General features: G+C 39.5%; 1 protein-coding gene and 1 long non-coding RNA gene across 3 annotated transcripts; one reads left to right on the plus strand and one right to left on the minus strand.

Moving 5' to 3' along the window:
- Positions 1 to 24779: 24779 nt before the first annotated feature.
- LOC130081256 (uncharacterized) lies at positions 24780 to 27891 on the plus strand. Of its 2 annotated transcripts, XM_056246241.1 has the most exons (6): positions 24780 to 25642; positions 25722 to 25818; positions 25904 to 26014; positions 26648 to 26814; positions 26945 to 27276; positions 27354 to 27891. In XM_056246241.1, the coding sequence occupies exons 1-6, from the start codon at positions 25287 to 25289 to the stop codon at positions 27407 to 27409; spliced, it is 1119 nt and encodes a 372-aa protein (XP_056102216.1). In that variant the 5' UTR covers positions 24780 to 25286; the 3' UTR covers positions 27410 to 27891. The 2 variants fall into 2 exon arrangements, 1 of the variants encoding a protein (XP_056102216.1); XR_008806708.1 differs by having other exon boundaries at positions 26618 to 26814; positions 26945 to 27891.
- Positions 27892 to 28429: 538 nt separating this feature from the next.
- LOC130081140 (uncharacterized) lies at positions 28430 to 39514 on the minus strand. The gene is made up of 8 exons (XR_008806690.1): positions 39394 to 39514; positions 37707 to 37778; positions 35765 to 35853; positions 31187 to 31285; positions 30981 to 31086; positions 30122 to 30248; positions 28687 to 28880; positions 28430 to 28590 (listed from the first exon to the last, which is right to left on the minus strand). It is a non-coding gene; the product is annotated as an uncharacterized LOC130081140 (long non-coding RNA).
- Positions 39515 to 72089: the final 32575 nt, after the last annotated feature.

Consider the following 72089-nt stretch of genomic DNA (forward strand, 5'->3'; position numbering starts at 1 on the left):
AACTTCTTAAAACAAACTGTTTTAAAACATATCAAATACATTATTTGCTAAAAAAAAATGACAACTGCGAAATTAAAAACATAATAAGAGCAAGGGTTCAACAATGACAATTATTGTTGAAAACTGTAAAAATAGTATTATTTATCAACTGTCTCAATACAGTGTAACTGTCCACAAAATCTTTTTATTATTATTATTATTATTGTAACAGACTTTGTTGGATTGTACATGACAGAATGTTACTATAACACCGGTAATGATGTACTGGCGCTCGTTGTATCTGTGTGTGTATGCAATGTATTTTTCCCCTCTGGGCTTGCCGTAGATAGGAATGGTTCAATGCTGCACAAAAGATACCGTAAATAATCATGCAAACATACTTTTATCTTGCTCTTTTTTTCTCTTCCTCTGTCATTTTCTTCGTTCTATTTTCGGCACCAGAGGGAAACTTTTTGTGACATGGCTTATATAAATAGTATCTGCTTAACATTACCGCGAGTCCGCGACTATGCGCAGTTGCGCACGAATGGGCTCTATGCACGGCGGTATTTCCGGTGAAGGTCTAAGGATGCTGGATTACTTCCGCCGATCGTAGAGTCCAATGCTATACCGAGAATTTATATTGGTTTTTATACTCTATTGCTATTAAAGAAACGTTAGTCACAAAAACAGACAAAACAGACACCCCTCATTTTGTTTATGCTTCTTTGTTTATTATATTAAATAATCATAACTATATATAAAATTACATCTAAACGTATTAAAGTTTCGTTTCAAAGACGAGAGGACAGTAAATTTTGAAGACTCTGCCATAATCCCGTTTTCCTCGGTTTTCCTCCGCTTTAAATCTCCCCAACCGGAAACGCAAGAGCATCCTTGCATCAAACGCGGAAGTTATGCGTGGATATAGCCCATTGTCTATGCACGTGCGAGGTGTCTATATTATGCGCATGACTTAAACGCTGGCAGACACAGCAGCAGTTGTAGGGAGGTATATTGATCATGAAACCTGAATTTTCTTGTCTTTAATTATTCATTCATTCATATTAATTCATTCATTTATGTCACTTGTTTAAGTCATCTAAAAAACATATTTTTCGACTCGATTGGGGGGCCCCCTGGTGGCCAAGGGGCCCCAAGCAGCCGCTTAGTTCGCTTATGCCTCGGGCCGGCCCTGCGCACATGGCATCCTTTAGCATCAATATGAGACGCAGAACCCAAGGCGTCATACAGGTGACGCTCGTCTAAATCCAACGCACATGGCATCGTTTAGCGTGAATATGAGACGCAGATCCCAAGGCGTCATAACCGTACCCTACCCCAGACCTAAACCTACCCATAACAGTGCGTGCTATATTGACGCTAAAGGATGCCATGTGCGTAAGATTTCGATGAAATGTCATATGGCGTCACCTATATGACGCCAAAGGATGAGAATGCGTTGAATATACATGAACACTTTTAAAATGCATTTCTGAATGCTGTAGTTAGAGCAGCTGCCAGCAGGGGTTAACTACACCATGCTAACCAGCTTCATACTTTAGTCAGAGATCAGTCTGAGAGTCAGATTCTTTCTCATCAGCCCCCCAGCACTATACACTGTCAGGCTTGTCTGGGTGGAGGCTGGGTGGATGGAAAAGGAGGGGTAAGGAAAAGAGGAACTGCCAGTGAAAATTGTTTCAATTAGTACAAGTGATGGGTGATGCAAGGAACTTCTTCTCTCTACTAGAACAATGGTGTCTACGAGAAACTCCGGCGTTCATTATCCTGAGATCTCTGATCCTCTAAACCCTGACTCGCGCACACAGAGGAATGAGCACGTCTTTACGAAGAAAAGCCGTAAATGCCTTTGCTCTTTAGCAAACACACAGGCCTCTCTTTGCGCTTTCTTTCCCCTTATTTCCTGCTTTCACGCTTCGAGCAGGAGGTATCTGAAACCGACACAAGACTTGCTGGTTTTAGTGGATTTTGACATTTCTGACTCTTTCAGATAGTTTTCCATCAGACGCCGTTTTTTTCTTGCTTTTTGCCTTTTCAGATTTCCATATTTCCCTGATGTCAGGATGAACTCTGTGTGACTATAGCGGATTCCTCTGTTTGTCTGAAGCTCACAGTTACAGCGCCTCTCATTGTGGTGTCTCTACCCACAGCACTTTCGCTTTAATGATAATGGCACCATTTTCCCCAAACGTCAAATATCACATTTTGTTCTGTTTTATGTGTTTGAAACAATTTTGTAATAAAAATGTTCTTTAGATGAAAGTAAAAGGCATTTTGTATCAGGCGACTTTTTCTGTCCTCTCATGTTTCAGGAGTGTGATTAAATATTAAGGGTGTAGTTCACCCAAAAATGAAAAATCTCTCACCATTTACTCACCCTCATGTCGTTTCAAACATATATCACTTTATCTTTCTACTGTGGAACACAAAAGATGAATCCTGGTCGTTCTTTTCAGTATAATGCAGTGAATGAGAAACGAATAAATGTCTAAAATAAAAATATCCTAAAAGTGGGTCTGTCTGTAATCAATGAATCGGTCACAGCGGTTAAGAACCCACTGAATAAGATTGTCTGCAAATAACAGGCTAAATTGTAGTCTGTTTAAGTGATCAGAAGGCTTGAAATATAGTACACAAGTTAGTTATATACTACTTTATTAAAGCTTTTGCATCATTTTTAAAGCTTGAAAGCTTCAGTTCCCTGTTATATATTACATGGAAAAGAGCAAAACATATATCTTATTGGTTAAACAGTAGTGCGGAGCTTGCAAAAAAAATATATATATTTTTGGCCATATACGTTTCAAGCAAATGCACCAAAGTGCATTTTTTTGGTTACACTTTATTTTGATGGTCCACATTAGACACTCTACACACTATAAGTAACTTTGAATATACATGGTTCGGGTTAGTAGAATAAGTTGACATGTACTTGCAAAATTATTTATAGTCAGTATAGAATGTGTGTTGGGAGGTCATCACAATTAAGTGTTAGCCGATATTAAGAGAGTCTACTAATACTCTAATGAGAGTTAGTTGACATGGTGTTGCAAAGTTACTCATAACTAGTAGAATGTCTATAGTGGACCATCAAAATAAAGTGTTACCTGATTTTTAAAAATCAAATAGCCCGTCAGTTTCTGGTGTGACCACCATTTTCCTCACGCAGTGCAACACATCTCCTTCGCATAGAGTTGATCAGGTTGTTGATTGTGGCCTGTGGAATGTTGGTCCACTCCTCTTCATTGGCTGTGCGAAGTTGCTGGATATTGGCAGGACCTGGAACACACTGTCGTATACGCCGATCCAGAGCATCCCAAACATGCTCAATGGGTGACATGTCCGGTGAGTATGTTGGCCATGCAAGAACTGGGATGTTTTCAGCTTCCAGGAATTGTGTACAGATCCTTGCAACATGGGGCCGTTCATTATCATGCTGCCTTGCATTATCATGCTGCAAAATGAGGTGATGGTCGTGGATGAATGGCACAACAATGGGCCTCAGGATCTCGTCACAGTATCTCTGTGCATTCAAAATGCCATCAGTAAAATGCACCTGTGTTCATTGTCCATAACATACGCCAGCCCATACCATAACCCCACCGCCACCATGGGCCACTCGATCCACAATGCTGACATCAGCAAACCGCTCACCCACACGACAGCATACACACTGTCTGCCATCTGCACTGTATAGTGAAAACCGGGATTCATCCGTGAAGAGAACACCTCTCCAAAGTCCCATACGCCATCGAATGTGAGCGTTTGCCCACTCAATTCGGTTACGACGACGAACTGCAGTCAGGTCGAGACCCCGATGAGGACGACGAGCATGCAGATGAGCTTCCCTGAGACGGTTTCTGACCGTTTGTGCAGAAATTCTTTGGTTATTGTTACGAGCCTGGCTCAAAGCAAGCAACAGAGTATAGGGAAAGGCCACACACGGAATAGGAATATAGTAGATGTATTAAATTAATAGAATGTTAACAGAATAAACTTTGTTCAGCCAGTACCGAAGTTGGCTTTAAAAAAAATAAAAATGTAAGCAATCAGAAATGAATAAGCAAAAACAAAATCATAAACGGTGCGGGAGAGATGCAAACGGAGGCTGGTTCTACTCCCGGTCTCTTCTGAAGCATCTTTAAAGGCCCAGACCAGGAACTGATTAGCACAACTCCAAACACCTGTGCCCAGCTCACCTGTAGGAGACAGACACAGCACACAGCCAGGAGGAGGAGCCAGGCAAGGCCGTGACATTATGCAAACCGATTGTTGCAGCAGCTGTCCGAGTGGCTGGTCTCAGACGATCTTGGAGGTGAAGATACTGGATGTGGAGGTAGTGGGCTGGTGTGGTTACATGTGGTCTGCGGTTGTGAGGCCGGTTGGATGTACTGCCAAATTCTCTGAAACGCCTTTGGAGACGGCTTATGGTAGAGAAATGAACATTCAATTCACGGGCAACAGCTCCGGTGGACATTCCTGCAGTCAGCATGCCAATTGCACGCTCCCTCAAAACTTGCGACATCTGCGGCATTGTGCTGTGTGATAAAACTGCACATTTTAGAGTAGCTTTTTATTGTGTGTAATAATCATGCTGTCTAATCAGCATCTTGATATGCCACACCTGTGAGGTGGATGGATTATCTCGGCAAAGGAGAAGTGCTCACTTACACAGATTTAGACAGATTTGTGAACAATCTTTGAGAGAAATAGGCCTTTAGTGAACATAGAAAAAGTCTTAGATCTTTGAGTTCAGCTCATGAAAAATGGGGGCAAAAACAAAATTGTTGCGTTTATAATTTTATTCAGTGTATTGAATATGGACTGTTTCAAAGCAGCTTTACAGTGATAATAGGAAATTAAAGTAACAGAGATTGTTTTGGCTTAACAGCAGCTCTAGAATAAAGTTATTGTCCAGCTAAAGTTAGTTTTGATCGATTCACGTCCGTTGCAAATATAATTATTTATTAACTTAGGGGCTGCTTACACGACACCGTTCTAACAGAAAAACCTTAACGCGCGCCGGCCCGCTCATTCGCACAACAACAGTGCCTGGTTGCTCGAGAACGCAAACCTTAAAATAGGTTCCAAGGGCAAACCTTGAAAAAAAAAAAAGAATTATATATATATATCTTTTTTTTAATCTCTGCACAAGCTTTAAAAACGCAAACCTGTGAAAACGCTGACGGCATGCACATGCGTATTACGTGTTTAGTCTATAGGTATGCGTGTTTGAATAAATATGTGCGCAGGCGTGTAGTCTTTCTTTACAAATTGACCTAAACAAATTACTTGTCCGGCCTTAAAAATTTATAATACAGAATTATTTATCGCTTCCGAGTAGCCATGTGAACCAGAACTATTTTGACAACGTTTTATCTGTACAGAGGTAAAGGGAAGGAGAAGGGGGCCTTCACAGGGGAGAAACTAGTTGACACTTCAGGACTGCGTTGTCATCGTGTCCAGGCGCAGGTCCTTCATCAGATCTGGATACGGCCTGGATACGGCGGACTCCGGTAAACCTCGGGATAAACAGATATTAATATTAGCGTAGACGCCATTCTTCTTATGATGTAACGAGTACATCAGGATTTATGGGGAGTGTTCCGGTTCCGGCTGCCCTAATCTATGCAGCCTAACATTGAATTATAGAAGTTTATAATGTGTTATGTGTATGATAGGTCAAAGAGATGTGTTTTTAGTCTAGATTTGAACTGACAGAGTGTGTCTGCTTCCCGGACAATGTTAGGAAGACTGTTCCAGAGTTTTAGTGCTAAATAGGAAAAGGATCTAACACCAGCCGTCGATTTTGATATTCTAGGTATTATCAACTGGCCGGAATTTTGAGATTGCAATAGACGTGAAGGACTATAATGCGTTAAGAGCTTGCTCAAGTACTGGGGAGCTAAACCATTTAGTGCTGGTGCCCGCCACAAACCCAGAGCCGATGCCCTCTACGGAGTGCCTGGAACCGAAGCAGTCTGGAGTGCGTTTCCCGAAAGCATTGTTATCCAACTATGATCGCAATTTCCATTGAACTCTATTGGTAACGACGGAACTTGCAACCATAGTTGGCTTTGGAAAACTCACCCCTGAGCGGTCTGACCAGGTGTGTAAGACGGTTCATATATCTGTGCCTATGGGAATCTTGGTGGAGCTAGGTGAGGAAATTGGTGGTAATCTTCAATCCTACAGCAGTGGAGAGTTATGTGTCCTATATAGAAATAATAAATGTCCTGGGATGAAGCCGAAATTTGGGATGAAGCCATTTGTAGTGGTGTCTGAAACCAAAGTTGACGTTATTGAGGTTACTCATTCAATCCCACATTGCACCTCAATAATAAGTATACAGCAGATGTATGCTCAACGGCGGTCTGAATTCACTCACTGCTTTCATTCACTCATTCAAGTGAACTGTATTAGTGGACTAACGTAGGGAATAGTGATTGAGGGTTTGGGGGGGATTTCAGATTCGGCCCGTCGACCAGTGGGCTCCACCTTGGCTCCTCACTCCCTCTGGTATCATCACCCCTATGGCTCCACAGGGCTTCCTCCGACTTCCGGGCCTTCGTATCTGACTCGTCCCTCCACCCTTTGGCTTTGCAGGGCTCCTCCTTCCCTCTTGCTTCACCTCAGTCCTTTGTTGCTCCGCCTCAGTTCTTCTGGCACCCTGTCTTCACATCGGTCGCTCATCCCCTCAGGTACGCCTTGGTCTCCAGGACCCTCTGTGTCGTCCAATCTCTGTGGCTCTTCTGCTATGCCTGAGTCTCTACATCCACCAGCTCTATCTCGGTTGGTAATTCCCCTGGTTCCGCCTGACATCCCCACCACCATGACTCTACCGTGGGCCTGTATTCTGGTGCTCCTGCTTGGGGTCACTCACTGGCTCCTCCCACTGTCATATCTGCCCTGGTTTCACCAGGGAGTTGTCAGGGTTATGTTTGGTTTCTTTGTGTTTTAGTCTCGAGTTCGCCTGTCTGCCCATCTATCTGTGTTCTTTAGTTTGTTTTCATTAAGTTGTATCACCTGTTTCTTGTTTCTTTTGATTTGGTTTGAATTTGTATTTAACCAGCTAACTTGCACTCACTCATTATCTGGCCTTGTTGTTGAAATGTTTGATAGACTCACCTTCTGCTAATCCTCAGTTGAAAGGATTTACCTGTGCCTGTGTTAATAATGGATTATCTGGACCTGAAGCCTTGAATGAAGTTTAAGTTACCCGTTTTCTGCTAAGAACATTTTTCTGAGTTCTGTTTTGTGATATACTTACCTTTTTATTAATAAACTCCCATGCCTGGGTTCTTCTACAGTCTGCTTGTTGTTACACAGATTGTATTGATTTGAAATTGTATTGGGTGGTCTTTTATTTATTTATTCTCAATGGCAGTAAAAGTTGTATAGTATCTGGTTAACTTTTATAAATTATTCTGAGTTCACCGTGAGACGAGGTTTGAAAAACTATTTCCTCAAAGGGAAGACACAGAATACAGCAACAGGCACACACTATTTGACAGTGTTATTTTGTATCAAACTGGAATAGATCTGGTTTTGTGTAGAGTATAACAACTGTTAATGTGTGACGGTCCAAAGGAGCATAAGGCTATTATGTGTCTAACTGAACATCATGTTAGTAAATACACATTTTTTATTTAAATGTCTTGTGTTCAGGTTCATTTGCAACAGCTGTACTAGCAGTGAGAGTGAAATGGAGGCATGTTGAATATTTCATCTGAGACATGGAGGAGAGGATTTTTTGACAACAAACAGCACTTACAGTTGTGTAAGTGAGAAATTCTGTGGCAGAATCTTGTTCATTGGACCAGACTAGACACAGAAAAAAATGCTGTCCTTCAGACAGCTGCCATCGATTCAGCACTCCTTCCGTGAGGAATTTGCGGTGTAAAAGTAGCATGTTACCAGCTATTACTCCTGCAGATACAAACATTAAAATTACATCACTGTCAACCCCAATGCAATGTAAGAGACATATATATAGAATATGTTTAAGAGAGCATCTTATCAAAATAATGTTTTATCAAAATGTTTCAAGTTTAAATGTTTCTAGGGCAACATAGCTGTCCATCTTGGGATTCCAGCAAGTCTCCTTCTGCTCATTTTACTGCAGATACACTACAGGCAGAATAGAGATAATTAGTTTCATTGCCTAAATTAGTCTTCAGAGAGAAAATTGCGTCATTACCAAATTAATCTACAGATTAAGACTTTTAGAGAGATACTTTCTGTTTAAGAAATCTGGAAATAGGGGAGTTTTCCAGTAGTGTTTTCACAATGGGTGAGAGTTTATGCATGGAATGAACACATACCTTATTAATTTTTCATTCCTCACAAACAGTAATGGAAGCAAGCAGAAGGTTCAGAGTTTGGAACCTATCTGAATTGATTTGGCTCATAATTCATAATTGAGCAGCTAACGCATGGAAATGTATTTCATCACACTGCATTGTGGTGACAAAGCTTTTCGCAAGCAGCGGGTGACTTTTTTTTGTGTCCTTGCTGAATGTTGGGTGGCATCTCAACTGACTCTGTGACAGAGTTCATTCAAATGATTTTGTTTGTAGTCAGAAGCACCCTGGGAAATGCTGTCCTAAGATGTTTGACCTCAGTGTTGTGAAATGTTCTCTAGTTCTCTGGTCCTTTTGTTCCTTTGTCATTGCGAAATCACTGCTATTATGATTTAATTTGAAGACAAAATTAATGTTATTTCTGAATCGATGATATGGTCATAGACGACTATGGGGCATTGGAGGTCCAGTTTTTTAATTTCCTAAAATAACATACATCGTTTGAGCTGTCAAAATGTGTATGATTATGTGCATTTCAGGAGAATTCATGGTAACACTTTACAATAAGGTTCTACAAAAGGTAATTAAATAATAATATTAAAAAATAAAAATAAAAAATGAACAAAACTTTACAGCATCTTGTTAATGTATACTGTTAATGTAATTACCGACCTTAGTTACTGCATACTATTTTATCATTCAATTCTGATGATAAAATGTATTAGTATGCAGTAACTAAAGTCGTTAATAACTACGTTAATCCAGATTAACAAAAATGTATAAACATGAATTTGCATCAATGCATTTTACCTTGGTCTCCATAATGTTTTGTAAAAGTCACCAAAGAACACACAAACAAGTGCCATGACGCTTAAAAAAGTGCCCATTTTGACTGTGCATGATTTAAGAAACAGCAGGTGGTTCATTATTATTTTTTGTTATTATGATTGTGATAACATATGATGAAATGCACATTTATAATTATATTAATATTTGATTAAACAAATATGTATTTAATTATTTACTGAGTGTTCATTTAAGTGGGAATTTATACATTTACAGCCATAAAAGAATGATCCAAGTCATCATACTGTACCATCGATACATTGTCCAAGTCAATGCATTTATTTTCCAAAATATGCAGCAATTCCCTGACAAGTAATCAGCCTGTAAATATTGCACCTTTCGCCTCATGTGGCATCATGTACACAGAGCATAGGCCACAATAAAGCCTGGGTTTGTGAGGTTATTGCTTGCCCACTAAGTTCGATGTGACCAGATGGGATGTTTTGTTTGATGGGCCTCCCTCGCTTTGTCACACACAATGACAAGTCCCCCCCCCCCCACCCCCCGCCTCCTGATGCCTGCCTTCATTGTTAGGCTGTTAAGGAGATTGGGTTGGCATTTACTGCATCTGTAGCAGTGTCAGTTCCCGTATGAGTGTGTTTGTGTCAGGCGGGAGAGGCCCCTGCTCTGCTCCTCTCGGCTCTGGCCTGCTCACCCATATGGACGGCCTGATCAAAGGCAGCTGAAGCAGGCTGCAGCACAGGCGCACTGACAGGAGAGCGAGAGGGAGCTGCATAATTGACACGGCCCCTCAAAACCCCGAGCCTCACAGCACACCGGGGTCTGCACACACAGCACATAGCAGCAGAACGCCTACTAAACAAGCTCAATATTCACACTTACCAGACTGATTACGTATCATATATACAACAGCAAGTCATTAGGAAGTGTGTAGCATACGATGCTCTAATGGATTGTTATTGCATGACGTAAACGAGAAATCTAAACTCTGACATTAAGCATTTGCTCGTTGCACATGCCTGACAAACAAGCCCTTTAAAATGCATGTTTCTGGGCGCCGTGTCACCCTGCACTCTCTCCTGCTGAATGGTGTCTATTTTGGCTCCAGACCGGTGGTGGTTGCACATCACTGGCTGTCTGTTCTGAGAGGAGAAATGTCAGAAGCCTCCGGTGGCAGCCATTCCAGCTCCTGCCTGCCACCCCGTCACATGCCTCCTGTAAGGCAAGAGGTTTGCCAACTTGCCCCACATTAATCAGGGCCCTCTCGCACCATTAGCCAGTCAATCATTTTCTGGGGCTGAGCCAGGCTGCTAGCCTGTGCAGCATCTTAGCCCAGCCTCTGATTGGCCATTTCCCTATAACATTCAGGGATTCACCAACTGAAAAGTATGGTCGTGCCAAATTGTTGCATATTTATGAAGCTTATTTTATTTTTTATTTTTTTGGCTGTATAAAGTACTGCATGCACTTCTGTGATGTGATTTAATTGTTTAACCCTTGAAAGCACCTTTAACCATGTAAAACCTGACATTCAAAATACTATTATTATTGATTTATTTTTGAATGGAACTGTTTATTGAACCTTTGGACAAAAAAAGTTTACATGTGTATTTTTTGTTGAATATCACATGGCTTATATGGTTCATCAGATGAGATTTTTTTATTGCTTGTAAAATAACTGAAACATGCATTTATTATAGTATACCAGATTGATTACATAAACTGCATATACAGTATCATATGTCAGTTTTCACTCTATATCTCCCAATAATGTCTTAATAAGATTATATATAAATGCTTTGTTTGATGTATCATATTTGATCAATTTTAACGTTTTTCAAAAAAAAAGAAAAGAAAAAAAGAGTGGATAATCAAGTACACAAGATGCTTCAGTCCAGTAAGTGTTCATCTTGAACTATGACTAACAATATAAAATGTATTATTACATTGAATTTATTTTTAAAAATCATTAAAGATTTTACAGCAAAAAGACGTGTAATGACCTGAAAGAGGACATTTTTAGTATTAAAAGACCATTTACTTTCTAAAATAGTATGAACTATGAATCAGACAACATAAGGCATGTAATAGTGTACAACAGGTTTTTCAGCAAAGTTTTTGATCATTTAAATATTTAGAGACCTTTAAAAATGTGCATATCAAATATGATACAGGAGGCTTTATTGGTTTAAGATGTTTTGCATTTTAACCTCTGTGCAATTAAAGGAATCTATACACACCTAGAAATGAATTTTTTTACATTCACATTAAAACCATTAAAATCTTATCTTTCTTTGTCATTTCTTTACATTATATATATATATATATATATATATATATATATAGAACAATCATAATGTAAGGTGAACAGCGCCTGCTGTGAACAAGATATTTCAAGTTTGATATCCATTCACTTGTTCCACGGCGTGCTGTTACATACGGATGTGCATTTATCTGTTGAGTTTTGACCCCTGGGTTTAGTATCAGTGATGTGAAGTGTTTTAAAATGGGGTGAAGCTGTTTTACACAGATCTGGTAGGGGCAAGATAGTCTAACTAGCCTTGTGTGTGTGAGATGAGGGTTGGTAGGGGCCTGGCGTGCTCAGGAGGGGGAGTGGGAGGGGAGGGATCACGCTCCTCACTACAAAGTAAGAGCCCAGGATCCAGGCTTAAGGGACCTTCATCATTAGTTAATGACTTTGGAGATTAGTATTATAACACACAGATTACAGAGGAGACAAGGGTTGTTCTCTGGTAATTACACACTGAAGCACAAACGTCCCCCTTCATGCTGCAACTCTTATGAGGCTTAATTGAAGACAGCATCACTGTAATGGCATCATTTGGGTCTGAATGTCTTGCTCTTTGGTAAAATAGATCATAGACGTGTGAAAATTCTATTTCTTTTTCTATTTCTATTTGTTTTAGTGCTATGATACCTTGATACCTCAATGTATATTGGCAGTATACTGTAAGAATTGTATTATTGTTATTGATATCTGAAGGATCAAAAGTTATGAAAATTACTTTTGTTGGTATAACCTAATTTGTTGGTTTATTTTTGTCAGATTAAGTAACACTTTTGACCAATTAATGTAGATGTTTTTACTTGAAATACATTTAGGGTTAATTTAAAAAAAAAATGTTTTACAGTGGATCATAGCATACAAAATTTTTATTAATCCATACAACTCAAATTGTATATTCACTCTTAAAGGCAGGTTAGGTGATTTGTTCCAGAACTATTTTTGTTATGCTGGTTGAAAGTCTCTTCACATCCTGATAGCAATCACTAAATTAAGTGGTCTAAATGTAAATACTAAATGTATTTATATGTATATGTATCACCTATGGAAGGCGTAGAACCATAAAATGTTCGTCCAATCATTGCATTCAGACCGGATACAATGCCCTACCTTTCATACCTCCGCACACTCTGCTCGCACAGACATCACACGTCAACAGTGTGTTTCATGCTATGTAGAGTTAGACAGACGTCAGTCACGAGTAACCGAAACAGCAGCCACCTTTTACAGTTGCTCCTGAACCAAAACAGTGAGCTTATGGTGCGTTCACGCCATATTTGGAAGAGATAGACACCCGTGACGTTATACTCAGAGTTGTTTGTGACTCGAATTTATGGGTTTCAATGGCAACACTATCAACGCTGAAATGAATCTGCAGCAGTCAGGTGGCACAGGTCAGTGCTCTTTAACCCTCTGGGGTCTGAGGTGTTTTCGGGGTCCTTGAGATGTTTTGGCATGCTCTGACATTTCTGCTTTTTTCAGTTGCTTATAAACATATTAATGGCACAGGTGAAATTACACTCTATATAGCACACACAGGGCTACCATAATATGTGAGCAACATGTATGTACATGTTTGTATTTTTGAGAGAATATTGTTTATGCGTGGTTATTGAAAAATCTAAAAAATAAAGTTTCTAATATAAGGCCACAAATAACATACTAAATATCTGTCCACAAGACTTTTGACAAGTGGATGTTGTTGCCTAGAGTTTTTGCTTCAAATTGATCTGAAAATCATTCTGCCTAATCATTCACGTAAAACAATAGATTGTTTTAAATTGTGAAAAACATTTTTTGTTTGCAAAGGCAATATGCGGATGGGCGTGAACGACCCAACCCCCTCATGAATAATTAGGCAGTTCTCACCTGAGCAGACTGCATACTAATGAGCCTTTCATTCAGGGGTGTCACACAAGAAAGAATGCAAGGACAATATATATATATAAATAAATAAATATTTATACACACACACACACACACACACACATATATATATATATATACAAACAATCAAAATATAAATGAAAGCCAAAAGCACATTTTTAGTCACCTTTTAGCCATCCACATACCATTTTTAGCCATCCACCACGGTAAAAATAAACCAGTCGCATTTCAAAGTCGTTCGCGAAATGACCGCCAGGTGGCGCAAAGGGACATTTAGCAAAACGTAAGTGGGGCTAATGTCTGTAGCCTAAGGATGAAATACTACAAGTTATGGTAATTTCCAAATAAGCCTACAACAAACATTTATAGCCTACTCCGTAATTGTTGGTCGTACAGATAAGATATAATCTTTTAAAACTGTAAAAGGCTAAAGTATAGGCCTACACTCACAGGCTAAAGACAAAACGTTTTCTCGCTCATGTGAGAAACAGACGTTCGGGTATGTCTCAGTGAGAAAATTCATAGCCGAGCGGTAGAACTTACGGTTAATCATCAAGATGACACGTGTTCAAATCCGCACAAGCCTGGTCTGTTGTAAGTTTTATATTTATTTAGATTTGTTTAGCTCTAAAACTCTGTTACACCATACAGTTTTTTTGCTTATATATATAAAATACAATTATCATGCATTTCCATTTTTCACACAAAATAGTACCCAACAGAACGACTTTGTAATTGACAATCGTAATTTCAAAAGCAGTTCTGTAATAAATAAATTATATATAGCCTATATATATATATATATATATATGTAACGGAGGCCAGCTAGTAGTTGCTGTGCGAGTAAACCTCACTCCTCTGATCTCAATAGGCACTCTAGCGACAGATGCTAGAGGCTGCAGTCTTTAGCCTCCTTGTTAGCGTGCCTGACTCTCACGCCGGAGACCCGGGTTCGAGGCCCGCTCGGAGCGGGGCAAGTAGGACCCAGGTGGAGGGATTACATTGGTGCCGTGACCCGGATGGGAGTGAGGTTTAGGGGGGTGAGTGTAACGGAGGCCAGCTAGTAGTTGCTGTGCGAGTAAACCTCACTCCTCTGATCTCAATAGGCACTCTAGCGACAGATGCTAGAGGCTGCAGTCTTTAGCCTCCTTGTTAGCGCGCCTGACTCTCACGCCGGAGACCCGGGTTCGAGGCCCGCTCGGAGCGGGGCGAGTAGGACCCAGGTGGAGGGGTTACATATATACTATATATTTTTTTTTTTCAGGGCTGCCAACTCTCACGCACTGAGCGTGAGACTCACGCAATTGACCCAAATCTCACGCTCTCACGCCACACCCCCGATTTCTCACGCTGAAGTGTCAACCCGGTCGGTCAAATTCCTAAAAGATATAGTTTATCTATAGATCTACCTGTTGAGCCACTCGTGATCGACTAGTTATACCGCAAATTAGTTAAAATATCCCGTAATCTATCGAGCGAGCGTGCATGCGAGACAGATTGAGCTCCAAACCATGCGCGCGCATGGCAGAGAGGTCTGTTCCCTACAACCTAGAGTTTTAAAAAACATGGTTTTAAGTAAAGTGTGATTTGCCAGGGGGGATTGGGATTTCCTTCTGGTCTAAACATCCCTGCTTCTGCTGAATTATTTTAATCCCCACACCCCTCCCTCCAGAGGCTAATCAATGCTATAGGCTACTTCACCAATATCAAATATATAAAATAGAGATATGCAACAGGCACGTTTAAACGACAAAAAATAAAATCAAAACCAGCGTTTCAGTTGTTCATTAGTTCCAGTGGCCCTAATGCATGCACGGCTTTTACAAATTTCACAAAGCGTGTTGATGAGATTATTTTGAATGAAATATTGAAGTTTATAATTAAGTGTTTTGGCACACCACGCCGAGTGGCCCTATGCATTTTTCTAAAGTCGGGTTTTATTCTGGCATGGTGAGTTAGTGTTCGACAAACGCGACGGCGCGTTCATTTAGATTAATTTATTTTTCTCATTATTAGGCCTACAGCTAAAATAACTTAATAGGCGACTCCGTAATTTTTTGGTCATACAGATACGAGTAGAGTAGCTTACATCGTTCAAAACTGTAAACTTGTATTCATATTAGGCTAACGACAAAAACAGTATAGCCTATCTGTGTCTCTGTCTCCGGGAACTGCGCGTCACAAAAATGAACCGAAAGCCACTTCAGCTCAGTCACGATAAGAAATCGGCTATGTCTAAAGCCTTTAAATGTCTAAATATTTAGGCTAATAAATGTTATCTGATTATGTAGGCTAATCCTTATGAAAACGAGAGGTACAGAGGATCTACTCAAACATGTAATGGAAGCGCTTCCCAATGAGAAAATGACAAGACAAGGGTGAAAATCTCGCTCTTATTAAATGTAGGCTAAATCGCCCTGAATTAAAATGTAAAAACAGATCAAATAATGTATTTGTCGAAATGTTGCGATATTGTTTCATTTAAGTTCATAATTATTCTATAAATGTTATTTAATTTAGAAGCATTACCACGAAGCACCGTGTTTCGATATTTATTTGAATAATACAAAATAAAATAAAAACTTAATTCACAAATTGCATGCCTGGTTGTAAGGATCCAAAGATCCCTGTAGACTTTAATATTGAGTTGAACATTTTGTTCATGACAACAAATTAACATGTGATTTTTCAGATTATATTTAGTTTTGCTTGGAAAAAGCTGGCCCAAACCAGTTTTATTTCATCAATTATTGAAATAATGAAATATTTAGTAATACACTTTTATGACAGAAATATCACTAGGCTACATGTAACTTAAATCATTTAATTCCTTCATTATCAACACTGTCTAAAATAGCGATTTAAGTGTGAATTGCGACTTCTCTTTGTGTTAAGTCAGCCTCATACTCCGATAGCCTGTGGGGGGGTTGGAGGGACAGTTGGACAAAGGTGTTAATGTTCCTCTTTCATATGGAGAGTGTCGGATAGCCAGCCTGATGAGCAGGCAAAATTATTGTAAGGATAAATCTGTGTTCAAATGTAGGCCCCATATCTTATTAAATTATAAATATTGTAGTTTATTTATTGTAGCCTATTTAAATTTTTTTTCACACAAAATTTCAATTGAAGTTATTGTAAGGTGAATTCAACAAGGCATGCTGTGTCTTTGAAGCAACAATTAAAGGCTAAATAATTTTTTCGTGATTTGTATGGCTGACACGCAGCGACATATACAGTATTATCAGCTGTATGATGTGTTTTTACCCTGAAATGTTTAATTTCGAGAGAGACGCGGCGCGCGCAGCGAGGGAGACTGAATAAACTTGTTAAAAAGAGATCCAGCGCGAGAGAGGCAAAGAGAAACGCATGTTTTTAATTTAATTATGTTTCTTTGGACAATTTTCGTTTTGTACTGTTTTAATTGTTTAATTTAGCTGTAATTTCTTTGGCAATACAAATTTAAAATGTCGCAAGAATAAGATTAGCCTAGTGTTTCTTATTTTGCATCGCAAAAGAAATAAACTCTAAACCCGATGCAACCCTGTTTTAAATTTAAAAAAAAACTGTCCCGACACTTTATTTAAACCTTGAAATGTTCGAACTTGGTTTCAAACTTAAGTAATTTTAGTGTTCTTTTACATTACACAATAATTTAGCAGACTAAAGACGAGCTTCTTCATTTTCGTTTTCTGATGCAATCGGCTGACAATCTTCCTTCATCAGTTTTTGTCGTTTGTGCAGCGGCTGCGGTTCTACAGGAATGTAGCAAATTTATGTTGTAATGATAATTAAACAAAACTCTTGACTTTAAATAAGTAAACAGTTATAAACAGTTACCTATTTAAGCATCAAGGTGGTAAAATATAAACGCTGTAGGCCAACATCGGTTAACAACATGTATGCTACATTGAGATTCGATCTCGGGTCGAATGAAGCTCCTCGAAACTCGTGTTGTTGCGTTGATCACTGAGCTACCGTCTGTACGCTGTTAAAGTTGTAAAGCCTCATTGATGTAGCCTTGATGTTGAAATGTTTTCATTATTTATTCAATTACATTTCAGTAGCCTAATTTCAGTATTGTGATTATGAATTATTTTAACTACGTTTCACTTGTTGAATTCATCACCAGCTTTCAATCGCTCTCATTCCACGAAATCGGTGCCTTTTCAACTTTAAATTTTTGAAAAATATAATTGTTTTAAACTGATTTTTTCAGTACCCATTAAATTAAGACATCTTAACATGACAGGAAATTGTGTTGGGCCTTCTCAAGCTATGCCATTTATTATTTTATGACTGTTTATTTATTTCATGTGTTGATATTTTCCTCAGTCCTGTTACCGACTAAAGTGTTACTATAAATAATAATTCCAATTACAAATATGCAACAGTTTGCACATATATTAGTAGTATTTTGGTCCCTCTTTTCATTCAGACGATGTCATATTTAAAACAATTCTGTTTTATATCATAATATCCATTCAGATTACTGAAAATGTCCTATTTCAGGGACGACATCACATTACAATTAAGAAATATGTATACTTTGACAAGATATTTATTTTAAAAAGGGTCTTGTCCAAAATGCAATATAGTGCAGGTTACTATGGTGAGATCTGTTTGACTGTCAAATGTCATTTTTCTTTTAAAATATCAAATTAATGACAGTAACAGGACTGAGCTCTCAATATCCGAGAGTGTCTTCAGTCACCTATTGTTTGTCATTGCAGTTAATTGCATGCATTATGGACAAGAGTTATGAACTTATTTACTTCCATACTAGTTATATGGAACATTAGGCCATGATAATCTGCTTCCATTTGGGAGGTAATATAGAATTATATAGAAAAATACAATCATAGAAGAAAACGTATATCTTTATAAAAACAAATCATCCTTGGACATATAAAACATGGTCTGCTCTCCATCTTATCCTCAACACCTTTTCTACCTCATTGCATTCTTATATGCCTTTTTCTTTTCTTGTTCTCGGTCTCTCTTATAGGCCTACTTCTTTTTTTCCCATAGAAGATACCGTTCTATCCTCTCTGGATCTCTATGATCGCGATAGCGCTGTTGCTTCTCGGCTGCAGTTAATGGCATGTTACTAACAACTGTAAAAGTGTATAGCAAATTAAATGTGATGTTAATTCTATGCAAATAAGACATAAAAAAGTAAGGAGCATAAGTATACAAATAAAAAACAGATGCATAAACAAACAATGTTAACTAAGCATGTCGATGCTCATATGTCGCTGCTTTTAGCTCAATAACACACAAAATAACCTTTATAAATGTCTATGTCCTTAGTTGTTGTCCTATTCCTTAAATTGCATTTGAATGTTTTCCCCTGCAAATAACAAATACACCATCTATGACTGAGTTATGCAGCTGGGCTAGAATCTATGCTCCCTTTTGCTCTGGGATAGTAACAGGACTGATGGTAACAGGACTGATGATTTGATGCTAATATGCTAATTTCTAAATAACAGGTCAAGGTCAGAAAGGCACATGGTATGTAATCTGAAAGGTTAATTCTTCTAGATATTGGTAATATTAGGATTAATAAATAATTGTTTATATGTACACTTTAAAAAATGGTAACAGGACTGATGTTGTATGCCGACCCCTCTCTAACAACCATGATAAAACATGAAAAATAGGACAATTAGGAAGAGAGAAACCTATCCTTGCTTACACTGTGGAATCCACTTAATCTAAATGATGTCACTTCCTTGAAACGATGTCACTTCTGGTTTTACCATTATTTTATAGGTTTTTTTTTGGTGATAGTAACAGGACTGATATGAAATTAGGGGACAATGATAAAATGACTTATATTTCTAAGAAAATATATCTATTTATGTCAAAACCATTGCTTAACAATGAGATTACACTTTAGACAATATAAAACTGTGAAAATTGGATAATTTTACCAACATTTTACAAATGAGAAGTCCTGTTGAAAAAGAACAACCATAGCGAGGGACAGGCTAAAATCCTTACCCATAGCATATAATATGTGATTTTAATTATTTAAAATTATATTTTATTGGCTTTTACTTGGTCTTATATTGATGCATTATGATCTGTAGTAATATTAAGTTTTTTAAATTACACATTTATTTGTTGTTAAACCAACTTTAGAACTGATTATTTGTTGGGTCACCGTGATTTTGCCAAGTAAGATGTGATCCTGGATCAACAAATTTTGTTGATCCAGGATCAACATTTAATCAACCAATCACAAGCCTCTGATGTCATCAGTGTGTGCCGACTAAATGCAATCAGTCCATTTTGAATTTTCCCTCCTCTCTTACCTCGGCTGACTGACAAAAGGTAAGTTATTTTGTCTGTCCTCTTTCTTTGACCCTCTCTGTAACTAAAAATCTGACTTTGTAAATGTATTTATTCACTAAAAAATACTGAAATAGAACACTTAAATGGCCTAATGTAATGCAACTCTGAACATACATACACTCACCGGCCACTTTATTAGGTACCCCATGCTAGTAACGGGTTGGACCCCCTTTTGCCTTCAGAACTGCCTCAATTCTTCGTGGCATAGATTCAACAAGGTGCTGGAAGCATTCCTCAGGGAGTTTGGTCCATATTGACATGATGGCATCACACAGTTGCCGCAGATTTGTCGGCTGCACATCCATGATGCGAATCTCCCGTTCCACCACATCCCAAAGATGCTCTATTGGGTTGAGATCTGGTGACTGTGGAGGCCATTTTAGTACAGTGAACTCATTGTCATGTTCAAGAAACCAATTTGAAATGATTAGAGCTTTGTGACATGGTGGAAGTAGCCATCAGAGGATGGGTACATGGTGGCCATAAAGGGATGGACATGGTCAGAAACAATGCTCAGGTAGGCCGTGGCATTTAAACGATGCCCAATTGGCACTAAGGGGCCTAAAGTGTGCCAGGAAAACATCCCCCACACCATTACACCACCACCACCAGCCTGCACAGTGGTAACAAGGCATGATGGTTCCATGTTCTCATTCTGTTTACGCCAAATTCTGACTCTAACATCTGAATGTCTCAACAGAAATCGAGACTCATCAGACCAGGCAACATTTTTCCAGTCTTCAACTGTTCAATTTTGGTGAGCTCTTGCAAATTGTAGCCTCTTTTTCCTATTTGTAGTGGAGATGAGTGGTACCCGGTGGAGTCTTCTGCTGTTGTAGCCCATCCGCCTCAAGGTTGTGCGTGTTGTGGCTTCACAAATGCTTTGCTGCATACCTCGGTTGTAACGAGTGGTTATTTCAGTCACTGTTGCCCTTCTATCAGCTCGAACCAGTCTGGCCATTCTCCTCTGACCTCTGGCATCAACAAGGCATTTCCGCCCACAGAACTGCCGCTCACTGGATGTTTTTTCTTTTTCGGACCATTCTCTGTAAACCCCAGAGATGGTTGTGCGTGAAAATCCCAGTAGATTAGCAGTTTCTGAAATACTCAGACCAGCCCTTCTGGCACCAACAATCATGCCACGTTCAAAGTCACTCAAATCAACTTTCTTCCCCATACTGATGCTCGGTTTGAACTGCAGGAGATTGTCTTGACCATGTCTACATGCCTAAATGCACTGAGTTGCCGCCATGTGATTGGCTGCTTAGAAATTAAGTGTTAACGAGCAGTTGGACAGGTGTACCTAATAAAGTGGCCGGTGAGTGTACAACAGCCATGTGCCGTTTAGCTAATAGCTAAGCTTACTTTACTCCATAACCTCTAAAAGTCTTCTTTCTCTCATACACAAATACACATTTAATATTTAATAAAATTTTATAACAATGTCAATAAATTCCAGGTCTTTAAAACAGACTACTGTGATTTTAGTCAGAATAAAGTGTGCACAAAGTATATGACATAAAAAAAACAGTAGAATAATTGCTTTTTGAATATGATTGTAATCAAAATTTTGATAATTGCTATGCCATCATTTCAATACAGGGTAAATTCGCTAATGTTGATCCAGGACCATCATGATCATTTCAATACGGGGTAGATTCGCTAATGTTGATCCTGGACCATCATGATCATTTCAATACGGGGTAGATTCGCTAATGTTGATCCAGGACCATCATGATCATTTCAATACGAGGTAGATTGTTGATCCAGGACCATCATGATCATTTCAATACAGGGTAGATTCGCTAATGTTGATCCAGGACCATCATGATCATTTCAATACGGGGTAGATTCGCTAATGTTGATCCAGGACCATCATGATCAGTTCAATGCGGGGTAGATTCGGTAATGTTGATCCAGGACCATCATGATCATTTCAATACGGGGTAGATTCGCTAATGTTGATCCTGGACCATCATGATCATTTCAATACGGGGTAGATTCGCTAATGTTGATCCAGGACCATCATGATCATTTCAATACAGGGTAGATTCGCTAATGTTGATCCAGGACCATCATGATCACTTCAATATGGGGTAGATTCGGTAATGTTGATCCAGGACCATCATGATCATTTCAATACGGGGTAGATTCGATAATGTTGATCCAGGACCATCATGGTCAGTTCAATACGGGGTAGATTCGCTAATGTTGATCCTGGACCATCATGATCATTTCAATACGGGGTAGATTCGATAATGTTGATCCAGGACCATCATGATCATTTCAATACGGGGTAGATTCGCTAATGTTGATCCAGGACCATCATGATCAGTTCAATACGGGGTAGATTCACTAATGTTGATCCAGGACCATCATGATCAGTTCAATACGGGGTAGATTCGCTAATGTCAGTGGCGGTTCTAGAGGGGGGGCCAGGGGGGCCAGTGCCCCTGTGACAAAAAGCTTGGCCCCCCTTGTGGCCCCCCTAAATGTGGAGTTTGAAATAATTTTTACAAAACTGTTTTTTGCTATCGTTGTATGCGTATTATTTTTTATTTTTCTATCTTTGTGGATTTGCATTTTCACGTGACAATTCGCATCACATTCGCGGGAATCGCGGCAGAATAACGCCTGTCTCCTGCACGCGAGAGAGGAGAGAAGAAAGTTGGTAAATGTCAGTTCAGTTGTAAGTTCATTCTTTATGTGCGTATGGGGTGTGCGATGTGTATTGTCTATTATGATATTGTAATCATTGTTTTAACTACCATAAAACTTTAAATAATAGCCCGGGCTTTTATTTTCCCAAATCGTCGAACTTTGAGACAGGCGTCTATATGAGACAGGCCTTTATAATTTAGTGTTGAGATGTTGTTCATTGAGATGTTGTTCCTAGAGTCTCTAATCTCTAAAAATCTCCAAATGCTCCACGTGAAACTGCGGTCTTCCAACCTTTTACTATCGTGTCAATTGATTTTGATTAATATGCGCGAGGGAGAGAGAGCAAGACAGCGCTCGTGTTGTTTGAAGACGTGAGTGCGCGCGCGCGGCCGGGGCGCTCTCTCTCTCTCTCTCTCTCTCTCTCTCTCTGCTCGTTATGCACTGTCAAGCGCAGCAAGCGGACGCTCTGACGGGTTTTAGAAGATAAAATACAACCCGAAACTAAAAAACAGACCCGGCTTCTATTTGAGACCGGCCTTTATTTACCCAAACCTGCAGCCACACCAGGCGTGTAAAAGAGACAGGCGTCTATTCGGGACTCGGCTATTATTTGAAGTTGTAAGGTATGTACGAGGCACTGTGAGCTGACATAGCATTTGTCTATCGTCCTTTCACTGCTGTGTGCAGTTCATAGGTAGGCTATGTCCCCAAATTAGTTTTTGTCTTATATTTATATCATATTATGTTCTTATATTAGAATATCACATCAGCAAGAGTGCCGTTTTCCCGTGCACAATTGCAACTGTGATATTTATGTTATACAACAGTTAAATTAACAATAAGTTAACATTGGGAGTTACTTTTTAGACACAATATTGTCAATATTGTTTGTTTTCCCTTTATTTCGCCGACTAGAATTTCATAATGAAACCGTAGTGAGTCTCAATGCAACACAGCGATGATTTATTGACTGAAATCCGCGTTTTGAACGAATCACTTGCTTCTTTCCCGAATGAATCAGCCGTTTGAACAAATCGGTTGAATGAATGAATCCCTCTTACAGGGACTTGCCGCCGCCTACTGGCGGTTTTAGTTTCATATTTAAAGTATCCTTTAATTAAAACGTTAAAATTAGAAATAATTTCATATTTAAATATTGATTTGAAAAAAATCTCATAGCTTTATTTATGCAATTGTAAATGGAGTGTAAATATATTAATGCCACTTCTGTGTCACCTCTGCACTGCAAAGATGGATTTTGATTGAATTAATTAATTTGACTGGTAACAGTGGTACTGTATAATTATTGTATAATTAAGTATTATTGTATAAATAAGTATAATTACTGTATAATTTGAATGTTAGTATTTGACATAAAAGGTGATGCATAACTCTAAATAAGTTTAGAAAAAATGTCCATATATAGGTGAAAATGCCCCTGGAAATCAATTTAAGGTGGCAAATATTGCCCCTTAATTAAAAAATGTATTTCTGTCACTGCTGTGAACTGACCACTGCATAGAATATGAAAAATATGAATATCTTCGTGAGTCAGCTGTCAACAACAGGCCTAAACCAGCCATGGCACCAGCACAAAAACACAATCAGTAAAATATTATCTAATTATTAACAAAATGTTGAAAATATTGAAATATATTTTTGTCAATATTGCACACCCCTAATGTACGGTATTAATTTTGATTTCTTTAGGTCTTAAAAAGCCTTAAATTGGACTTTAAAAAGTGTACAGGAACCCTGTAAACGGTTAGACATATCAAGTCAGTTATTTTCAGTAAATTAATTAATAAGCTTTTTGGTCCCCATTGCTTTTGCTCTATAGTTCTCAAAATGAAGAGAAAGAAGGACATCATGTCTATTACAGTTACTGTGACTAATACTGAATATGTAATGCAAATGTAAAAATTTAATGGAAATGCAAATACATTGTTGAATGATTATAAACACGGTATTTTGCCTGTTAATGCCTGCAGCAGTGCAGAAAATGATATGACAACAATAAGGTCTAAATGTAACTGGCCCCTCTAACAGTACAACTGGCCCCAGCTTGGCCCCCCCAGTTGAAATGGGCTAGAACCGCCACTGGCTAATGTTGATCCTGGACCATCATGGTCACTTCAATGCGAGGTTGATTTACTAATGTTGATCCAGGACCATCATTGATTCAGAACCAATGAATTCACTAACTCCTTTGCATAGTTCATGTGGAGAGCTGATAGATGTTTTAAAATATAATATTTCAACTTATCAGCTCTTTGTTATTGTTTCCTCTTTAAAGTTAGTATATGTGTTTGGTGATGCTGATGTGTTTTAAAATAACCAGAACAAAAACATTATGTGGAAATGAATTAACTAAGTATCATTTTTGTGTGTATACATTTCAGAAATGTTCCATGATGGAGGAGTTTATCAAAAAGTCTGTGGAAAATGAAGAAAGAAGAAAAATAAGACATAAAAACATTAAACTCAAGGTGCATGTTCTTAAACCAGATGATCAAGAAGAGAACTTTATCACAGAAATAATTAACAAAGAGCACACAAAATCATTCAGGACCACAAATTGTTCCAGTTTAAAAGATAAAAGAAGAGGATATTTTATTTTTCATTGCAGAAGATCTGGAAATGTATATGAAAGAAGTCACAGAGCTGTCGGGTGTAAAGCATACATCTCTTTTAAAGTAAGAAATGATTGGAAAGGGCACAAAGTTGTTGTGCAGAGAATATTTGACCAGCACAATGGTCATGATGTTTCTGTAGAAGATGGTCATTTTCAGCAGATTCACCCTCATCTGGTGGATGAGATCAAGAAGTGGATCACATTAGGCGTAAAACCAGATGTCATCCTCCTTCAAGCTCATGAGTGGTCAAAAGCTCATGGAGAAGTTAATTATCATTCCAGAGAATATTTTGTTACACCAGAAGACATACATAATATCCGTACCTGTATGCTTCGAGGGAAACATCTTGATAAAGATGATTATAAGAGTACAGAGAAACTATTAGCTGGTCCTTTAAAAGATAATGTTGTATTTTATCAGCCACTGGGTAAGGATCAGGACCTTATAATCGTTCTCCAAACGGAGTGCATGAGAAAAGACTTACAGGACCATGGGAGTAACATTGTGTTTTTTGATGCCTCGCATTGTGTGAATCAATATTCCTTTCCACTTTTTACATTGCTTGTGAGAGATGACCATGGTCATGGAGTTCCTGTTGCATACATAATAACAAGCAGTGAGACACAAGAAACCCTTAAGCTTGCACTTCGGAGGCTAAGACCTTTGTTCCCTAAGCCACCAAGGTAATTTATTAAGGAATTGATCTATTGGGGGGTCCACTGCTGGTTGAATAAGTTAACCTACTTTTCTTTTTCTTTAAAGGTGCTTCATGGTTGACAAAGACATGAGTGAAATAAATGCTTTGAATGACGTTTTCCCTGAGTCGGATGTTCTTCTTTGCTGGTACCATGTACTCCAAGTAAGAAGTTTTTTCCCCCTTAAATTTATTTATTCATAATTTTAATGATACTTGCATAATCCATTACATATGTCCTGGTTCACAGGCCATTGTTCGGTGGTTGATGAAGTCAGATTCCAGTGTTAGTGGGCCACAGCGTTCAAGTATCCGGAAAGAAATTATTGATTACTTCAAAAAAATGAAAGCTTGTCCTATGGTATTTGAATTTTAAATTTTAATGGTTGTATTATGCAGTTATAATATGTACATAATGTATACCATGACAACCCATTTTTAAAGGGTTGTCATTTTTTCACCCCCAATTTTTTTTTTTGTTATCATGTACTTACCCTCATGTTGTTCCAAACCTGTTTGAGTTTCTTTCTTCTGTTGAACACAAAAAAAAGATATCTTGAAGAATGTTGGTAATTAAACAATTGATGGACCCTATTGACTTCCATAGTAGAAAAAAAGAAAATGCCAAAGTCAATGGGTGCCGTCAACTGTCTGGTTACCAACATTCTTCAAAATATTTTATTTTGTGTTCAACAGAAGAAAGAAACTCATACAGGTTTGGAACAACATGAGGGTGAGTAAATGATGTCATCATTTTCATTTTTCGGTGAATTATCCCTTTAAGTCAGAAATGTTTGAATTGTATTACCATTTGCACCTTAACATTTTTGACCATGAGGCTTTTTTCATTATATATTGTGTACTTTTCCATTCACTTTCCAAATTACAAAATACTATAGATATTATACAATATTTAATCATGGATATTACTAAGCTTTTATGTTGTTACCTTTTTTGCTTGCAGACTCACAATACCTATTTTTGTTAATTGCAGAAGGCTGACTTTGACAGAGTGTCTAAAAAATTCCTAAAGGAATTTTCTCACTACGAAGAGCTTTGCAATTACTTCCAGAGGTACTGGGAACCAATAAGTCATAGATGGGCGGATTATGGACGTTGTTATAACCATGGGAATTCAGAGACCAACAATTTGATAGAAAGGTAAAATAAGACCCTAGTAAATTTATTTTGGTATTAAAGGCTGTAAAGCAGAAATAATTGACTGTCGTTGCAACTTTTCCACATATAATGAACTTGTTTTGGCACTATAAATTGTTTTTCCTTTATTCAGGTTCTTCCATCGACTGAAATACCAATTCTTATCTGGGATAAGAAATCGGCGTTTGGATGACTTGCTTGACGTCCTTCTTTGCAAGACAGAGACTTACTTTCAGGTGATAAAACACTTGCAATCAGCAGGAAGAATGGCAAACTGTGTTGCCATGAAGTTAGAGGAAACATTTAACAAAGCAACTAGAATGATGGAAAAAGGCTGGATTGACCACATTACAAGAGAATCATCAGAAATATATGTGTATAATGTGCCATCCGAACAAGACTCCTCACTTTCCTATAGAACCTGCCCAGCAGAGTGTTTCTGCAGTTGCCCTGTGGGTTTGAAAGGTGAAGTATGCAAACATTTGGTGTTGCTAGATATACTCAAAGATAAGGATGATGCATTCTCTGAACTTACTCTTCAGCTGGAAGCTCATGCAAGAGCTGTACAAGACAAAGGTCACTTCAGTATCTGTTCTGAGGTGAAGATGGAAATCGACGTGGAAAGCTTTTTTGGGAGAGGAACATATACAGATTTGGAAACACATTCTTGTACCTGTTGCACATTCTCATATCATGGCATATGTCCCTGCCTTATTTTAGCACAACAGTTGTTTGGCATGACCATTAATGAAAAAAAGTGCTGTTCTGTGAATCAATCAGACAATGCTGATGTGTATTTTGAGAAACAAGACACAAGTTCACAAGACTTCCGGAGACTAGAAGATGTTCTTGAAATTGTCAAAAGATGGCAGACTGTCCCAGAGAGCATCAAAAGCCAAATAAATGATCTCTATGTTAACGTGCAACAAGAAGACAGAAGTCTTTTGTCAAAAAGGCATTGCACCATTGACACTTCAAGGAAGATACAGCCACTCTTCCCATGCAATGCAAAAAATAGAAAAAAGACTTCCAAGGTTTCCAAGAAAACTTCTGACACAAATTCAGAAGGGTTTAAAAGAAGAAAGACAACCCCCCCAAAAAAGTAAGAATATTAAAGAAAACGTGAATACAGAATTGGGTGCAGAATACCTTGTATGAAATTTGGGTATCAAATGAAGAGCTGATTTTAGTGTGGCCAATTTTTTTGTGTCAATGTTCATTTCTAAACAATACTGTTTTCGGAAGAATTTGCAAAGCTGTTTTCAATGTAATGTATTTTGTGTGCTAAAAAGTAATTCTGTCAATGTAAATTTAATATTTTAGATCTATTATTAATTACAGTTACAGTACCATTGCAATGTGGCTAGATGACATATGGTATGTTTCTGTTCATAAGGAATTAAACGTCATTCATCCAATACAATTTTTTTAATATCCACATATTAAAGATGTAAGAAACTTTACACTGAGCATATTGATATAACAAAATTATTAATACAACACAAATATAAGGGTATTTTACAGAATTAAAAGACCCCTACTGATTCAATTAGTTCTCAGTTATAAACAAAACGTCAAACATAAAAGGTTATTGTCAGATTTAACAACCTTAGTGCTGCATTTGAAATGTATTTGTTCTGCTTTCATTTTAGACTCTCTGAGATGAAGCCTAACACTCCATCCACTGCTTGTGGACCAAATGTGTGGGTTAATAAACTGAAAGCTGATCTAGAATCCAGGCTTGATTGCAAGTTGGCACGTACACTAGCCAGAGTTGTCCTTTAATGAAAAGAAAAAGGTGAAACAGTTAATAAAATTACATCAAATATCATAAACAAACATACAGTAGCTGTGCATTAAGAAAATATACTGTACCTGGTCACTTCTGCATTGTGGTCACTTATGTCTTTACGTACCAACTTTGGACTGACATTTTGACACAGGCTTTTAGTTAAACCAGTGGCAAGGTCTGAAGCCTCGCCCTCTGTTAGTGCACTAAAAATGCTTGTCTTAGTTTTCATTTTCTTGGGAAGATTGAGGACTAATTCAGGGAGATTTTTTTTGCGGCCCTTAAGAAAAATGAACAGAAGTGCTTTAGAACTAAAATAAAATTAATAGAGAGATGAAAACAAATATAAAACATAACTGATAACTTAATATATCGACCTTATCAATTTAAAAATCAACTTACTCCTAGCAGATCTCTGAAAACATTAGAGGACATATTCTCCCCTTCTATTCTGCGCTGAATTTCTTCTTTTGTGACAACATACGGGGACTTTCTCTGACCAGTGAGGACTAAGCGTCCAAAAACTTTGATGTCTTTAATGTCGTCTGTGGGGTTATTCAAAGGACAATCTCCGCTGTCTCTTGCCTCTATTTCCTAATTTTCAAAACCTGCATCCTTGCCACTGTCAAAGGTTTGTGGCTGTCTTTCTCCCTCGCTGTCTTGCTTTTCCCCCCTATCTGGTGCATCACTTGCCTTTCTTTTTTTACACTTTGATTTTTTTTTTTTTACTTCCACTTTTTCTGTTTTGTGAGTTTCCCTTTTCTCTTCTTCCTCTTGTTTCTTCTCATCATCTGGAGGTCTTCTTGTGCTTTCCTCTGTCTGCTTACTTTATCCTTTTTGTAGATGTTTAAACATAGTGTTTCCTTCACCTGCTATTTGAAGCATCAGTATAAACAGCAATGCCATTTTAATCTCAGGAGGAATAATTATTACATCTATAGAAAACATTAAAATGGGTGTACAACTAAACTTGTACTGGGATACATTATCCTCTATACATCTACAATTTGTGGACTCTACCAACAGTTCTGAAGTCATACATTATAAGGAAGACCAACACAAAACTGATTATTAACTAATAACATTCCCTCTTACTTCAGCAAAACATACACTTGTAACTTTCTGAGATTTGTCGAAATGCATAGTTGTATTTTTTTTTGTTGCTAAGACAAGAGCTGATGTAAAAAGATAGCATGCACACAAAATTGGTAATGAAAAAAGTGCGTCACCAGAGGTCAAATACCTTCAGTAGTCAAAGCACTATTAGACTATTGAAAAGACTGTTCCAGAAACAAACTGTACAGCACTGCATAACATGCATATAAACATACCCTTATTCAAACTGCCCATTCAATTTTAAAAATATCCTTAAATTTGCTTTGAAATATAGTATGTAACATTAGATACTTGTTTTGATTTTTGTGGGAGTTTCACCGCAGTTTCCAAAACTTGATCTTTTAGCCTGCACATTTTATACAGTGTGTTGAATAGCTGTTTGTTCTTGGAATTGAAATTACTTACAAATTACACAGAAGCCACATGGTTTTCGCTGACATCTCAAATGGCTGTGTGCACCACATTCCTGACAGCACACCTAAAAGTCAGGACATCAGGACACTCCAGCACACTGTGCACTTTACTCCTCTATCTGCAGGAAAAAGAAAATCATATATTAATAATCAAATGAGTAGTTTTGCCTTGGCCATGAGATATTAATTTGTCCATGAGATAATTTTGTTGAGGTAGTGACATTCTTATTGTCACGAGGTGGCAAGGAAGAGGAGAAGCAATGATCCAAAACCGATCGGTCTGTGCAGCGCTGCTTCACGTTGAACATATACAAATATGTCTTTCTCTCAACAAAGGATCTTGAGGCCACAATTTCACATTGCATGGCCAGAACATAAGGAATAAGGATGTTGTTACTTCAACAAAAATATCTTGTGGTCATGACATATCACATTCTCACTCATTATTATTAATTAATTAGCCATTGCCGCTGTCGCTTCTCACCTCTGGCTTGCTTAGTTGGAGACATTTAATATTCAATAATATTATTAATCTGCCTTCATTGACACCATTGATTAAGAACTGAACTGAGCTGGACGTTGACGTCACTGTTTCTCCAGAGCTGATAGATAAATTAACTGAATTAAGAACTATTTTCTTCTAGAGCTACAAAACAATTACAGCCAAAATTATGTTCCCTCTATCAATGTAAAGCTGCTTTGACACAATCTGCATTGTAAAAAGTGCTATATAAATAAAGGTGACTTGACTTGATCTAATGTCTCATGGTCACGACCAAACTAAGTGAACCGAATGTCCCCCCAAATTTATAATATGTATGTTTTGCTTTAGTTTTTATGAAAGTGAGCACCTAAAGAGGAAAACAGAATGTTGCAGAACTGTGCCCTCAGCTGGGGTATATCCACGGAGGCATATCCATCCACGAAACCTTTTCCCTCAAGCAGGGCCTGAGCAAACTAAAATATAAATTAAGTTAAGTGGGCATTTTAAATACTTTATCAGAATGCATAAAAATAAAAGTACATCGACCGATTTTAGAAAATTAGAAAAAAATACCATTAGCACATGGACCCCACAAGAATGTCCATCCTCTTGTCGTGGGGCACATCATTCCATGTCCATTTCAGGGCACATCCTTTAGCTTTGGCAAAATAACTGAAAAAAAAAGCTTAAAATTAGGTCTTTGTTCTGAATTGATACAGTATGTTGTTGTTTTTTCATATGCTTGGTCATTTAAGGTAATGTTTCACTATTATACTAAAATCCATTAATAATTTTGTTGTGTAACAGGACTTTAAAAACAACACACTTTAGCAAGTATCAAGTACTAACTAAATGAAAGTAGACCGTAGACCTCCCTAAAAGTTTAACCCCTTAACTGTCACCTTCCCGGTACCGGGACGCCTACGTTTACTTCACTAAAATAGATATTTTAGCACTGTTTTTTGTTACAAATTATGTAGGAACTTATGCATTTATGACAAGAGTGCACCTCAAAAAAATCTACATCATAACAGGAGTTCTGACCCTTGTCAGAACTCGATGCACACATTTTTAATAATTTAAACTTTGGTTTTCATGCTAAAAGTTCATAATAAAACATAACCTAGTATTTGTCAATGAAAAATTATAAAATAATATTATCCTCTAAAAAGTATAATATATATATATATATATATATATATATATATTATCCTCTAAATCATAATATTATAATACAATATCACCTTTTTTATTACATCTCATATTTTAGTAGTTATCATAAATTAGGTATCATTTGAAAGCTTACGAACTCAGAATTCATCCTGTGAAAACCGTTTTCAAATTGGACATTGCGTTACCATAGTTTATTGGGCTGCTCCCCTTTTGGGCGTCATCATGTTTCATAATTTATGATCAAAAACTTTTCTAATCTTGACAAAACACATATTGTCAGAAAGGTCTGAGTCTCAATGTTTCCATATTTTGTGAAAGAAGTGATATTTGGACAGACATGTATTAATTTGTTAAGGCAGAATGCATACAATTCGATTGGAATGTGTCATGATTCTGCCTTAGTATCCTTGATTTTCCTAGTCGTGAGGCAGGATCATGACAGAATCATGTTTTGTGTACAAGCGCATGGCCAATTGTTTGGACCATGCGCTTGTGTTGTCTCGTTACGTTACCCCGCCCCCTTGTTATCCTCATCTCGTCATTGTCTAGTCAGTTTCACCTGTCCTTGTCATTAGTGTTCCCTTTATAATCCCCTTGTGTATGCTGTCCTGTGTCGGTTCATTGTTTGATGTTGTGTGATTCTCTGTTGAGCATCTCTGTTGAGCATCTCTGTTGAGCATCTCTGTTGAGCATCTCTGTTGAGCATCTCTGTTGAGCATCTCTGTTGAGCATCTCTGTTGAGCATCTCTGTTGAGCATCTCTGTTGAGCATCTCTGTTGAGCATCTCTGTTGAGCATCTCTGTTGAGCATCTCTGTTGAGCATCTCTGTTGAGCATCTCTGTTGAGCATCTCTGTTGAGCATCTCTGTTGAGCATCTCTGTTGAGCATAGTTATACCCTGTGAGTATTTGCCTACTGTTTTTGTCCTGAGAGAAAGTCCTATTCTTTGTTTACTGTTTGTTCTAGTCTTGTTGTTCATCAGTCCTAGTCTAGTTTTGTACGTTTGCTGTTCATGTTTTGCCCCCTCGTGGGCTTTGTTTTCCCAGTTATTTGTTTAATAAATCGTGTTGCCTTGACTACTGTCTGCTATTGGGTTCATCCTTCCTCATCCTCATAACAGAATGAACCGACCAGAACCGAACCCAGCAGACGTGCAGTCCTTGTCTGCTTGTCTTCAGCCTTCCGACCCGGAACTGTGGTGGCGCTCCGCTATCGCTGACAGTTCCAAAGGCAAGCTTCCTTTCCCCCCCCAGGGTGAGTTGACCCTGAAGAGGTATGCCCAGGTCATTGAGGAGAGGAGGTTCTTCCTGCCGGAGACCCTGGTCAACCGCTACCTCGTCGCGGGTCTCAAAGTCCTCCCTCCCCTTGCTGAACGAGAGAGTTTGGTCCGCCGTCCGTTTTGCAACATGGTGGACTACTTTCTCGGAAGGAGCAGCCAGGTCGACCTGGATCTTCACCTCCTGCCACACTTCCAGTCATACCTGAGGGTCACCTGTTAGCCGTCGTGACACTGGAGGACCAAGCATCTTCCGCCCTGAGTCCCGATCCACCACCCGTGTCCGTCAGCCCCCGTGGAAAGCGTGGAAGATGTTTGTCGTGGGAGTCAGCATCTGAGTCGTCCTCCACGGAATCCCCCTTGCTTGCGGTGGAGTCGCCAGTACCTGCTTCGTCTCCCTCTTCGCCCCCCTTGCCGGTCTCAAGCCTGGCTACGGACTCAGCTCCGCGACCCAGAAGGAAGAAGAGGAGGAAGGGAGCCTCTTGTCCTCCGTCTCTGTCTCCCCCTGAGTCCGCGATCGCTGTCCCAGAGCCCGCCTCAGCAAGCGCTGCCCCAGAGCCTGCTACTTCAAGCGCTGTCAATGAGCCCGCTACTTCAAGCGCTGTCAATGAGCCCGCTACTTCAAGCGCCGTCCATGAGCCCGCTCCAGCCAGCGCCGTCCATGAGCCCGCTCCAGCCAGCGCTGTCCATGAGCCCGCTCCAGCAAGCGCCGTCCATAAGCCCGCTCCAGCTAGCGCCGCTCTAGAGCCCGCTCCAGCAAGCGCCGTCCCAGAATCTGAGAGACTCGCGGCCGATCTAGCCGCAAAAGAGGTCCTGAAATCAGTTTCAGCTCGTCAGGAGATGCCCGTCATCATTGCGGCCAAGACCCTTTCCGATTACCTGTCTCGTCTTGTCACGATTCTTGAACCCCCTGTCTGTCCTGCCCTGTCCTCAGCTCCCGATCCTGTCCCTGTGAGCGCTGCACCCGAGCCTGCCGCTGTGAGCGCTGCACCCAGTCCTGCCCCTTCGCCTGCTATGTCCCCTGTCAGGAGTCCCGTTTCCTCACCCTCTGTCTCTGAATCTGTTGCTGCTACCACTGAAGCAGTACCCCAGTCTGTTCTCCCGGTCTCCCCTGTCTCCACTAATTCCCGGACTGTTTCTCCGTTCGTCCCTGTCTCCACCAGCCCCCGGACTGTTTCCCCGTTTGTCCCTGTCACCACTAGTTCCCGGACTGTTTTCCCTGTCTCCACTAAGCCCCGGACTGTTTCCCCTAAGACCTCTCCTCGTGTGTCTCCGTCTAAACCTGCCCAGAGTCCTCGTCCTCAGCCCTCATCCCGTGGACCCAAGACCCCCAGTCCTCCCATCCACCCTGGACCTCCCCCCATGAACTCTTTGTTTCCTCCACCTCCTTTGCCTTGTATGTTGTATTTGATGTTTCACCCCAGCCCTGTTATTGTTTTTTCTTGTTTGCCATTATTAATGTTTTCCATGTTTTGTTGGTTCGTGTCTTTGTCACAGTCTGTCATGTCCCGTGTTTAATGTCCCCTTGAGGAGCGTCTGGTAGCCGCTCCTTAAGGTGGGGGTTCTGTCATGATTCTGCCTTAGTATCCTTGATTTTCCTAGTCGTGAGGCAGGATCATGACAGAATCATGTTTTGTGTACAAGCGCATGGCCAATTGTTTGGACCATGCGCTTGTGTTGTCTCGTTACGTTACCCCGCCCCCTTGTTATCCTCATCTCGTCATTGTCTAGTCAGTTTCACCTGTCCTTGTCATTAGTGTTCCCTTTATAATCCCCTTGTGTATGCTGTCCTGTGTCGGTTCATTGTTTGATGTTGTGTGATTCTCTGTGAGTATCTCTGTTGAGCATAGTTATACCCTGTGAGTATTTGCCTACTGTTTTTGTCCTGAGAGAAAGTCCTATTCTTTGTTTACTGTTTGTTCTAGTCTTGTTGTTCATCAGTCCTAGTCTAGTTTTGTACGTTTGCTGTTCATGTTTTGCCCCCTCGTGGGCTTTGTTTTCCCAGTTATTTGTTTAATAAATCGTGTTGCCTTGACTACTGTCTGCTATTGGGTTCATCCTTCCTCATCCTCATAACAGAATGTATGTCACCAGGTGGCTTTTTTTTTTTATGTTACGCCTTAACAAAATCTCATGGGAACTTCAATTTTTGTGTTATCTACTTCAAATTTGGAACACAACTTGGTAAGATATATGGCTTTGATTTTATAGTAAAAAATAAAATAAAGGGGGGTGAGAGACATTGAGCTTCCCAGGCACTATACCCATCTCTATAACTCAAGACGATATAGACCTTAGTCAGGGTAGTGACATTTAGCATTTTGTGTATGAATGTGTGTATGTGTGCCTGTCAAAAGATCGGAAACATTATAACATTTTAATTTTTTTAAGTTTCTTCTGCTCATCAAGGCTGCATTTATGTAAGAACGGTAATGTTGTGAAATATTATAACAATTTAAAATAATTGTTTTCTATAGTAATACAATTAAAAAGGTAATTAATTCCTTTGATGCAAAGCTGAATTTTAAGCATCATTAAATATTGTTATGAGACCGTAAAGGCATCATTTTCAAAAGCTTGTGTTTTCAGGCTCCCAAAACGCTGTTGTCATGTAAATGAACAGCCAAACGGACCAAACGATTACAGCCTTGAAATAAAGAGATACTGTCAAAATCTAAAGGTTATTATTTGTTAATCTACTACCTCCAATTCTTCAGAATCTCGTTTTTCTTTCCATTGGCTTCACCAAATGGATCCATGTATGTGACTTCTTGTTTTGTGAGGTCACAGAACTACAAAATAAGATCAGAAAATTAGTAGATTAAAAGAATCAATCATCAAATACCAATCCTAATGTGTAATTTTATTTAATTTATTTTTAAAGTTTGCGCAAGGTAACAGTCAATTCTAAGAAATAAAAGTTCCCTTTCAGTCGAGAACGTCAGACGTAGTCGACATCGACTGAATGGGGATCATGCTAGGGAGCCTATCGTCTTCGAGTATCTTTAGAACGAGCCAATGCACATTGGCGTGCGAGATCTGCATCTCACACTCCGCCCCGCAGTGCGGATATAAATACGGAAGTAGATGCACGCACCATTTGCCTTTCTCTTCGGAGCCGAGCTTCATGTTCAGGTCTTCTGAAGAGTGTTGTTATACAACGAGCGAGTGTGTCGTAGCTTCTTCTGGAAGTCTCTTCTGGAAGTGTTGGTGTTTACAGCGCAAGTGCAGCTGTGATCGCAAGCTTTCGAGGTCTCAACTGCTGTTCTCATAACACCCAAATTTCCGTTTGTGTTGGATGATTGGTATCTCGAGATGGGTCGTGCTGGTTCTCAGCCCGCCGCCAAAGTACCCTTCTTTCCCGAAGTGCATGGAGAGCTTACTAGATCGTGGATGGCACCTTTTACTGCCGAAAACTGCCTGAGTGGTTCTTCCCCCCTCGCTACCTTTATGGGAGGAGCGGTTATGAGGCTATCCCTCCAGTGGAGCGGTCTATTGCGACGCACCTGTGTCCAACAGCTGCTGCATCTGGGGGATCCTTGTCTCCCCTCGCAGGCCTGTGAGCTTGCGTCAGGTTTGAACGTCAGAGCTTACAAAGCTTGCGGGCAAGCCGCCGCCTCATTGCATGCCATGGCGTTGTTGCTGGTCTATTAGGCCAAGACACTCATGGACATGCACAAGGGTAGTCTAGTGCATGCGCTCATGAGTGAGCACTCAGGGGCACAAGTGTCACAGCGTGCGTGGTCGGTCTAGTGATGTCCACCCTAGTGGTCCAGGAGCGCCATCGTTGTCTCAGCCTGATTGAGATGGCGGATGCGGACAAGGTTTGGTTCCTGGACTCCCCAATTTCCCAGGTTGGGTTGTTCGGCAACTCAGTGGAGAGCTGCACCCAACAGCTCTCCGCCGCTCAACCGCAGATGGAGGCCTTCGGACACACCCTGCCCCGGCGGCCCGCTGTTGCTTCCACCCCGCCGCCAGTGGCAGTTCATCTGCATTCGCCTTCTTATGCAACCCTTATTGCGCCATGGAGACAGGTAAGTGTTGTGACGTACACTCAGACCCTGCTTCGGGTCACCCCTGGGCCTTCCGAGCCGGGTCCCTGTCCTCCACCTCGCTGCCCCACCTCGGGTACGTCTGTGGTCTTCTGGGCCTGGTTCGTAGAAGCGGAAAAGGTTTCCGAACCGATCCGGACCAGACCGTGACCATCAGACTCGGCTATGCGATTCATTATCACTCTGCCCCTGCTCAAGTTCAGTGATAGTCATCACACTTAGGTGTTGACCTGTTATGCTCTTGAAGCTCAGTGATATTCATCACACCTAGTGTTGAGCAGTGCTCCTGTCTTGTCCGCGCATGTCGCTGTCCTACTGGTGAAGGATGCGATATAGCCGTTCCCTCCAGCCGATATGAAGGCCAGTTTTTTGTAAACTCGTTCTTCATGGTACCTAGTATGTGGTGGGTCGTGACCATCTTGGACCCGTGCATTGGCTCGTTCTAAAGATACTCGAAGACGATTGGCTCCCTAGCATGATCCCCATTCAGTCGACGTCGCGCGAACAAGAACGTTCTATTGCATTTAGTCTGGTATGGTTTCCTACTGAACCAAGCCTGGCGTATTCAGAACGTTATGATTTGGCCTACTTACAAAAAGGGTCCAGTGATTTTCATTTTCCAGGAGGGCACCAATAACTTTAGTGTAGGTTTTAAATAGGTCTTTCTGGAAAGATATAATTATTAATTGAATCAAAAGAAGTTTTATGTGGAACATCATGTGTTCTTCTTTTAAAGGGGCTCTAGGAAAATTGAAAAAACTCTTGTTATTAGCGACACCTGTGGCCATGAAGTGAACTCCAGCCAGCAACTTATTGCTTGTGCTTGCGGTCGTGCTCGCAATCCATAGTTATTCGAGCAAGACTTGGCCAAAACAGTAGCCGACATCATGTCGACAGATGACGTTCATTAAAATTACACTGTTAAGATAGGTTCCTTTGGATTTTTCCGGCAAAACCGCCCTGAGTCGTTAAAATCAGAATAGAGATTTTCATAGACAACCTATGAAGTTGGGAAAGGTCTCTTTTTTTAAAGTTTCACTACAGTGCCTCAGTTCACAATAAAAATAAAATAAACAAAATGATTTATACATGAAAATTCTTACGTATAGCCCCTTTAAAATAATATAAGGCTGTATGTTGTAACTTTTTCAAAGTTAGAACATTCTCCTTTTGCAGCCGAAAATGCAGTGACAATTTAGTATGCAAACCATTTGTATGATGATTCTGATGCAAACAATTACATAATCCTAATTATAAAATAGTAATATTAAAAAATAAATGGAAAATGGTCAAAGACAAAATACTTTTGCCCGTAATGTTTAATTTCGATAATGTTTCCATATTTCTATTTTGCACTCCACATCAGGGTGAACCTTGCTAAATTCAGACTGTATGTCATGTACATTCACAGTGCCTCAGTACTAGGTAAGCACTGCATCTGCAGTGCACAGCATAAATTAGTAAATCTGAACAAATACAAAAGATGTAGCTTTTGCTGGCTCTGAAACACTTGCTTTGTATTTCTCCTGCTGTTTGTCAAGCAAAAATCACTCATTACTAAATTAAAGCTTAAAATGAAGGCCTGATTATTTCAGGGTCCCTGTCACCAGCCCATTATTTTATTTAGTTCTGTTCATTTTGCTATATTTTCACACTTAAAACACTGTCCACTTTTGTGCTAAAAAAAATAAGTCTCCTGACAGTTCTCTCCCAAGTGGTACCATTGTTGTCAGAATTACTGTAAGTCTGAGAATGATTCAGTGGGCTATATAACACTTTTAATTGTCAAGAAATTACTTATCTTTAAATGTTTTGGTTCAACATACTTACCTGTTGATCAGAAATTGCCTTTAATTGACACCAGAATTTTTTATTTATTTTTTAGGAGTAACTTTCAGGAGGGTGTACTTATTTTTGCAACACAACATTTTATCACTTATAAGATAAGAAAATCTTATTTTCCTGAACAGTTGTGTCATGCTTCTTTGGTAATTGATCAAGAAGACTTCCTGGGACATTAAATCTCCAAAGAACCCTAACATGTCTTCCAAGTAAAGAATAATTGCGGAATTTGTTAAGTTTTACATACTTATTTATGCCATGCACAAGCCCTGGAAGATTCCACCTTGGCTCAATTTTTTTTTTTAACTATCAGTTGCTATTCCATGCTAGAATAACATTAGAATCTGCAGCTTTAATATTTAGATGGGCAAAAGTCTTTGAATGCATTTTTTATGTTAGATCATATATTCTTGGGTATGTAAATATTATTTACTGCACCTTGCAGAAGTAGTGGCTTTTAACCCTCTGCGATCCAGACAGAATCTTAGTCATGGATTGTGTACAAATATTGTACACATCCTTGAATTTCTTAGGGGGAAAAGGAAAAGCAGATAAATACATACATATATACATACATACATACATACATACAGACATACATTATATATTTCATATCTTGCAGGTGATACTCATGAGAGCATCCATTACCTATTGATAATAACTGTAGTTAGAACCTGAAAAAATCATCAAATTCTAAAATACACCTGCAATTAATAAATACACTAATAGCTCACCACATCTGGTATGTAGCCTGGCTCATACAGTGCTTTTAAATGGGCAGCTGAAAGGCTATTTGGCCCAACACAGCCCACTAAGGACTCCCAAGGTTGATCTGTATAAAGGGTATGTATATAAAAGTCACCTGCACAATTTAAAAAGGGTAAGTATGTATATGTGATACAGAATGTGCACCCTTACCAGTCATGATGAATCATACGTTAAAAGCTGGAAAACAAGAATGTCACAGTCCATTAGGAAGTTTTTCTGTTAACAATTTAAAGAGGCTATATGTAAGAATTTTCACATATTTATCACTTTTTTATTGCCAATGTTTATTATGAAGCTTTAAAAACGAGACCTTCCCTGACTTCCTAGGTTGTCTGTGTAAGCCTGTAGACTGATTTTTATGATTTTTTTCCCCTTTTTTGAAGGGAAAATCCAAAATGAATTATCATAACAATCATAATTTTATTGACGATCATCTGTCAACAATGTCGGTAAATTATATAGAAACACGGGTTAAGCTAATTAATTATATAAATGAAGGCAAAAGTATCCTAAAAAATTACCAGACACTGTAAAAAGTGACTTCATTGCAGGGTGCAGCATAACTAAGTTATTTATCCTTGAACTAAGTATTACGATTTACAGTTACAATTACAGTAGCGCTTCCTACAACACAAAATATTAGATTTAGATTTAATCCATCACTGTAATAAATAATAAAACGCAAAGATTTCAATTAACTTATGATTTGCCTATTTACAGTAGAAATGGTATGTTGGAGAATTTGCTTATCATGCTAATTTATGGAAATCATGAATGGTCCTGGATTACATTAGTGAATCTACCCCATATTGAACTGACCTTGATGTTCCTGGATCACCATTAGGGAATCTACCCCAATATTAAAGTGACCATGATGGTCCTGGATCAACATTAGCGAATCTACCCCATATTGAACTGACTATGATGGTCCTGGATCAACATTAGCAAATCTACCTCATATTGAAGTGATCATGATGGTCCTGGATCACCATTAGCGAATCTACCTCATATTGAAGTGATCATGATGGTCCTGGATCCACATTAGCGAATCTACCTCGTATTGAACTGACTATGATGGTCCTGGATCAACATTAGCGAATCTACCCCGTATTGAAATAATCATGATGGTTCTGGATCAACATAAGCGAATCTACCCCGTATTGAACTGACCATGATGGTCCTGGATCAACATTAGCGAATCTACCCCGTATTGAACTGACCATGATGGTCCTGGATCAACATTAGCGAATCTACCCCGTATTGAATTGATCATGATGGTCCTGGATCAACATTAGCGAATCTACCCCGTAATGAAATGATCATGATGGTCCTGGATCAACATTAGCGAATCTACCCCGTATTGAACTGACCATGATGGTCCTGGATCAACATTAGCGAATCTACCCCGTATTGAACTGACCATGATGGTCCTGGATCAACATTAGCGAATCTACCCCGTATTGACCTGACTATGATGGTCCTGGATCAACATTAGGGAATCTACCCCGTGTTGAAATGATCATGATGGTCCTGGATCAACATTAGCGAATCGACCTCGTATTGAAGTGATCATGATGGTCCTGGATCAACATTAGCGAATCTACCCCATATTGAACTGACTATGATGGTCCTGGATCAACATTAGCGAATCTACCCCGTATTGAAATGATCATGATGGTCCTGGTGGATCAACATTAGAGAATCTACCCCATATTGAACTGACCATGATGGTCCTGGATCAACATTAGCGAATCTACCCCGTATTGAAGTGACCATGATGGTCCTGGATCAACATTAGCGAATCTACCCCATATTGAACTGACCATGATGGTCCAGGATCAACATTAGCGAATCTACCCCGTATTGACCTGACTATGATGGTCCTGGATCAACATTAGGGAATCTACCCCATATTGAACTGACCATGATGGTCCTGGATCAACATTAGCGAATCTACCCCGTATTGACCTGACTATGATGGTTCTGGATCAACATTAGGGAATCTACCCCGTATTGAAATGATCATGATGGTCCTGGATCAACATTAGCGAATCTACCCCACATTGAAATAATCATGATGGTCCTGGATCAACATAAGCGAATCTACCCCGTATTGAAATGATCATGATGGTCCTGGATCAACATTAGCAAATCTACCCCGTATTGAAGTGACTATGATGGTCCTGGATCAACACTGGCGAATCTACCCCGTATTGAAATGATCATGATGGTCCTGGATCAACATTAGCGAATCTACCCCATATTGAACTGATCATGATGGTCCAGGATCAACATTAGCGAATCTACCCCGTATTGACCTGACTATGATGGTCCTGGATCAACATTAGGGAATCTACCCCATATTGAAGTGATCATGATGGTCCTGGATCAACATTAGCGAATCTACCCCGTATTGAAATAATCATGATGGTCCTGGATCAACATTAGCGAATCTATCCAGTATTGAAGTGATCATGATGGTCCTGGATCAACATTAGCAAATCTACCCCGTATTGAAATGATCATGATGGTCCTGGATCAACATTAGCGAATCTACCCCATATTGAACTGATCATGATGGTCCAGGATCAACATTAGCGAATCTACCCCGTATTGACCTGACTATGATGGTCCTGGATCAACATTAGGGAATCTACCCCATATTGAAGTGATCATGATGGTCCTGGATCAACATTAGCGAATCTACCCCGTATTGAACTGATCATGATGGTCCTGGATCAACATTAGCGAATCTATCCAGTATTGAAGTGATCATGATGGTCCTGGATCAACATTAGCAAATCTACCCCGTATTGAAATGATCATGATGGTCCTGGATCAACATTAGCGAATCTACCTCACATTGAAATGATCATTATGGTCCTGGATCAACATTAGCGAATCTGTCCCGTATTGAACTGATTATGATGGTCCTGGATAACATTAGCGAATCTACCCCGTATTGAACTGACTATGATGGTCCTGGATCAACATTAGCGAATCTACCCCGTATTGAAGTGACCATGATGGTCCGGGATCAACATTATCAAATCTACCCCGTATTGAAGTGATCATGATGGTCCTGGATCAACATTAGCGAATCTACCCCGTATTGAACTGATCATGATGGTCCAGGATCAACATTATCGAATCTACCTCGTATTGAAGTGACCATGATGGTCCGGGATCAACATTAGCGAATCTACCCCGTATTAAAGTGATCATGATGGTCCTGGATCAACATTAGCGAATCTACCCCGTATTGAAATGTTCATGATGGTCCTGGATCAACATTAGCGAATCTACCCCATATTGAACTGATCATGATGGTCCTGGATCAACATTAGCGAATCTACCCCGTATTGAAATGATCATGATGGTCCTTGATCAACATAAGCGAATCTACCCCGTATTGAAATGATCATGATGGTCCTGGATCAACATTAGCGAATCTACCCCGTATTGAAATAATCATGATGGTCTAGGATCAACATTAGCGAATCTACCCCCTTTTGAAATGATCATGATGGACCTGGATCAACATTAGCGAATCTACCCCGTATTGAAATGATCATGATGGTCCTGGATCAACATTAGCGAATCTACCCCGTATTGAAATGATCATGATGGTCCTGGATCAACATTAGCGAATCTACCCTGTATTGAAATTATCATGATGGTCCTTGATCAACATAAGCGAATCTACCCCGTATTGAAATGATCATGATGGTCCTGGATCAACATTAGCGAATCTACCCCGTATTGAAGTGACCATGATGGTCCTGGATCACCATTAGCGAATCTACCCCGTATTGAAATGATCATGATGGTCCTGGATCAACATTAGCGAATCTACCCCGTATTGAAGTGACCATGATGGTCCTGGATCAACATTAGCGAATCTACCCCGTATTGAAGTGATCATGATGGTCCTGGATCAACGTTAGCGAATTTACCCCGTATTGAAGTGACCATGATGGTCCTGGATCACCATTAGCGAATCTACCCCGTATTGAAATGATCATGATGGTCCTGGATCAACATTAGCGAATCTACCCCGTATTGAAGTGACCATGATGGTCCTGGATCAACATTAGCGAATTTACCCCGTATTGAAATGATGGCATAGCAATTATCAAAATTTTGATTACAATCATATTCAAAAAGCAATTATTCTACTGTTTTTTTTATGTCATATACTTTGTGCACACTTTATTCTGACTAAAATCACAGTAGTCTGTTTTTTAGACCTGGAATTTATTGACATTGTTATAAAATTTTACTAAATATTAAATGTGTATTTGTGTATGAGAGAAAGAAGACTTTTAGAGGTTATGGAGTAAAGTAAGCTTAGCTATTAGCTAAACGGCACATGGCTGTTGTATGTATGTTCAGAGTTGCATTACATTAGGCCATTTAAGTGTTCTATTTCAGTATTTTTTAGTGAATAAATACATTTACAAAGTCAGATTTTTAGTTACAGAGAGGGTCAAAGAAAGAGGACAGACAAAATAACTTACCTTTTGTCAGTCAGCCGAGGTAAGAGAGGAGGGAAAATTCAAAATGGACTGATTGCATTTAGTCGGCACACACTGATGACATCAGAGGCTTGTGATTGGTTGATTAAATGTTGATCCAGGATCAACAAAATTTGTTGATCCAGGATCACATCTTACTTGGCAAAATCACGGTGACCTATTTGTTGGGGACGCAAAAGGCACCGATTTCACGGAATCAGAGAGAATAAACCGGAATAAACGAACACTTTTCAGAGTCTATGACTGTAGCGCCTCTTAGCGGTAAAAGGCAGCAAATACACCACACATTTTACCGCCGCGGTGGAACGGCTGATGTGGGCATTGTCATGGCTTGCCTCGACATTTGCGTTTGAATAGCGCGTGTCCTCCGTGGGCGTGTCAGATTAACGCGTAATGAAGTGTAATGAGCTGGGAAAAAAATACTGACAGCACTCTCTTTTCATACAGATTGCATAAACTGAGAATATTTGTTTTTTATATAAATTACTTCATTTAAAAGAAGAGAATTCAAGCTTCATGAAGAAAAATCTCTCGTGTCTGTGTGACAAGTAATCGCGGAGTTACAGTTAATAGGACGCGTTTCAGAATGGACTTCACTGACAGAGAGAACGCTGAACTCGCATCATGTTTGTTTTTCTTTATTTGGTGAAAAGCACAACACTTTGTTTTTATTGTGAGTATCCACAAAAAAAATAGAAACTTAACAGGATCTAATGATGTATCACACTTATATGTAAGATCAAAATCAACCGAGTATTTTGAGTCTCTTTTGCACTGATAAGAAAAAAAGCGAGACAATCGCCGGCGCGATAGCCGACCCCAGGGGGTTAAGTTGTTTATGCTAATTATTATTGTAATGGTATGTGCTTTGAGACATGAGGTAGTTAGACACCATCTCTCGTGAAGCTTTTGTTTGCTCCTTGCTATATGCAATCATGTGTTTTGAAGGAGGCGTGGCTTTGGAGATGCCCTGAAGGTAGGGTGGGATCTTATGCTTTCAAAGCTAGCTCAATATTGCTAGCCTCTCCGAAAATTGCCTACCTTACCTTTAAATCAAATAAGGAAGTATTAAATGTATGAATCCATTAGACTCAACTGCTTTATTGACTTCCAGGTCAAACACTTAAATATCAATCTGTCAATCAGTGTGATGCTCTTCTTTGGATTTGAATCTACACAGCGGTTATGTGATAGAACACCAAACCCTCAACACAAGTAAAAAGAAAAGGACATTTGGATTTGCCTGCTGTCTCCCTGATCTTGCTCGAGCATGGGGATCATTCTCAAAAGGACCATACGAGAGATTTCTGGTGTGCATCACCCATTATCCCTACTGCACGCTCTGCATATTCTAAAACACCAGCCTCAAAAAGCAGTCGAAGGCATGCAATATGTGGAGTGAAGTGTGGATCTTTATTCCTCGTCTGCCCCTCAGAGGAGGACATCGCCAGTCCTGACTCCACCATGAACCCAGAACCCAGCCAGCTTTCAGCCATGTCCGTAACTGACCAGCAGCAGTGTCCTTTACGAGGGCATATTAGTGGAGTTTGATGGAATGGAGCCCCGCCCACACTCCTGTCGCTGAGGTGCGTTCTATGAGCTTGGTCCCCAATTAATTTCATGTTCTAGATGGTGTCGTGTTTCAAGGTCTCCTGTCTCCGCTGTTCCTGTCCAGTCTCCTGTCACCTTTTCCCCTGCTGTTTCTGCCCAGGCCAGAGTCGCCTTCGTTTTCGCTGGTTCAGCCCAGTCCCAAGTCGTTTTCGTCGCCATTGGTTCAGCCCAGCTCCAAGTTGCCTTTGTCATCATTGGTTCAGTCCAGCTCAAACTCTCATTTGTAGCAGATGGTCCCGCTCAGCCTCCCTCTCCCTCCTCAAAGCCATCCAGTTCCTCTGCCTCACTTCCGCTGTTTCCCTTCAGCCCCCTGCTCAGATCCGCCTTCATGTAATGTCATCAGCTCTGTCTTGGTCTGAGGATCCCTCAGCTCCACCTCAAGCCTCAGAGACCCGGACTACACCTCAGCCCTCCGACCAATTGGCTCCTTGGCTCCATGCTCCCTCGGGTCCAGCGTGGCCCTCCCTCAGGCTCCATCAGGCTCCGTTGTCCCTCTGGTTCCACCTTGGTCTACCATCGCTCTGGTTCCGCTTCAGACTTCCAGATCTCCAGCTTTGCCTCGACTCTCTACCCCTCTGGTTCCAACGGGCTCCTTCTTCCCTCTGGTTCCACAATTGTCATCAAACGTCTCCACCTCAATCACGCACACCTGCAGCTCCGCCTTGGCCCTCTTGGCCTATGGTGTCACCCTGGGTCCTCGTCTCCATCTGGTTTTCTCGTTTCTTGGCTTCACCCAAGCTCCTACTTCATTGGTTTGCCGTGGGCCTTCATCCTGGCTCTGCTCTTGGTCTACCTCTGGCTACTCCTTTTGTCACCTCCTCCCTGACTCCTTCCTCTATCTTCTCCTCCGTGGAGTATCTCTCTGCCAGCCCTTCTCACCCTTCTCCGGCTCCTCATCGACCCCCGGAATCCCCTCCTTCCCTCTTATGGGGGGGTAGTAATGTCACAGTTATGTTCTATTTAGTTTCTGTGTCATGATTTCCCCCTGTTTCTGTCAGTCTTGTTTGTTTGATGCTATGGTTTCTGATTAGTTTCACACCTGTCCCTTGTTTAATTTATGATCATTCCCAGTATATTTAAGCCCTGTGTTTTCTCAGTTCCGTGTTATGCATCATTAACATTTAATGTGTATGTGTAGTATTTGCATTGTGTTCATTAAAGTATCAGTATTCCCCATTGATTCTGTGTCAAGCTCTTCTTTTGATTTGAAACTGTTACGTGACAATGTGTACAATTTAGGTTATAAAATGTACCTTTAAGTTAATAATTCGACCATTCTTTGGTAAATAATGTGTACCTTTTGAAAGGCTACCAGCTAGAGACAGCAAACTTTTTTTTAGAGTGTTTATGGAGCGATCTAACCTCTGTTTATTTATTTTATTTGGTGGAAGTTAAAAAATTAAATTAAATTATATTTTGACTCGAATATAATTTAGACGTTATCACATGGAGCATATTTTTATTTTTACGTTATTTTCAGTGTACTGTAGTAATGTGCAAAGAAGTCTTAACTAATTGTTAAAATGAATATTTTGCCAATTAAAAGTAGCACCTCTTTCTTTTTTATAGTTTTTAAGCAAGCTTCTAGTCAGGTTTACCCATCAGACTAGTCAGGTTTACCCATCAGACAGTTGCGAACAAAATACATACAGAAGCAATTGAGGCCTACAGCAGCACCACAGCTCTGGTTTAACTCTACCGCCCATTTATCTCAGCCATTAAGTTAACAAGCAACATTTGTATTTACCACCAGGCCTGGGATGTTAGGAGCAATCAAAAACTAAACATCACAGGGGAACAGAAGGGAAACAGAGATGGAAAGTGAAAGAGGTGGATGGGGAGGGAGAGAGAAGGTTCAGGTTGATATGTCAAGAAAAACTGGGGTGAAGTGCTGACACGTCGACGTCTTAGCTGATAACGCTTAAATCATTTTTCCTCCAAAACTTCAGTCACCGGGCTTCAAAGAGATATAGCCATAATACAAATTTTTGGAGTAAGTAGTGGTGTTTGAAGTTATTTTATGGGATTTTGCTGTAAGGCCCAGAATTGATTTGCAGAGGGGATAAAAGGAAGATACTTTATCTTTGGAGCTTTGTCGGAAAAAGCTTAGCATCCATTGGTGGTTCCGCCAATATGCCTGCAGGGCAAGGGGGTGGGGGTGTGTGGTGGGGTGGGTGCTTGGTTAGCTGGCATTGACATTATATACCAGAATGGATTGTGCTGAGTGTACACCTCCTGCTGCTTATGAGCTGCTCTTTCATAATCTTTCATGAACCATACAATGTTTTATTTAATGTACTGGGTCAGAGAAAAAACTTGAGAAAAAAACATATTAATAATGAAAGATGTAGGGCTTGGGAGGGAGAAGGCAAAAGAGGAGAGAGAAGTGAGAGAAAACTTGGTTTGAGGCTTCTCTCTGCAAACAGGTCAGAGGGACCTTTTGAAGTCTGCAGCTCCTGTGCAGTCAATAGTTTAAAAACTTGTGTTATGTCTGAATGTGAGGCTAGCTCTGAGCTTCTTTCGCTCTGCCTACCTGACAAATGCCAAACATCTCATCTGTAGTGTCCAGTGGCTCTCCACTGTGGTAGAAAAATAAGAGCGAGAAGATTCTCTTCAGGCTTTACAGTTTAAACTCACTGGACAGAATCCAACCTCAGAAATCCTCTAGTGTAAACACAGGAGGCATTTTTCCTTCTTTCCCAAAGCACCTCCCATAAAATCAACACATTTTATGACATATTGCTTTTCGCATTGCTCAAATGCTGCTCTCACTTGTGATCTTGACCTCCGATCTATTTGTACAAACAGGAACAAGCTTGGGCTGTGTGGGCATAATGCACTCTATCCCCCTGTGTCTGCACATTTGCAGGCTGTTAAGTAGGGCAGAGGCAGCTGCGAGCTTCTTAATTGCTTAATTGTACTCATCATTTGAACTGAGGATGAGCTCACCTCGTGCTGTTAATTGAAAAGGTACTGCAGTGCAGTATTTCTGAATGGCACGTTCCCTTGAGGAACGCGGCGACTCTGATGTTGGGCTAGTGCGCGATGCTCAGTCTCTTTTTCTCTCTTTCTCTCTCACTTGCTCCCTTCCTGACACTCGATCGCATATGCTGTATATGCTATCTGAATTCACGGTGATTCTCCAGGACATTGCAGGCCTATCAGATGAAAGAAGCACATCTTAGAAGCTCCAAACCCTCAGAGGAAGGTCCAGGGGCCATGTGACTTATTTATGACTCTTGTGACGGCGTGCTCCCCCTCCCTGGCCTTACAGTAGCACACACATTCTCAAACACACTTGCACTGCGTCTCTCTGACTTTCGCATGGCGTGGCCTTCTCGCTCTATTTAAAAAATAAATAGGAGACTGGTGTCTGTGCTAATAATTCATGACTGGGGACAGTGAGAGGTGTTTATGTGGGGAAATGAGATGCTCTTAACACCTGCTCCTCTGTGGAAATGGCACCCCTCCTGGCCAAATGAAGCCATTGCAGGCTTTATCCATGTTTATACTTTGTTGTTAGCTGAGGCATGTTTTACTCTCTGAGCTGTCCAAAAGGACAGTTCACCCATAACCAGGGGAATATAAAGGCAATTGCATAATAAGGAGGTCTGTGCCTTGAAGATGAACGACTACCGGGCAAGGTACACTTCAGTATTAAGAATAATTTCATTGGCTGTCAACAAATAGGATTGGTTTTGAATTATTTGGAATGACTATCTTTGGATATGTGGACACTTCCACACAAAAAAAATGGTATAATAGCTATCACTGGGGTGGTACCCTTTCAAAGGGCTGTACCTTTTAAGTTAGTATAAACCTTTTAAAGAAATAGTTCACTTCAAAATGAAAATTATGTCATAATTTACATAAAAAATAAATGAATTTACATAATTTATTATGTCATAATAGGACGCCTGTAACCAAACAGTTGATGTACCCCATTGACTTCCTAAGTAGGAAAAATAAAATACTATGGAAGTCGGGGTACATCAACTGTTTGGTTACCCACATTCTTCAAAATATCTTATTTTTTTATCTTCAGTAGAAGAAAGAAATTCATACAGGTTTGAAACAACTTGAGGGTGAGTAAATAATGAGAGAATTTTAATATTGAAGTGAACTATTCCTTTAAGGTACTAATATGAAACCTTTAGAGGTAGGGGTGAGGAGGGCACAACCTAACGCGTGGCTAGTTGTAACACACATAGTTTAAAACTTTCCAAACATGCCACCATGATGAAACTTATTGTATTACTAGTTGACAATCAACACTATATAGAGAAAAAAATTGCACCAAAATTAAAAAAAATCTTTGTTAGATATCACTGAACATTTGTTTCACCACAGCAAAAGTACATTTCACATTTCAAATAAACATTATTTGAATCTTAAATCTGTTATTTAACAGTTGAGATAGTTATTTAATGCTGATCTTACCAGCAGAAGACACTAGCTGGGTTTAAATCCCAGTTGCGCAGGTAGGGCACGTTGTAACACTGCGTTACAATGTGCCCCTATTAGAACTATGCTATTCTATTCTATACTTTTATTAATTCTATTAAGAAACCATGAGAAAAAGGTGAATCAATGTTCAGAAATTATTAATTATTTTAAACTATGCTGTATAGTTGTATTTTGTGGTGTGTTTGTTGTCAAACTCAACAATTACTATATTTTTAATTATTAAAAAATTACAGTATTTTATATGAAAAAGTTAATAATTATTTTTATTGATAAAAACTTTTTATTAGGTCAGATAACATTTTAAGCTGTCATGCATGTTATAATGTGCCCCTCACATGTTACAATGTACCCCACCTATGGGGCATGTTGTAACATTTCACTTCCATTCTTTCGGGGTAAATCAAGAAAAAAGTATACACTGTATTAATGAAACAAAACCACATAATTGTACTGGACATGTGGGAAATTAATGTGGAAAAATATAAATACTCTGAGCCCCATGTGAATATACACAATCTGAGAAAGTGTTAGGCTGTGCCCTCTCTCCCCTAAATAAGGTACAAAGGTATACCTTTTAAAAGGGTACCACCCCAGTGACAGTGAATGGTAATTTTGTATCACTTTTTCCCTGAGTGTATGTTTGTAAATGGCGTTTTACACTGTAAAAGCGGTTACCTTAAGCAGCTATTTCTAGCCTTAAATTTAGTTTTGTTGGTGTAACCCACTATATTAAGGTTGATTCACTGATATTAAATAATATTTTTGACTGTTAATTTAGATGGTACCACATGAAGCACATTTTTAGGTTAACATTTTTTTCTGTGTACCCTATAAATCATCATAGCAATCTAGCTTAAACTTCTTCTAATATGTTGTTCACCAAAATTACCTTTACTGAAACACTTTTCACTTTCTGAGATCAGAGGTTATCTCTAATTTGATAACAAATCAGCCACCCAGCAAAAAGTTTTGAAGTAAACCGTGTACTACATAGTTTGCTATTTCATTTAAAAGTCCCCTGTTTGCATCACTGTACAAATCTTGTAGACTGAATTTCAAACTGTTTCCCGGACAGCTAAAAAACCTCGGTTCTATGCGTGCAGGTATCTAACGTTGCATAAAATCATCGGTCCATTTGCATCTTTCAGAATCAGGCTGGAAGCCATTTCTCTCTGACCTCATTCTAATTGAGCATGGCAAAATGCTATTTCCATATGCCTCTCCCTAACACTTTCATTTCTGCCTTTTAACAAAGCCTTTTTGTTGTAAAATATGTTACTAATGGCTTATAAATTAATAAGGAGCCAAACTGAAGTTGATTTTTATACAAGGTGATGCAAGACTGGCTGGCATCTCTGTCATCTTATTCCCATTCCAGAATTTTCTGGCCCAATGCATTTCCATATCGCAGAATGCTATAATGCATCTTTTGTCATTCTCTCTCACTAGTGCCGAGGCAGCGCTGCCGAATGTCCTGGTGTGATTTACGTTCCCAAACCCAGTCATTAATTTTCTATCATTGTGAAAATATGATTCATGTTTTGGGGGCTGTCAGTATTACTTATTTAGATGTTCATAGGGGAAAACTCCGGCCTTCTCCTTAATGGAATATAAAGTTGCAAGGTCTCATTCCCACTCTAACATTAAACAACAGGAGCTACACATGTGTTAATGTGTGGTCCCAAAGCACCTTAATTCAACTTAAAATTCCTAATGGAACTGACTTTCAGTGCTGTGCCGTCTGAGGTGTGTGTAAGGGGGAGGGAGGGGGTTGCTTAACACGTAAATTCACTTGTCTTTGTCATCTGTGTGTGTTTGGCAGCTTAACTAGTCTAGTGCTTGTGTGTCTGCTGGGAGGTGTCGGCTGAGCACAGTGCGGCCAGATGAGTGTCGGGACCATGACCTGCTTTTGTTTTGTTTTTGTTGTTCTTAGTCTCTTTTTGCAGTAAAGTGCTGTCTCTGGATCGCCTGCAATTTATTATATCAAATATGCTCCTGGGTTATTTTGACTTGCAGTTACAGTAATTTAAGGGTTTTGCAACCTTCTTTGGTTTCATTTCATTTTTAACAACATCAGATAAACAATAAACTCACTATATGACTAATTTATATGAAATCTAATGTATTGTATGGGCAGCTGACATAACATACTTTTGGACAGTTGACATGTAGTATGTTGCACTCAGTCTAAAACTATTTTAAGGAGCATTTTACTCAAATGGAATGTACTTCTAGTGCATTTGCATATTTCACACTAGTATATGCCCAATAATGCATCTATAAAACAATCCGTATTTATTTATTTAGGCCTCATATTGAGAAAAAAAAAAAAATTAAAAAAGAAAAAAATGAATAGTGATATAGAAATAGAACTAAATATATCTGACATTCTATACAAGCTGATTTAAAATGGTGAAATCTTTTAATTTTAACTTCATGTTGAAAAAGAAAAGTCCATGGATACGTTGTGTCAACTATCTATATAACTATAATGCAAGGCAGTTGTGCTTATGACTATTTATTGCGTAATTGACTGTTTACTGTGTATTTATTATAATATAGTATAGTAAATCAAATGTTATCCAAAATGCATTTGTGATTCAAATAGTGAGTCATGCATCATCTAATTAGTCCTCATCAAATAACACTGATTCAAATTCAAAGACTGATGACCATAGACTGAGTCAGAGCTGAATGTCTGGTCAGCCTCTATTGCAGATGACAGCGTCCCTTCTGCATGAGTGCGTAAGAAAGTGCTGCTCTCTTTGACAAGCACTTTCTCTCACACTTCTTTCACTTTTCAAAGAGGTTACAGTAACAGAATGATTGTCACCATTCCCAACAGTAGTTCATCTTTAGAGAAGGAAATTAACGTAAGACTGCAAGTCCAATGACACAGGGGGAAAATAAACAAATATTTTGTTTCTGATGGGACAAGACATTGACTGACACAGTGCTAATCTGCCCTCGGTCATAACACTGTATACAGTTGTTGCAAATCAGGTTTTTTGGCAAAATTTACAGACTTTTAGCTGTTTACAATGAACAAATCAAACAAAAGTATTTTAAATAGCTCAACACCACAAATGTTTCAAGTGGTGTCCCCAAATTCAACTGAAAATGCAACTTTTAATGACTTCTGCAATCATGGCAAGCATCTTTAGTACTTAGTAGAACACCACTGTTATGACCTGCTGCAAATGATATACTGTATATATATAACGAGAAACCAGCTTCTGGCAGCGTTTCTAAGGAATCTTAGCCCATTCCTCATGTGCAGTAATATTCTTGGGTTTGTGAGCTGCAACAGCCTTCTTCAAATCCCACCAGAGATTTTCCATGGGGCTCAAGTCAGGTGACTGTGATGGCCACTGTAAAATCTTTCAGGACTTCTTCTGCAACCTAGCCTTGGTGGAATTTGAGGTATGCTTGGGATCATTTTCCTGTTGGAAGGTCCAATGAGCTTCCTCACTGACGGCATGACGTTTTCTCCTTTGATACTTCAATGAATCCATCTTGCCTTCCAAACGCTGCAGGTTTCTAGTGCCAGAGGATGCAAAGCAGCCCCAGAGCACCACCGAGCCACCATGCTTAACTGTAGGCATAGAGTTCTTTTCAGCATATGCTTCATTCTTCTTCCTCCAGACATACCGCTGATTTATAGGGCAGAAAAGTTCCAGTTTTGTTTCATCGCTCCACAAACAGAATCCCAAAACTTCTGTGACTTATTTATATAATTTTGAGCAAATTGGATCCGACTTTTCTTTTACATTTGGGTCAGGTTCTGGCATGCGTTTTAGTACGCGCCTTACTGTGCAAGCTGAAACCTCAGTGCCTGTTGCCACCTAGTCATGCTACAGGTCTTTTGCAGTCACTCAAGGGTTTTTCTGCCTTCTCAGAAATTTGGTTGCAGCCGTTGATAGATTCCTTTTTCTGCCCCGTCCAGATGGTGTAACCACTGTTCCTTTAACTTTGAACTTGCTAACTATGCTTTCAGCGGTGTCTCTAGGAACATTTAGTGCCTTCACTATCTTTTTGTATTATGTTTCTTATTTGTGAAGGGCGATGATATCTTCTCTTAACTTTTTGGACCATTCTTTTGACTTATTTGCCATATTTCTAACATGCAGTCAAACGTGACACTCAATAAACCTAGCCAGTTCAGATATTTCATGTGTTCTAGCTCAAGCACACCCGGTGCAACTAATTGAGCCCTTGATTAGGTGCATCAGGTGTACTTAAGACAAAACCTGTTTTGCATATTTGTGCTGTTTTGAGGGATTCTATTCAGGGGTTGAATAATTTTGAGATTTGTTTGATTTATTCATTGCAAACAGCTGCAAGTCTGTAAATTTTGCCAATAAACCTGATTTGTAATGGGGGTTGAATAATTTCAATTACAACTGTAATTAACTATCTGCCACTGCAGAGTTGTGGATATTAGATGGTCAATTAGACAAAAATTAAAGACATAGATCAGGTTAGCACAGGCTTTACCACAATAGCCTTCCTCACCAGGTCCTCATGAGGAAGTGTTAAATCTAATCCTTCACAAGCTAATACAGACTGACATACCTTAATTATTGCAGAATAACTTAATCTGCCTCTCACTGATTCACAAATGGAAATTTTAGACTAGATTATGTTTGGTGGATGTCCACTGATGTTAGTTTAGTTAAGCTTAGATAGCATTTGGACTAAAGTTATATTTTTGCATTCGTGGATCTCCATAATAGAATCCTATTGAATTGGGAAGGGTCTGGTTTTGTCCCACATAAGGGCGTAGATATCTTAAAAATTGTCTGAGGCCATGCAAACATCAGTGTAAAAGCTGGATCGAGATGTGAACTCAATATCATTGACAGAGTCTTCAATTAAGGAGATGTTTTCCAATGTCACATTAGAGTGGGAGTCAATATTAAACCATCAATAACTTTCTCCCCTATTCACACAGAGTCTGGTGTGTGACCTGCAGACTCAGGGGTCGGGGCTGGCCTTGAGATGATCCCGGGCAATGGGTCAAGGTTCTGTGACTGTGTCATCTCTTGGAGTTCACCATGCATACTCCTTGTCCATGCTGATTGACTCACAAATGGAGTTTTACCTTGTAGTACGGAGTCAATAAGGAAATACAGACATCATCGGCAACTGGGCCACAGGATGGAACCCATGAACCACCCACCCCCGCCTGCGTCTCCATCACAATCCACAAAGTTCAGCTCTCCGTCTACTTGTTTTCAATGATTGTGTCGCCTTCTAAGTCCAGTCCCGGAAGGGCTTGGGCAGCCATGGGGTTGCACGTTGTTGATTTCTCCTGTTTTTGTCCTATCCTTAAAACCTCACTAATCCACAAATTCGACCTTGGATTTCAGTTGGGGAGCCAGAGGAGGAAAATAATTGGGTAGCTGCTAATAATTGGATTTTCTGCTTCTTTGGCAGAAAAAAAAAAAAAAAAACGTATCCAGTGTCCTGACAGGAAGAGTTTGGGGCAGTAAGCCGCTCTTCAGAGCTCCTACTAGGCTTCGGTCGCCACATATAAAATGATTAGCATTCTGTGATATGATTACTGGCTCTGCTAATAAAAAAATAAAAAAAAGTTTTATAAAATTCTTTAAGTGTTCGCTCAGTCCTCATTATAAAGACTTTAGACTCATTTTATGAGGGATTTAAACAGAAAAAAAGAAGAGAAGAAAAGAAAGGAGGAAAAGTTACCTCGATTACATCTGTAGGAAAAGTGGCTTTACGGGAGTTTAAGAGTGAGAAAGAGATAAGCAGCATGATAGAAAAAAAAGTGGATTTCTTGAGTTTGTAATCTTGTGGATTTTGAGTGTAATTAAGTAAAATTAGGTAGGCTATTCAAACTGCTCTTGGAATTGTGCTATCTGTGTTAAGTTATGTCAGGTAGGTGTCATCTGTATGTTCTGTTTTGGTTTTATTCTAGTTCCTGTTTCCTTTGTTCTCATTTTCCTATCGCAGGTTTGTTTCTGTGGTTGTTAAAGCAACACCAAGGAACTTTTCCTCTGCGGTCACCCTACAGGTTGGAAGCGGAATTGTCCATTACCGCTGTCATAAATAATTTAGCCTACCGCAGCCTACTGTCACACGCGCACGCTCGCTGTTTATCCAGCACCGACTTTGGAATCAACAATGGCCACAGACAAGGTAGAGTATGACAACGCATTCTCACCCCAAGGCGTCACTAAAATGACAATTTTGACCATGCTTCAATATTCGACGCTTTAGGCACCCTTTAGCGTCAGTTACATGACGCGATCCTAGGGCGTCATCTTACTGACGCTTTACCTAAGCGTCAGTTAGATGACGCGGGTAGGTTTAGGTCTGGGGTAGGGTTAGGATTAGATAGCGTCATCTAACTGACGTTAAAGGTAAAGCGTCAGCAAGATGACGCCCTAGGATCGCGTCATGTAACTGACGCTAAAGGGTGCCTAAAGCGTCGAATATTGAAGCATGGTCAAAATTATTCCCAAGGCGTCAGTTTCATGACGCCTAGGGATGAGAATGGGCTGAGTATGATGCACGATTTAATGAAAGACATCACAAACGAAGAAAAACTAAATAATGACATTGCTTGCTTTTTTATATATAGTTTTTATTTTGTCAGTAAACTTGAAACGGTATAACAGCAAGATAGGTTTACACAAGGATAAAAATTAAAAACTTATTGCAGAACAGTTTAGCATGTAGTCAATTGCATTTTCTCTCCCTTTTCCTCTTCCGAGTCTCCTCCGACAAAACCTTTGTCTTCTTAGTTTTTGTTACTGCTTCGGCCATGACAAAAACATAAGCACGAAAGCCGGAAAACAAACGCCGGTTGGCCTCTCACGTCCGAATTTGAGGAAGTGGTGGGGGAGGTGACGTATGCCGTAAAGCAGTCGAATTTTGTAGTTCTTTTTGTGCTCCGGTTACTACCCGAAACCCGAAGTTACAAAGTGCAAGTAAAAGCAATACAGACCACGTCAGGCTATGGCAGACGTGTCATTTAACCTATTGTAAGTCGATGTACCATCACAAGGGTCTTGGAAATATATTATGAAGGTTGAAAAACTGCATAGTGTTACTTCAAGGCGAGACACTAAAGGTGAATAGGGTAAAAATTTTAACTTACAGATATCACCATGAAACTTTACCAGTTGTTTACTCACATGAATAGGAGAAAAAAATGTATTGCAAGTTTTCTGTAATTTTATGCTTAAATATGCTAATCAGGCTATATCTAATTAATTATGCACTAATTTGCATATATTTTGAAGTGACGAATCTGAGTGACCATTGAAAATAACTAGGTTCAAAATTATTTTTGCATTTTGTTGATATATTCAATGAAAAGACATTACCAGAGGGGGTTATGAATATCTCCTTTTGTTACTCTGTAAATCAGAAAATACTGCCAATAGCCTTACATTTTTTTATTTCCGCCCTATTTTTAGGCATAAAAGTCATTTAAATCAGGCCAAGAATGATATATCAACAAATCCCTCATGACAAACCTTCACAATATAGTTAGGAACATGATGACGACAGTGCTGGGATTTTGAAGCAGATTTTCAGCTATCACGTCTGTTTTAAGCAATTTGAACGTATCCTTTTAGTTAAAAACCGAGCAAAGAACAACACCCGCTCTGCATACGTCATCTCCTTCATCGCTCTGATTGGGTTTAGGTCTATCCGCGACATCTGTTGGTGACGCCCCTCTGGAAATGATTTGTCTATGACGCTTTGCCAGACCATAACTCAGTTACAACTGAGAATGGTCTGGTTTTAACCAGGCTAATTGAAAGCCATGAATTACAGACAAAATATGCTTTAGGTCCAAGTAAAATCCATATATCACACTGTTTAACATCCAAAACTCATTATTGCTTCATCCATCACTGATCATAACATCCAATACAACACATCAAAACATCAAAACAACACATCAACAGTCCATCACACGTGAATATGTATCTGCCTGAGGGACTCACAAACACTTTAGGATCCCACAATTACAGATTTGTTTAGTATTATATAGTAATTATATTATACAAAAACTGAAATGTGTTGTGTAATGGTATTGTTTTGTACTGTATATATAGTGTGTAAAGTATAGTATAAATGTGATGTATGTATATAATGTCAGAGCGCGTCACGTGATGATTCTGAACGAATCACGTTGTCAGAAATTGGCATCACCCAATGAGATTGCGCATTTCTATCGCCCATTTTACTTTCATGATTGGTTGCTGATAAACGGGAAATTACCATATTTGGATCTGACAGCATTGCAAAGGAGAGAGAGAGCTTTCTAACGGTATATGTGATGACAGGGTGCAGACAGCGATCGCGGATCAGCGTGATGATTTAGAACGCCAACTTTTGATGAATTTAGGCGAAATCTACACACGCAAACAGACAAGGTGTAGTAAAATAAAGACCTAAATGTGTATTTTGGACTTTTTTCAGCACAAGTCTGAAAGAAGACATGTTATTGAAGACAAATAGCCCAAAATCTTAAAATTGACCTGTGAAAAAAAAACCAGATGTTTTTGCCTGCCGTGTCTCGGCTTAATAATTGTCCATAATTGTGGGTACCCTCATGGAGTATGAAGGAATTGAGGGAGACCCCGCCCACATTCCCACCGCCGAAGGTGAGCTGTTTTCTGCTGGATATTTTAAGAATTTGGATGAGGATGTTTCCCTGTTTCTCCCAACCCCTACTGGTCTAACCCAGCATGAACTCTCCAGTGCCCCCGCTGGTCCCACCCAGCTCAGAGTCTCCTGTATTCCCAGAATTCCCTCCCAACCTCCCTCTCCCGCCTCCTCATCCAAAATTAGCCAGTTCCTCAGCCCCACCTCTGCTGGTTCCCTTTAGCCCCTCGACTTCTTTCTTTATGGATCTCTATCGGGTCCTCTAGTCTCCAGCTCCTCCCTATCAAGGGGATTCCTTAGCTCCTCCTCCAGCCACTGTTCCCATTACTTCACCTCGGCCCATTGCCTTGATTCCTCCGCCTTGACTTTTCCACCATCGGCTCCACCTGGGACCATCGGCCTTATGGCTCCACCCAGCTCCCTCCACCTTCTGGCCTTGTGAGCCTTCCGCTGCGCTCTGTCTCTCCATCCCTACGGCTCCACCTCGGCCACTAGCTTCTCCGGCTCAACCTCAGCCCTCTGGAACCATGGTTCCACCTCGGGGGGTCGTTGTTACAGCTCCGTTGTGGCCTCCAAAGCCTGCGGTGTCATCCAGATCCTCCTCTCAGTCTGCGCTCTGGCTTTCTCTCCACCGGCTTGGTCTCCATCCATCATCCCCATGGTGTCATCGAGGACATCTCCACCATGCCTCATCCCTCTCTTGACTCCGGATCTGGATCCTCCTGTTCCTGGCTCCACCCTGGCTCCTACCATCTTCCCTACACTGGAGTGCGTTTCCCGAAAGCATCGTTATCCAACAATGATCGCAATTTCCATTGAACTCTATTGGTAACGACGGAACTTGCGACCATAGTTGGCTAACAATGCTTTCGGAAAACGCACCCCTGGTCTCCTCCTCAGTCTTTGTCCCTGGTTCCCTTTACTCTGCTTGCTCTGCGCCCTCTTCCAGAGCCCCCGCCCTCCCTCCTCAGTTGGACCTTTTACGGCACCTTTTTACAGACCACAGCTTTAAGGGGAGGGGGAAGCATATTCCTTTTAAAAAATACATAAAAAAATGCCATTTATACATACAAAGACTTGAATCTCTTCTATGATAATATTTTTAGTTTTAGCATATTTTTAGTTTCTGAATTAAGAATCATTTTGATGTTTTTGTGGGGGCATATGTCAGGGCAATTGTCCTTATATCATAATAAAAAAAATGTGACAAGAAAACTTTGGCAGTATCTTTAGCCCTATTCAGATGGGACTAGTTTTCCAGGGGGACGTTAGAGAAATTCATGTTTCACAGACGTAATTTGAAATTTTAATCCCGTCCGAATCTGCCAAGTCAGTGTTTTTCTCACACAACCTTTACAAAAATTCCAGGGCAAATTACTTAATGTTTTTGGGCAAACTCAATGGTCCTCTGACAAATCTGATCCCGTCTGAATGTGAATGTCTGTGATTGCTGATGTTGTATTATTCTAACTCTTATCTTCATGTGCTTTTGATATCTGAGCTACCGTTTGTGCACCAATCTCGGCATGCTTTCGTTTAGTTTCAATATGGATGGTATTCGACGAAAAACTTACATATCCAATCAATAAATAGAGCCAAATCGTGGAAACTACGAAGACTGCTCATTTTAATATCAGTGTCAGGTAAGAGTAAGATACTTCTCTGGATTTCTCTGCTCACTTATGCAAGTTATTATAAACAGCCATTGCTATAAACTTGTAAAGTTTACTTAAATAGGGCTTTTCTAATAAATTAAAATTAAATTAACAAATAATAAATTAAAAGACACATACGTCATGCGTAATGCACGCAAGCACAGCACATGACATTCTGTAATGCCAATGTCTAGAAAACACACACTCCCACCTCTGTTATAAACACAGAGATGTTAGTCCTGTCCGAATCGGTACATGAAATCACAGACGTCGAGTGATAAGAATTGCAACTCAAACGTCATTTGGAAAACTAGTCCCAGCTGAAAAGGGCTTTTGTTATTATTTCTTAATAAAAAATAAAAAAATCATATGTTAACAATACTGCTTCACTGTTTTTTAATGTTTAAATTGATATTTATTTTAAAATTATTTTATTCATATATTAAATAATATTTATTTAGTAAAAAAACAAGGCAAAATGGTATAAAAGCAAAGTAAAAAAAAACAACAAAAAAACATAGGAAACTAATATAAATACAAAGTGTAAAATCCTAAAAAGAAACTAAACTAAACAACATTTTTAAAAGATTTTTTTTTTATCGTGGATACTTTATTTCTCAACCCGTATACTGTCTAGTGCAGTTATATAGAGGTGTTGAATTGTTACAAACATGCACAACATTTCTGCATAATCAGAATCAAGTCTAAAAAAAAACACCTTCATAGTTCAAAAGACCCTGTCCTGTGTTGCAGTCTAAGAGACGTTGTGTGTATGTGTTTGCAGTACAGCAGGAGCTGCAGTGTGGTAATTAGAGTTTGGCAGGGAGTCTGGGTGACTATGGCAATATGTAATTCTGCTCACCGCATGCGTGTACCTGCCGTGTACTTTGAGTCACATGTGAGACCAAACCTCAGACTGTATCAAAGGAAGGGTGCAATGTGGCCCTGACTGCCCCTCTGGTTAAGCACACCCAGGAGGCCCTCCTGCGAATCACCTTGCCAGTGTTCCCGTGTGAAGCAACTTAAGCCTGTCGACATGCGGCTTGGACAATGGAGAATTCAAAGGGCCCAGGTTTCAACACAAGAGCTGTGATTCCAAAACAAACACACAGATCTCTGCAAATATCAGCCTACCAGTACCCTCCACCTGTGCATCTAAGATATACGACATGATTTTGTTTGTAGGACAATATGTTTAATGAATAATAATGTTTTCTATGAGGTGTGCTTTTTTTGTAGACAAATTTATCTTCAGAGTGTAAAGGGAAGTGTAAAGGCATAAAAGGAGAACAGTGTTCACTTGCAATTTTCAGTTAGTGATAAAAGGTAATTTCTTATTACATTCACACATTTATTACATGTTGTTTCAATAATAAAGTGCTTCAGAATGGCATGACTACTTTAAGATACTTTATTGAACTTTAAAATGTCTCATAATTATTATTTGCTTATTTTTCCCCTTTTTTCAAGATGGATGATCAAAGCAATATTTACTGGGGAATCTGATCAATTTTGCATCCATTTTGCAGCTTGAATGAGAAGCCCTGCGCATTCAGCAGTACTTCGGCAGAAGTGAAAAATCGCTTGTGATGGAGGTGTAATTGCATGCAAGAGGACACTACACCCGGCAGTATCACAATAGCCCGGTGAAGGCAGACGCTACTACGTGGAAGTTGAAATGCCGGCAACAGACGATCCTCCCCCCATCAATTTATATATTATTGCATTGTAAAGGTCAAAGCTAAAAAAGCCTCTCAGAGTGACTACAATTACATATCATTTCTGCAAGAGGATGAAGAAAATGAAAGAAAGAGCCTGAACCTTTTGTGCATTCGTTTCAGAAAGCTCTAATCTTGTCATATGGAATAAAGGCAAGCTGGAAACACTTGAGAGTTTACGTAATGAAAAAAACATCAGTCACATTATGGACACTGAAATTGGAGTGGGGTTTAAAATTGACCTAATTTTCAGGCAAAGAGAAAGAGTAAACAGTATAATACACATGTGTGCACACATGTATGGATGTATGTATGCGTGCACACACATACGCCTGTATAGTCTGTAAATAGAAGACTGCTATGCAGATGTGATACAGTAAAAGAAAATACACTTTTCATAATTAACTTATACTTTTTTATATATAATTAAATGTATTAGGCTTATATCATATTTCATATTTTGAACACGGGTAAAAGTGTACATAGTGCGTAAACTAATTGTGACCTCATCTATCAGTCGTGACCTTTCTGTGGGAGTTTTGTAATGGCAATAATGAATGATCACTTCAATTCAATGTGATGACGTGAGTCAGGGACACCACACTGTTCAAGCAGAGAGACAGCTAGAATAAGCATTATCGCCCTCTTTATTTCTCTCTTTTACGTGGAGGGAGAGCCATAGTAGACACTTTGTTTTCATACAATTGTCCAAAACGTGTCGCCTCCTTGACTACACAAAAAAAAAAGGCTCCCCAGACAAACAAATGACTGTTCTTTTTTTTCCCACCCTTACTTTTTCAACACGGTACCAGTGAAAAAAAAAAATAATTAAAACGGAGAGACTGAATTGTGTACAAGGTGGACCCTCTGTTCAGTAAGCCACTTTCTTTTGAGAAAAGCCTTTCTTTTTTGGGGGGGGAAATAATATGTTCTACTCTGCTTAAGTCTGAGATCAAATGCTCTCTCATAACGCCAGGGTAATTAGATTTCACTATGTAAATGGCCTTTGGAGGCCGTAAAGAGTGAAAGGAAGAAAGATAGAAGGCAAGAGCAGGCTCTTGTTTGTTCACTGCTGCCTCCCTCAGGACATTCAGGATTCTGTCTTTGGCATCTTATAAGCAACAGCACAGCTACCACAGAAACCACAGAACATATATATTATTCACAATATTACCAGAATCTAGTCAGCTGATGACATCCATGTATATGTCATCTGTGTGTCATTTGTTTTTATCTGCCCTTATGAAGATAATAGGGATAGCAATTAAATGCCTTTCATCTAAGGTTTTCATCTCAGGCAATCTGTCACAAACACTATCATATAAACAGTTTAAGACCTGAGGCAGTTTTGCCTTGTGTACTCTCCTGATAAATTAATACGCAAAACACTCCAAAATACATTAACAGAACATTTTAATCAAATACATTAATCAGCACGGTTAGTAAACAAAGGTCTCCTTCCAAAATGGTAACAGTGTGTGTGTGTGTGTGTGTGTGTGTGTCATTTTTTCCTGGTTCTTTGTCCCCAGTAGATTGCACAAACATATGGCTCGTCTCCCTCACCTTTAGTTAAGCCTCTCTTAATTAACTTTAAAGGGCTAATTTGCAAGCTTGACTAAGTATGGTGTTATTCTTCAACAAATACACTTTTTATTCAGCTGTAATACTGAATGAAACCACATATTATTATTGTTTTGCTTTACTTTACATAAAGACAATTGCCGGATATACAATATTGAATCTGCAGTAAGAAGAAAAACAAGACAACAGCCATTGTCTTGACTAAGATTAAGGGAGTGGTAACATCATCTCTTTTTTTTCAAACATAAACAGCAGGGGCCCATTATAATGGTACAGTTTTTAAGCCTGGAAAGATGACCATATGCCATGCTCAAGGCACTGCCGTGACAAATGTCCACAGACTACAGATCAGTGACAAGTCTCCTTGCTCTTAATGCCTTGTCAAGCCACTGTTGTAAAACAATTAAGATCCTATTAACATATATTTTATTAATTGCCCTATCGGGGTGGAAACACAAAAGACATGTTGATGTCCTGACTGGGCAGGCAGCTTTTGGAGAATTGGGGCATGGCATCTTTCTCACAGAGAGTGACAGCTGAAAAAATCGGGGTCAGATTATATCAGCACGGACAGCTTCACAGATTTGTTTGCCATTGATAGCAGCAATCAATTAGGGCAACCACGTCTGCAACAGCAGAAAATGCTGCAGGGACTCATTGCAAAAAAAAGAGGCATTTTTACACATTTGCGAGTAATTGTTACAGCTTGATAAATTCAGTCACTGGGTTATGTAAAAATAAATATATAAAATAAAAACAATTCCGTTGTCTGGTGATGATTATTTCGCAAATTATCGTATCACAGCTTTTTACATTTCCTCTGAGTAATTGGACTGCCCCGGTGCATTATCTGATCTAAATTGCATTGCTAATTACAAAGCCCAACAGTTGAGCGGCATCAATACTCCATTAGGATTAATTAAGATTGGGAGTGACAGCTGACGATTAGGCACATCATTTGCAGTTCAACAATGCAGAGGTCAAATGATCACGTTTCTTTCTTTTAATCATGATTACTGTAAGCTGCTGGATAATTCTCATCAAACTGAAGCATGCGTGTAACATTATGATAAGCCAGGACATGCTCACTCATAAAAGTAATACTGTGAAGGTATATGAGGCAATTTTCAGGGTTTTTCTTGATCTAATTTTCACCAGGGAAAACGTAAAGGTTTCATAATTGATTATGTGTCTAATTACAAAGCATATAATTAGTGGAAGTTATTGATAGTTGAGAATGTGCTTTTTAACCCTGAAGCTGTGTATCTACCCAGAGGAGATGTGTGTCCTTCTGATCTGATGATGGCTGTGACTTTTAACTAATTAGTCTGTCACACAAAGTCAAAAGTTTTTTTTTTGTGGCAACCTGAATTTGACAGGGACTGTGTCTTTTTTTAAGCCCCTAATTTTCATATCACTGGTCAGCAGAAGTAAATCATCCAGTGTGACCTTTAGCTTTATGAAGAGAAGACAAACAAATCAATGTTTGCATTACTAATTACCTTTAAATACACATGAAAAAAAAAACTGTGTATCCATATAGAAGTTTAAGTGGATTTAGTGTGCTGTGCTTCTGAGAAGTACACTCAGAGATGCAGAATACGAGTGCACTTTAACTCCCTTCATAGACATACAACACTTAAATGTTTAACATTAAATGTTTTCAGATGTTATAAAAAAAAATAATAGCATCAAATCATGTTTTCCTCGTGCACTTTCACAGAGTGGGGTGGAAGAGTTGTCCTCCGCGATAGCATATATGCCCTTAGAGAGACTGCACGAAGGAAAGCCAACCCATTATTTTTTTCATAACAGAAACAGAATGTTAAATGTAGGTTATGGGACATATAAAGACAGATCAGATGAAAGTATAAACATCAGCTTCAAAGTTCGGTTGAGAGATTGCAGAATTCTGATAGATGTAAAAACTGCTGTAGTCTCTGCAAAACAGGGCTGAAAGTCAAACATAAATCTGGAAGACAAAGGTAAGCAGTGCACCCCCCCCCCCCCCCCCCCCCCCCCCCCAGCCCCCCCAGCCCCCCCAGTCCCCCCACCACACCCCCACACACACACACACACACACACACACACATTCACAAGCCATTACAACTGTACTTCCTGCAAGTGCATTCTTAAATGTCACCGGGGACAGTGTGCTTTCCTAATTGTCATCATTTCCCAGCTAAAGATCAGGATCCCGTCCACAGCCACTGGCTCTCACTTTAATGGTCTCTGGTGAATGTCACAGAGAGGGAAGTGTTATACACTTTACTTCTCATCACAGTACTTTTGCTTTGGATGTGTGAATGCTGAATGCTATGTGCCTGAGTTGAGGGAGGATGATTACAGTAGTTTAACATTTAGTTAAACACATATTTAGATCTATCTATCTATCTATCTATCTATCTATCTATCTATCTATCTATCTATCTATCTATCTATCTATCTATCTATCTATCTATCTATCTATCTATCTATCTATCTATCTATCTATCTATCTATCTATCTATCTGTCTGTCTGTCTGTCTATCTATCATCTAATCTTAGTATGAACAGTAATATTGTGAAATTTATTTTATGACAATTTAAAACCGCTATATATTTTTGTGGAAACTGTGATACATTTACAGGATTTTTTTGTAACATAATGCCGTGACTTTTACTGAATAAAAGTATTAATTTTGCAATAAATCTCATTATGATTCTGATATATGTCTTAATCATGTTGTCATCATATTCCTTTCTTTTCAGTTCAACTTTAATTCAAATCCTTTTTTTTATTATTATTATTTTTTATTATTTCTATACTTTCAGTGTGGTCTCAGACTTCTGCCCCTTCTGCATATAGGTCCTGACTTTATATTTTAGATTGTGTGCAAGGTAGTACCGAGGTGAAGTCCAAATCAGTGCCATAGCAGTAATGATTTTTTATTTATCAGTTGTAAGAGACACTGTAGCCGTATACATTCAGAATTGGAGAGACTCACAGGAAGCGTTATACATTGAGTGCTTGGATGCAGTCAGTCTAAAAGTGGCTGAAAGAGTGCTGCCGGGCATACTTACCCTCCAGCTCCCTGAGGAGCTCTGTTATTATTGGTAATAAAAAGTGATAAACATGGCGTAAGGAATAGCTTGTGCCACTGTAGGTATACTGTGTCCTTTATGCGAGTCATCCACAAAAGTTTATGCATCACATGTCTATATTTCTTTTTTCCCGTTCTGTTTTTCCAAACAATGATTTATATACTATACATATTCTAGAAAGACTGACTTTACTGTTTATGTCTCTTACCTATTTTCTTTAAAATCTTTGAGTATATTCCTCTGAAGCACATTGAAACTATACCCAAATGTTTAACTTTTTTTTTTTTATGTTTTAACATTCTTTCTGTTTGGGGTAAATATTAATTAACACTGATCAGACATGTTATGTTATCATATAGCGTGGATATTTATTTATTCATATACATTAATGTAAAGCTTTCTCTGAGGATGGTTGAAGTTTATGATGGAGTTTTGGTTAAAGTACAAATTAGTTCTCATAAGGAAAAGTATCAGTCTAATATGTCAATGTTGAGGATATTTCAGACTATTAATATAAAAAGGCCTCAGGTTCTCTGAGACCCCAAACAGAACAAATTCCTTTGGTTAATTGATTAAACTGCATACTAAACAACTAACGTTTCTTCACAGTGCTTTTATGAGAAGCTAGGGGGGGTGGGGGGAATTAAGGCAACAAAGTGTTTCGCCATCCTCTCTCCACACAGAGTTTCTCCTTGGATTCCCAGACACAAAGAAGTCATTGTAAGATGAGCTATTACCAGCAGTATGCGTTGTGCCAAAAGAGCGTATGGCTTAAGGGAGTCAACTATAGATACAAAACGTGCTCATCAGACCCATCTCAGCTGACCTCTTCCGCTTCGAAGGAAGCATGCATCAACACAGTGGAACTGTATAGACAGATTTTCCGAATGTTTTGGAATCTGTTTGGTGACCGAGAGTGTGAGTGTGTTTGTCTGCGAAAGAAAAAGAGCCTGAGAGAAAAAGAGAGAGGAACATAATGCTCCTTGAAATGGATTTGACCTATGAACATTAAGTGGTGTGATGCCCATTTCTTCAGAAATATGACATTAAAGGACCTTTTTTATTGATGGTTGTGAAGAAAGGGAAAAAGAGTGCTCATAATTAAGAATCAATTGGAGGAGCAAGGAATTGAGTCAGGGGAAAATGTTAGCTGTTAGCCCCATAGCTTCCAGGCTTTTCATTTTGAGAACATAAAAGGGAGAAAGAAAGTGCAGTGTTCCTTCTTAAATCCCTTTATTTTCTTCGTTCTCTCTCGTTCTCTGTCTCTCTTGCTCTCCTGTCTTTCCTCTTCCCCACAAATGGTAGCGATTCCCCCTCTTGGAACAGATGTATTACTTATGACATCCCAGTTTTCATCCGTTCACAATTTTTACATTAGAGTTAAATCTCTGCAGCTGAATTCTTACGGCTGAGTTAGCCAGAGCCCATCAAATATTGAAGTGTTCAGAGCCACTGGCAGGCAGGTTGAGGGGAGTTCACGTCCAAAAGCCAAGCTGTAGATTCACAGACATCCCAATAGGAGTGTACAACAGAAAAGAGCACTGATAAAATTTTCATTAAAATGAGACGGGTATATTGCTAGCATTCTCTCCAGCATCACTATGAAAACTTAATCTGAGTTAATGGAAAAGATATGAAAGCCTTTCTCAATTCAAAACACAAGCAGTGCATAATTTATAAATTATTGTCAGAAAAGTGATTCCGCTCTGAGATTTACTCAGCGTGAGATGGAAGACGGCCCGTAGAGATGGGAGGGGGAAAAAAACATAGCTCTTTTTGACCTTTGATGCCAGCAGATTTTACACTAGAGCTGTCGATATTATCAAGTAAACTGGTCATTTCGAGAAACTGCAGCAAGAGCACTCACAGTGAGTAAATATCAACACAAGGTTGCCCACAGATCCACTCAGAGGAAAAAAAGAACAAAACAAACGGGTAAAGCAGGTAGACGGGTGTAAAGTATTCTGCGCTCAGAGGCCTGACAGTTGCTAAAAGCTTCATTATGTTGTCGGCACATGGTCTCGACAATGTAACGGTGAACTGGCAGATTATTTTAAAAGCCTTTTTCTTTTCCCCTACATTTTTCCTTTGCCTTTTTTTTCCTTCTTCCAATTACATATGATGCCTTTACATGGCAGAGCCCCCATGGCTAATTCTCAGTGACAGTCGTCTCATCCTAAGGCATGCTGGGAGTGGTAGTAATGGTGTCCTGTCCTGGAAAACACTCCCCTCTAATGTAGGCTGCTCGTGTCCAGAGTGCGTAACTCAGTTGTACCTGCTCTTTTACATGGCAGGGAGCGGATGTTGATGAAGATTAGCACATGTAGTTCTCCACTCCCTGAAGGCAGGCGGTACTTTATGAGCTCATTTACTCAGTCAGTACACATTACACACCTCTGTCTCTCTCTCCTATGTGTCCAATAGAGCATTACAGCTTGTGTGTCTCTTCATGAAGCCTAATGCACACTGGCATTTTCATATGTTTCCACATTCATTCTGATACCTTACATGCTAATTTGTCAGAAACACTGTTAGCATCTGATATGTTTAATAGCTACATGATTTAAGTAGTCAAGTAGGAGCCACTGAAAAGGAAATCTAAATGGACATTATTTTATTTGGTGCAAATAAGGTCGATTCTTTTAGCATTGTACATTATAAAGTCGGCTGACTGTGTTTAATGCGGGAATGCTGGCTGTAGTGGGACTTAGGGACAGGGTTTTGTTAAAACAAATAAAAAGAAAAAAGATCCAAAATATCCAAATGGTTCCTAGCCCTGGTGGGAATGTGATGCAGTTACTTCCTCCTTTGGCTCTAAATGTACATGGGGGAATAAGGAGGGGATTGCGCCGGTATGGAGCAGGTTTTTTTTGTTTGGCTCAGTGGCGGGGGTTTACTCGGCTGGGCTGGTAAATGTGCTCTGAAATGGCAGATGAAGAGCTGGGTGAACGCTTGGCTGGGCCGCCACTTATTCAGGGTGATAAAAGCATAAAAAGGGAATATGAATCTTAAATGGAGTACGGAAGTACACAGCGCAAACTTATTTGGGACAGTGCCATTAAACTCTCATCTCTCGCAGGGTGCTGTCCCCAAAGCTCCCGTTTAATGTGGATAAATGGATGTAGACTAAGAACCTGCCCCTGCGCCGCCTGCTGAATGCATGCTGTTTGAACCAATGAAAATTGATGAAGGTCTCAAAAGCACGATAGTAAGAGTGAGCTAAAGACGAGGTGAGTGAGCGCCGGTAGGTATAAAGCAGGTAAATGGGGCTTTTCACATGCAAACAGGCATCATTTTGCCCGGGAATGCCCTCCGACTGCACTCTGTACTCAAGGCGCTTTCCCCCTGTAAGCGATCACAGCGTAGTCTGAAAAGGATCATCCTCGCCACAAGAAACATGTACAGCAAGCCAAATAGTGCTGGTGCTCATGTTTTATTAACGCTCAAAGTTGTTCTACTGTCTCTCCGTAGATAATTATGAGCAGTGGTTAATTTATGGAGGACCAGGGGGTGTGCAGGGGAAGAGGTGTTGGGTGTCGTTAAGATCTTCCCCAAAAATTCATCACAGGCCCATTATCCATTATTCAGCCTCGTGCGGGTGCGCAAGGAGGAAGGTTTTTACTCAGCGCGCCTGTAACTGGGTAAAGTCATGTGGAAAAAGGTCTGGTGAGCGAGAGAAAGCTTGCAGTCCCTTAGAGTAGATGAGTTAAGGAGAGTAAAAGCTACCTTTACCCTGGCCAGGGGGAAACAGGAGGGAGGGTTCTTGTGTGCATGTGTGAAGAAGAAGCGATGTGCAATGGGAGCAATTTCCCGACCTTCTGGCAAGCACTGGGGGTGATGTTGTTCATCTTTGGAAGGCTGCATATGTCAGAGCGAGCCCGGCCGAGACGCTCTGGGATTTACCGTGTTCTCTGGGTGTCCAGCAGCGGACAAAAAAGCTGTGGAGACGTCCCCGAACTGGATATGCTCACTCACTCAGCGTTACTTTACAATTCCCCTTCAGAGCCCTGGGGCTTAGCACTCTCTACCTCACTTCCCTTGTCTCTTTTCTCTCTATCTATTTCTCCCTCCGTCGATTTCACAATACCACATTTTTAAAAATATTCTTGCCCTATTGCTCTCCTCCCCTCTCTCTCATTTCTCACCCATTTCTTGCACGCTCTTTAAAACCACCTGGACTGTTCAAGTCTTTTCATTTATTCTCATTTTTTTTCTCCTCTCCTTCCTTCCAGCTAGCCGCTTACATGACCATCCATTGTGCTGCACTTCTGCGTTTTATTTCCCTTCCTTAGTTGTTATTCTTGTTATTGTTTACAGTAAACAACTTTGGAAACCACTTGGCAAACGTTTTGGCCTCTTATGTATTAATTACTGAGATAAAGCTGGAATGAGAGGAACACAAACACCTGTCCCACAAGCCCATTTCTTTTTCAACATCCCACCAGCATTTCATCTCTTTGTTTGTCTACTGCAAAAAAAAAAAAAAAAGCCACTTCACCTTGAAATACAGTGAATTTTGCAAATAAAAATAATCGGATTCTGCCTTAGTGATAGCTGAGGCATTGACAAACCACAGTGCCTATATTAATTTTTTGTTTATTTTTTAAGGATTGGAAAAATTTCACACCATTTCAGCAATTTTTTTTATTTAGTGGCTCAAACAATCATGTAAAAACTAATAAAAAAAATGTATACCTTAAATAAAAAAAAAACGTAATCATTATTATTATTTTTTTTTAAAGGTTTTTTTTCTTTTTCTTACAAACATCATGAATTATTAAGTTCAGGGCTCATCTCGATATTTTCACCCTAAGAAATAATAGTATTAATTTTTTAAACTGTGTCACATTTTCTTTTCAAGAACTTCACTCTTTTAATGAGGCTTTTTTTGTATCACCCTGTCATCTCCGACTTGCTCATTGACCCTCATTATCCTGTACAGGCATTCTTGCATTATTATTAAGTTGCAATCATAGTCGAATATACCTCCTAATTGCATCTTACTGTAATTCATTTCATTCTCTCGCAGGCTAAAATCACTGCCGCACACAGAGCAGATTCAG

The sequence above is a fragment of the Rhinichthys klamathensis genome, unplaced genomic scaffold (assembly GCF_029890125.1).
Source record: "Rhinichthys klamathensis goyatoka isolate OS25496 unplaced genomic scaffold, OSU_Roscu_1.1 h1tg000036l_1, whole genome shotgun sequence".
Lineage (NCBI taxonomy): Eukaryota > Metazoa > Chordata > Actinopteri > Cypriniformes > Leuciscidae > Rhinichthys > Rhinichthys klamathensis.

Coding starts and splice junctions, on each gene's coding strand:
- LOC130081256 (XM_056246241.1), top strand. CDS start 25,287: ATGCTTCGAGGGAAACATCTTGATAAAGATGATTATAAGAGTACAGAG. Junction 25,819..25,903: donor GCTGGTACCATGTACTCCAA/GTAAGAAGTTTT, acceptor CCTGGTTCACAG/GCCATTGTTCGGTGGTTGAT. Junction 26,815..26,944: donor ACCAACAATTTGATAGAAAG/GTAAAATAAGAC, acceptor TCCTTTATTCAG/GTTCTTCCATCGACTGAAAT.